This window comes from Salmo salar, chromosome ssa10, assembly GCF_905237065.1.
Source record: "Salmo salar chromosome ssa10, Ssal_v3.1, whole genome shotgun sequence".
Taxonomy (NCBI): Eukaryota; Metazoa; Chordata; class Actinopteri; order Salmoniformes; family Salmonidae; genus Salmo; species Salmo salar.
In genome coordinates, this window is record NC_059451.1 from 96,980,558 (window position 1) to 97,052,646 (window position 72,089).

At 44.2% G+C, this 72,089-nt stretch overlaps 1 protein-coding gene and 2 pseudogenes across 2 annotated transcripts; 2 read left to right on the plus strand and 1 right to left on the minus strand.

Annotated features, from left to right (window-relative positions):
* The first annotated feature begins 10,165 nt into the window (after positions 1 to 10,165).
* LOC106561316 (PHD and RING finger domain-containing protein 1-like) lies at positions 10,166 to 29,362 on the plus strand (annotated as a pseudogene). Its single transcript, XR_006757135.1, has 19 exons — positions 10,166 to 11,274; positions 12,040 to 12,168; positions 12,309 to 12,496; positions 12,778 to 12,861; positions 13,157 to 13,290; positions 13,545 to 13,636; positions 13,768 to 13,944; positions 14,426 to 14,561; positions 14,645 to 14,769; positions 14,869 to 15,062; positions 15,268 to 15,399; positions 15,497 to 15,651; positions 15,877 to 17,200; positions 17,232 to 17,877; positions 17,995 to 19,280; positions 19,499 to 19,575; positions 20,424 to 20,603; positions 25,705 to 25,833; positions 26,682 to 29,362. The product of XR_006757135.1 is annotated as a PHD and RING finger domain-containing protein 1-like (transcript).
* Positions 29,363 to 35,765: 6,403 nt separating this feature from the next.
* Positions 35,766 to 39,087, minus strand: irf7 (interferon regulatory factor 7). The gene is given in 10 exon segments (NM_001171850.1): positions 35,766 to 35,936; positions 36,169 to 36,284; positions 36,505 to 36,706; positions 36,947 to 37,152; positions 37,340 to 37,489; positions 37,640 to 37,691; positions 37,862 to 37,965; positions 38,112 to 38,283; positions 38,534 to 38,690; positions 39,050 to 39,087. Coding segments are annotated over 10 exon segments (1,368 nt in total).
* Positions 39,088 to 50,088: 11,001 nt separating this feature from the next.
* On the plus strand, positions 50,089 to 52,102 carry LOC123724495 (achaete-scute homolog 1b-like; annotated as a pseudogene).
* Positions 52,103 to 72,089: the final 19,987 nt, after the last annotated feature.

Here is a 72,089-nt window from a genome sequence, read left to right on the forward strand (position 1 = left end):
CATCTGGAGGTTGAGCATTTTCTTGTTTGTACAGTGCATTCGGAAAGTATTCAGACCCCTTGACTTTTTCCAAATGTTGTGACATAACAGCCTTATTCGGGCTCTGGCAGGGCCCCTCAAGGACATTCAGAGACTTGTCCCAAAGCCACTCCTGCATTGTCTTGGCTGTGTGCTTAGGGTCATTATCCTGTTGGAAGGTGAACCTTCGCACCAGTCTGAGGTCCTGAGCACTCTGGAGCAGGTTTTCATCTCTCTGTACTTTGCTCCATTCATCTTTCCCTCGATCCTGACTAGTCTCCCAGTCCTGCCGCTAAAAAACCTCCCCACAGAATGATGCTTCCACCACCATGCTTCACCATAGGGATGGTGCCATGTTTCCTCCATACGTGACGCTTGGCATTCAGGCCAAAGAGTTCAATATTGGTTTCATAAGACCAGAGAATCTTGTTTCTCATGGTCTGAGAGTCCTTTAGGTGACAAACTACAAAGGGTTGTAATGTGCCTTTTACTGAGGAGTGGCTTCCGTCTGGTCACTCTACCAAAAAGCCATGATTGGTGGAGTGCTGCTGAGATGTTTGTCTTTCTGGAAGGTTCTCCCATCTCCTAGAGAAACTCTAGTTCTAGAACTAGTTTTGCTAGAGTGACCATTGGGTTCTTGGTCACCTCACTGACCAAGGCCCTTTTCCCTCAATTGCTCAGTTTGGCCGGGCGGCCAGCTCTAGGAAGAGTCTTGATGGTTCCAAACTTCTTCCATTTAAGAATGATGGAGGCCACTGTGTTCTTGGGGACCTTCAATGCTGCAGAAATGTTTTGGTGCCCTTCCCCAGATCTGTGCCTTTACACAATACTGTCTCGGAGCTCTACGGACAATTCCATCGACCTCATGGCTTGGTTTTTGCTCTGACATGCACTGTCAACTGTGGGACCTTAGATAGACAGGTGTGTGCCTTTCCAAATCATGTCAAATCAATTACATTTACCACAGGTGGACTCCAAGTTGTAGGAATATCTCAAGGATGATCAATGGAAACAGGATGCACCTGAGCTCAATTTCAAGACTCATAGCAAAGGGTCTGAATACTTATGTAAATAAGGTATTTCTGTTTTTTTAATAATAAAAAACAGTTTTTGCTTTGTCATTATGGGTTATTGTGTGTAGATTGATGAGGAAAATGTTTTCTTAAATCCATTTTAGAATAAGGCTGTAACGTATCAAAATGTGGAAAAGGCCAAGGGGTCTGAATACTTTCTGAATGCACTGTATATCATTTAATTAACAATACAATTCTTTTTAGTTAAATGCAACTTCAAATGGCGTAAATATCATAAATAAATGAGTGTTATAGAAAAAAATATATGCCTATATACAGTACCGTTCAAAAGTTTGGGGTCACTTAGAAATTTCCCTGTTTTTTAAAGAAAAGCACATTTTTTGTCCATTAAAATAACATCAAATTGATCAGAAATACAGTGTAGACATTGTTAATGTTGTAAATGACTATTGTAGCTGAAAACGGCGGATTTTTTTTATGTAATATCTACATCGGCATACAGAGGCCTATTATCAGCAGCCATCACTCCTGTGATATAAAAAGACAAGATTAAGATGGGAAAAAGAACACAGACACTGAACAGAGGAGCTCTGCCATTCACAAAATTTCAGAATTCTCAAAAATATCACTACTAATAACAGTACTACAAAGAAATGTACACGATATAGTACTACAAGAACCAGAGCCCTGCCTAACCTAAGTACAGGGGGTCCCTAATGCAAACTGGATCTCTTTCCTCCATTGGAAAAGCCTAGACTGTCCCACTTTAGCTTCTACATGCTGTCCTACTTTAGCTAGCTAGGGTTGGTAAAGTGGGACAACAACAAAAATGACTAAATTACAAAATTCAAACATAATATTGGCAACTTTTTTGATGCACCAGTACATAGTATGCACATTTACACCACAATTTGGCACAATGCATTATGAAAGTTTTATAACCTTAACATAAAATAAATAGCTATGTGACTGATCATACCGTGTGCTTCTCAGCTTCCTGTTTGAAGCTTGCTCTGCCACCCTCTATAACACCGATCATTAACTAGATTCAGCCGCGGGACGATTTTTCTTTGAGTGGATGGTCTGGGGGCCGGAAGGTGAGACTGCAAATTGACCTCTATTATGCATGGGAATACTTGGGAACAGATTTCTTAAATTAAAATCACTTGGAGCTAATTTCCTGGTGTTTTTACAGTCTATTATGTCCAGCAATGAAAAAATAAATATATATATTTATATTTATTTTTTGCTCAGAAAACTTGAGGGGCCAAATTCGGCCCACGGGCCGCCAGTTGGTGAACCCTGCTCTATAATGTCACACAAATGAAGTGATAACACATCATGTGGTTTCTCTGCAAGTGCTTAGTAACAATATTTTAGATTTTCTCTTGTCAGACCAAGAAATAGACGTGTCAGGATTAAGTTGTCCCAGTTTATGACTTCCTACTCTTTCTGAATACACCCTATGCCTATTTAAGGATCTGTTTGAAATATCAAAACTGGTGGAGAAAGCAATGGGATAAGTTAAATCTATGAAAATCAAGAGAAGTGGACTTCTGTTGATCAGAAGAAACGTGTGTTGGATCTCAAGTCACCTGATGGATATGATGTGTCATGCTTTGATCTACTGTATGAAGCAGGGCACCTGTTAAAGCAACCAGCCTGGTCTCATAGACTAGCTGTAACATAGTAAATGTAAACAAAAGGAGGATGGTTGGTCGGGGTGGATGGGAGTCATTTCTGGAGTAGCGTAAGAATTCAACAATGCTCTACTGAAGAAGATTCATGGAGTGGTCGATGCACGTAGAATGAATCCCATGGTCAATTAATCAATCATTCAAATGTATTTATCAAGCCCTTTTACATCAGCTGATGTAAGGAAAAACACCCTAGAAAGGCAGGAACCCAGGAAGAGACCTAGAGAGGAACCAGGCTCTGAGGGGTGGCCAGTCATCTTCTGGCTGTGCCGGGTTGAGATTATAACAGTACATGGCCAAGATGTTGAAATGTTCATAGATGACCAGCAGGGTCAAATAATAATAATAATCACAGTGGTTGTAGAGAGTGGAATAGGTCAGCACGTCAGGAGTAAATGTCAGTTGACTTTTCATAGCCGATCATTCAGAGCTGGAGACAGCAGGTACGGTAGAGAAAGAGAGTCGAAAACAGCAGGTCCGGGACAAGGTAGCACGTCCAATGGTAAATGGCAGGAAGGAGAAGTTTGTCTGTTCTTGTGTTTTTTGATGAGCTTCTCCCTTTCCGAGTGCAGCTGGGAGATGTGAACTACTCTGTCAGAGCGTTTATTCCCAGACCATTGCAATGTACCCACTATAAAATGTTTGGACATGTACCAATTGTATGCAGACAGGAGAAGCCGAGATGTGGGATATTTGGGAAAGATCATTATGAAAGAGATTGTTTGCAAAAGAGAATGGACAAAGAGCAAAATGTTGTGTGTCTAGCTGTCGTGTAGATCATGAAGCGAAATCCGTTGAATGCCCCAGGACGGTGATTGGGGAGAACGGACTCGTGGTAATGGCTGGAACGGAATGGTGTCAAATACATCAAACACATTTGTATTTATTAGGGATCCCCATTAGCTGCTGCCAAGGCGGCAGCTACTCTTCCCGAGGTCCAAACACATTAAGGCACTTATATTACATATAAAACAAAATATAAAACAGTACATCATATAACATTATTACACCACTACATATCTACAATACAAACTGTATAACACCACCATACAACAATATTACAATGTATGTATGTGTGTGTAGAGTGTGTGAGCTAACGCTTTTGTGCATATGCGTGTGTCTGTACCTTTGTGTGTGTCTCTTCAGTGTCCCCTCTGTTCCATAAGGTGTATTTTTACCTGTTTTTTTACATCTAATTTTACTACTTGCATCAGTTACCTGATGTGGAACAGAGTTCCATGTAGTCATGGCTCTATGTTGTACTGTGCACCTCACATAGTCTGTTCTGGACTTGGGGATTGTGAAGAGACCTCTGCATGGGTGTCAGAGCTCTGTGCTTGAGGTTTAAACAGATAGCTCGGTACATTCAGCTTGTCAACACTTCTTACAAAAACAAGTAGTGATGAAATCAATCTCTCTTCCACTTTGAGCCATGAGAGATTGACATGCATGTCATTAATGTTAGCTCCCTGTGTACTTTTAGGGGCCAGCTGTTCTGCCCTGTTCTGAGCCAATTGCAATTGTCCTTCTTTGTGGCACCTGATCACATTACTGAACAGTAGTCCCAGTGTGACAAAACTAGGGTCTGTAGAACCTGCCTTGATGATATTGTTGTTAAGAAGGCAGAGCACCGCTTTATTATGGACAGACTTCTCCCCTTCTCCCCATTACAATCCAGGGTTACTCCAAGCAGTTTAGTCACTTCAACTTGCTCAATTTCCACATTATTCATTACACGATTTAGTTGAGGTTTAGGGTTCAGTGAATGATTTGTAGTTTGTAATAGTTTACAAGCCCTGCCACATACAACAAGCGTCAGAGCAGTACAATTCAATCTTACCCCTGTATTGACGCTTTTCCTGTTTGATGGTTTGTCTGAGGGCATAGCGGGATTTCTTATAAGCGTCCAGTTTAGAGTCCCACTCCTTGAAAGCGGCAGCTCTACCCTTTAGCTCAGTGAGTATCCAGTAAAGGGGGCTTTACTATTCTTGGGAAGCAGAATAACTTTCGCTTCCCTACAGGCCTGAGGGCACACACTTTCTAGTAGGCTTAAATTGAAGATATGGCAAATAGGAGTGGCAATAGCTTCCGCTATTAACATCAGTATTTTTCCATCCAGGTTGTCAGACCCCGGTGGCTTGTCATTGTTGATAGACAACAATTCTTTTTTCACCTCTTCCACACTCCCTTTACGTAATTTCCATGTATTTGATGCCATTCCATTTGCTCCGTTCCGGCCATTATTATGAGCCGTTCACTCAGCAGCCTCCTGTGGTTCCCATCACCAGCAGTTTTTTTGTTTGTTTTTTATTTCACCTTTATTTAACCAGGTAGGCAAGTTGAGAACAAGTTCTCATTTACACCTGCGACCTGGCCAAGATAAAGCAAAGCAGTGTGACACAGACAACAACACAGAGTTACACATGGAGTAAACAATAAACAAGCCAATAACACAATAAACAAGTCAATGATACAGTAGAAAAAGAAAGTCTATATACAGTGTGTGCAAAAGGCATGAGGAGGTAGGCAATAAATAGGCCAGAGGAGCAAATAATTACAATTTAGCAGATTAACACTGGAGTGATAAATGAGCATATGATGGTATGCATGTAGAGATACAGGTGTGCAAAAGAGCAGAAAAGTAAATAAAATAAAAACAGTAAGGGGATGAGGTAGGTAGATAGGGTGGGCAATGTACAGATGGACTATGTGCAGCTGCAGAGATCGGTTAGCTGCTCAGATAGCTGATGTTTAAAGTTGGTGAGGGAAATAAAAGTCTCCAACTTCAGCGATTTTTGCAATTCGTTCCAGTCACTGGCAGCAGAGAACTGGAATGAAAGGCGGCCAAATGAGGTGTTGGCTTTGGGGATGATCAGTGAGATATACCTGCTGGAACGTGTGCTACGGGTGAGTGTTGTTATCGTGACCAGTGAACTGAGTTAAGGTGGAGCTTTACCTAGCATAGACTTATAGATGACCTGGAGCCAGTGGGTCTGGCGACGAATATGTAGCGAGGGCCAGCCGACTAGAGCATACAGGTCGCAGTGGTGGGTGGTATAAGGTGATTTGGTAACAAAACGGATGGCACTGTGATAGACTGCATCCAGTTTGCTGAGTAGAGTATTGGAAGCTATTTTGTAGATGACATCGCCGAAGTCGAGGATTGGTAGGATAGTCAGTTTTACTAGCATAAGTTTGGTGGCGTGAGTGAAGGAGGCTTTGTTGCGAAATAGAAAGCCGATTCTAGATTTGATTTTGGATTGGAGATGTTTAATATGAGTCTGGAAGGAGAGTTTACAGTCTAACCAGACACCTAGGTATTTGTAGTGGTCCACATATTCTAGGTCGGAACCGTCCAGGGTGGTGATGCTAGTCGGGCGGGCGGGTGCGGGCAGCGAACGGTTGAAAAGCATGCATTTGGTTTTACTAGCATTTAAAAGCAGTTGGGAGGCCTCGGAAGGAGTGTTGTATGGCATTAAAGCTCGTTTGGAGGTTAGTTAGCACAGTGTCCAAGGAAGGGCCAGAAGTATACAGAATGGTGTCGTCTACGTAGAGGTGGATCAGGGAATAACCCGCAGCAAGAGCGACATCATTGATATATACAGAGAAAAGAGTCGGCCCGAGAATTGAACCCTATGGTACCCCATAGAGACTGCCAGAGGTCCGGACAACATGCCCTCCGATTTGACACACTGAACTCTGTCTGCAAAGTAGTTGGTGAACCAGGTGAGGCAGTCGTTAGAAAAACCAAGGCTGTTGAGTCTGCCGATAAGAATACGGTGATTGACAGAGTCGGAAGCCTTGGCCAGGTCGATGAAGACGGCTGCACAGTACTGTCTTTTATCGATGGCGGTTATGATATCATTTAGTACCTTTAGCGTGGCTGAGGTGCACCCATGACCGGCTCGGAAACCGGATTGCACAGTGGAGAAGGTACGGTGGGATTCGAAATGGTCAGTGATCTGTTTATTAACTTGGCTTTCGAAGACTTTGGATAGGCAGGGCAGGTTGGAAATAGGTCTGTAACAGTTTGGGTCTAGGGTGTCACCCCCTTTGAAGAGGGGGATGACCGCGGCAGCTTTCCAATCTTTAGGGATCTCGGACAATACGAAAGAGAGGTTGAACAGACTGGTAATAGGGGTTGCAACAATGGCAGCGGAGAGTTTTAGAAAGAGAGGGTCCAGATTGTCTAACCCAGCTGATTTGTACGGGTCCAGGTTTTGCAGCTCTTTCAGAACATCTGCTATCTGGATTTGGGTGAAGGAGAAACTGGGGAGGCTTGGGCGAGTAGCTGCGGGGGGAGGGGCGGAGCTGTTGACCGGGGTTGGAGTAGCCAGGAGGAAGGCATGGCCAGCCGTTGAGAAATGCCTATTGAAATTTTCGATTATCATGGATTTATCGGTGGTGACTGTTACCTAGCCTCAGTGCAGTGGGCAGCTGGGAGGAGGTTCTCTTGTTCTCCATGGACTTTACAGTGTCCCAAAACTTTTTGGAGTTAGAGCTACAGGATGCAAATTTCTGCTTGAAAAAGCTTGCCTTTGCTTTCCTGACTGACTGCGTGTATTGGTTCCTGACTTCCCTGAACAGTTGCATATCACGGGGACTATTCGATGCTATTGCAGTCCGCCACAGGATGTTTTTGTGCTGGTCAAGGGCAGTCAGGTCTGGAGTGAACCAAGGGCTATATCTGTTCTTAGTTCTGCATTTTTGAACGGGGCATGCTTATCTAAGATGGTGAGGAAATTACTTTTAAAGAATGACCAGGCATCCTCGACTGACGGGATGAGGTCAATATCCTTCCAGGATACCCGGGCCAGGTCGATTAGAAAGGCCTGCTCACAGAAGTGTTTTAGGGAGTGTTTGACAGTGATGAGGGGTGGTCGTTTGACCGCGGACCCATAGCGGATGCAGGCAATGAGGCAGTGATCGCTGAGATCCTGATTGAAAACAGCAGAGGTGTATTTGGAGGGCAAGTTGGTCAGGATAACTTGTATGAGGGTGCCCATGTTTACGGATTTGGGGTTGTACCTGGTGGGTTTCTTGATGATTTATGTGAGATTGAGGTTATCTAGCTTAAATTGTAGGACTGCCGGGGTGTTAAGCATATCCCAGTTTAGGTCACCTAACTGAACGAACTCTGAGGCTAGATGGGGGGCGATCAATTCACAAATGGTGTCCAGGGCACAGCTGGGAGCTGAGGGGGGTCGATAGATGGCGGCAACAGTGAGAGACTTATTTCTGGAGAGATTAATTTTTAGAATTAGAAGTTCGAACTGTTTGGGTATAGACCTGGAAAGTATGACAGAACTTTGCAGGCTATCTCTGCAGTAGATTGCAACTCCTCCCCCTTTGGCAGTTCTATCTTGACGAAAAATGTTGTAGTTGGGTATGGAAAACTCCAAATTTTTGGTGGCCTTCCTAAGGCAGGATTCAGACACGGCAAGGACATCAGCGTTGGTGGAGTGTGCTAAAGCAGTGAGTAAAACTAACTTAGGGAGGAGGCTTCTGATGTTGACATGCATGAAACCAAGGCTTTTTCGATCACAGAAGTCAACAAATGAGGGTGCCTGGGGACATGCAGGGCCTGGGTTTAACTCCACATCACCAGAGGAACAGAGGAGGAGTAGGATGAGGGTACGGCTAAAGGCTATCAAAACTGGTCGCCTAAAGCGTTGGGGACAAAGAATAAAAGGAGCAGATTTCTGGGCGTGGTAGAAAAGATTCAGGGCATAATGTGCAGACAGGGGTATGGTGGGGTGCAGGTACAGCGGAGGTAAGCCCAGGCACTGAGTGATGATAAGAGAGGTTGTATCTCTGGACATGCTGGTTATAATGGGTGAGGTCATCGCATATGTGGGAGGTGGGACAAAGGAGGTAACAGAGGTATGATGAGTGGAACTCGGGGCTCCATTGTAAACTAAAACAATGATAACTAACCTAAGCAACAGTATACAAGGCATATTGACATTTGAGAGAGACATACAGCGAGGCATAAAGTAATCACAGGTGTTGATTGGGAGAGCTAGCTAGACAACAACGGGTGAGACAACAGCTAATCAGCTAAAACAACAAGAACAGGTAAAATGGCGATGACTGGGCAGAGAGGGTCGGTTGACTACACACACAGCCTGAGTTCGCGGTTGGGGCCGACAGATAAACAAATAATAAACAGAATGGAGTACCGTGATAAATGGCCAGTTCAGCAGGCATCAGCTATGTAGCCAAGTGATCATAGGGTCCAGGGGGCAGCGGTAGATGGAACAGGAAGGCCGCGGAGTAGTCGCTACAACGCGGGTGTGCGGGCGACACGGCGCTTAAAGTTAGTAGCCCGGGGCTAGTAGAAGCGTCTGCTCCGACGTCCGACGGAGGCCGGTTGGAGGCACAGCGGATGGAGTATTTGTCGGCTGACCAGTCGTGGTGGTGCGGTGGGGCACCGTGTCGACAAAGGATCCAAGCCAGATGGCGAAAGATGTATTGTAGATGTAGTAATTTTGTTTGCTAGCCTGGGATGCGCCTGGCTCACGACTAACTGGTGCTAGCTTCAGGGCATGGGGCGTTAGCCACTATAGCCACTCGGTAGCAGCGGTGATCCGGTGCCAAGGTCCAGAGCTTACGGCAAGGATCCGGTGGAGTAGTGGGTTCTAGCCGTGTTTGGGTGGAGTTGGGCTGAACAACTGAGTAGGCCGGGAGGTGGGCCTCAGGGATAGCTTCGGTACTGGGTAACTCGGTGGGTGCTAGCTGGCTGTGAAGATCAGGAGTAATGGTCCAGGGATTACGGCAGGAATCCGGCGTTGTAGGGGAGAGACAGTCCGATACTGGTAGGCTGGCGAGTATTATCCAAGCTAAAAAGGGCTGGTATCTGTGCAGAAGGTAAAGGCCGCTAGCAGTGGCTAACAATGACTAAATAGCTTGTAGCTAAATTAGCTAGTTAGCTTCTGATGGCTAGGTGGCTCTTGCTATAAGGTCTAAAAATAAAAATAATAGCGGTTCTGTGTCACATTGGGTGAGGCAGGTTACTGGAAGGTATAATTGAGTTAAAATGGAAAAGAGATTGAAAATAAAAATCGAAATATATACAAAAAGGACAAAAAATACAAAAGTACACGAGAGGACGAACAAAATACGTCTGCACTGCTACGCCATCTTGGAGTCATGAGTTCTTGGAGTTCTGTCTCATGGCAGGCCCTAGAGCCTGTGTAGGGAGTTATGGAGTTTTTGAATGACTGAAGGAGAGGGATTTTTTTATTACTTTTTTTTGTGTAATACCTGTGGATTCATATTTTTTCCCCTTCTGTGTAATTGAAATTACATTTTTTGCATTTTTTCCCCACCCCCGTCCATTTGGTGGCGACAATACAAAAGTAGTTGTGGTACGTCATAAAAGTCACAGAGAAGAAGAAGAGAAGCGTACGTTTGGCCATTTCCGTCATTCCAGCCTGCGGTGTCACTCAACAAAAATTGTGTACTAAGCAGTTACTCCAAACATGTCATTCACAACCGCGTAGGGTAGGTGTAAACACCCTTGCTTTGCACGTTCGAAGTATACATTAACGTACGCCTGGATAATGATAACTTTTAAACTGACAACATATGAATGTCACATGCACCGAACATAACGAGCGTGCAAGTGAAGTTATATTTAGACTCAAGCTAATGCTAGCAGTAGCAGGCTAGCATCTAGCAGACTATTATCCATAACAATGCAGGTACTGGTAGCTAGCTAAGAATATTCCATAACTTGCACATTTTCTTTGCAATAAGGTAGGTAACGAAAGCTTATTTACAACGGTTTATTTAGCTAGCTCTTTTAGCGAGCATACATTCACAGTGTAACACCAAAGTCGCTCAATGTTTTTGTTGAAGAAACAGAAGGCAGTGAAGCAACAGCAGTTGTTAGCTACCTAGCTACTTAATTACTAGTTAAGCTTAACAGCTACTACTAGCTAGGTAGCTAACACGTCTACGAAGAAGATAACTTGATATAAATGTATTTCATTTGTCCGTCTGGATTGTGCTTGTAATTTATGCCTGGAAAACTATGTAGTCTTAGTTATCTACAGTAGGTAACGTTAGCTAACGTTAAAGCAAATGTTCAAGTCTGCAAACGTTAACTAGTTAACGTAGTTAAGTCACGTCTCACAATGGCTAACTAGCTCTCCACTTGTGACATGCTATATTTCACTTACAAAGTTCCCTCACATACCGCTATCTCATGCTGTAGCTAAATCCGTATTAACAGTGTGAAAATGCGTTCTTGTTGCATGTGTCAATACTGACTACACAGGAAATCGTTGTTTGTGCATGGACCAGGTGAATATTTGTGGCACTCATTTTAATTTCATGTGTTTTCCAGCTACTGAAAATTCATATGTCTCATTTGAAGCATAGCCTTTGATATTTAGCTAGATATTGGTGCAGGAAGCTCTGATGTTCAGCCATGGATGAAGAAGACAACCAGGATGAGCTGATCAACCGGAATGCCTCCCACAGAAAAGAAAAAAGGCCTGCAGTATGGGCAATCTCAGGTATGGAATCATATTTCTACAATTTATGAATACCCTAAGGAGTGAATCTGTTTTTTTTTCTTCAAACTCTTGTGCATTTACCCCCTTAGTTCGGTTTGTTTGGACTGGTGTGAACACTATCTGCACTCGGGAGCGCAGTAAACCACAAACAGTGGTTTGCTCAAAAAGGGTCCGATTCAATTCGTACTGTGGTGAGGTTTGCTGCAGGTGAGAACCCAGTCTGGACCAAACACAGGAAAATAACCAGAGTTGTGCACTATTATTGTTTTTTTGACTGCAAGCATTTGATGACATGCATGCTGCATCATAACTTAATATCTTTTAAACATTCTGAGTATAGCAGCGCATTTATGAGCGCATCGGATGCAGATTAGGGGAGACGGGGGCTGTACCGGGGATACAGGCTACTGTATAGCCCTTTCACGTCACAGTTAGAGCGGCTATTGCGCTGTTTCCTCCCGCATGTTGTTGGAAGACCAAAGTAAAAGTCATATGAAGATTTGGACACAGTGACGCTTCATGATAATCGTAGATGGATTTAACGTGAGCATTTTTGTCCAATAAACAAATTACTTGCGTGGACACGTGGTTTTGTTTGTTTGACATTTGACAATGTGGGACCAACAAAAAACTATGTAACAAATAATCAAATTCAGATTCGAACTACAGCTCAAAACTATGTTTGAAAACGCCCTTAGTGATTGGCCCTCATCACTACTGGTATTGGAAATACTTACTCATCTACTTTTATTTGTCAACTTACAGATGAAGACAGCGATGAAGGTGGGGAGGAATCTGAGGGACCTTCTGACAGTGGTGAGGAGGAGGAGGAAGACCACCTCGATGGAGAGGAAGACGAGGAGGAGGAGGAGGAAGAGGAGGATGACAGTGATGGTGAGAGACTATGGAAATGTAGGATTCTGTACTCATGGAAAATAATCAGTAATGGTCCATGGTACGCTTTTAGTATCCAAGGTATAGATCTACCACTTGAGTTTCATATCTTCTGATCATATGACATACTTGTTCCTCAGATGGAGAAGAGGACGATGTGGTGGAGGGTGCGGTGGGGGGAGCGTCTGCTGACTTGGCAGGTCTGAGCTCAGACGAGGACATTGAGAAATGCCCCATCTGCCTAAACTCCTTCCACAGCCAGCCCGTGGCCACGCCAGAGAGCTGCGAACACTACTTCTGCCTCGACTGCATCCTTGAGTGGTCCAAGGTGGGTGGGTGACATTAGAGGGTGCAAAATGAGAGGTCAAGGAGTTCAAGCTTTTTATTCACTTAAGTGTTAGTACAGACACAAAATTATAATATTGTCGGAAGAACTAGAAGACACTCACCCGTCAGATTCATGAGCGTCACTGGAACCTTTGTCCAAAGGCGCCACACCTCAGCTTTCACTTTCAGTCCTATAAACAGAGGTTTTGTTAAGACGGACAGTAATTATATGTTAGTGTGTCCAAATGTTGTGCCTCCATTTGTGGTTTTTTCTTCCCTCAGAATGCAAACTCCTGTCCTGTGGACAGAATAGTCTTCAATAACATCTACCTGAGAAAATGTTATGGTGGGAAAGTGCAGAAAATGGTGAGTTAAAAAATCGGACTTTCTCTTGGTGAATATATTTTATTTTCCTTATTTGGTCTTGATTTAATGTTGTGCATGGTGTTTCTGAATGTATTGTTGGGGGGGGGGTGTTCTGAGACGTAGAGAAGTAGCTACTACATATGGCATGTGTATTCCTCATGAAGGGTGTTTGATTTATTTATGGTTGAAAGACCATTATGGTTGAAACATTGTATATACAAATATGGGTCATGCATGGGAGCTGCAGACAGTCACTTTCTTCTCATTGCTCTATGTGCATGATGGTTGAGTGCAGATCACAGTGCAGAAACCAGTGAAGGACGGCCAGGAGGAGGTGATAGACCTGGAGCTGGAACAGACCAGCTGCGAGGTGTGTGGAGGGAGTGACCGTGAAGACCGCCTGCTGCTCTGTGACGGCTGTGATGCTGGGTGAGACAAGTAACACACGCCACCTAGCGTTCTGGGATTGTTCCTGATTAATCATACAATCGGGAATAAATGTATCTTTATCTGATCATTCCAATTAACCCTTTGAATTTTCCCTGGTTTTTATTTTCTGATCATATCCATGTTATCTCATTCTTAACCTGGTAGGTACTTTGAAACACTTTATGAATACGGGACTTGATCATATCCATGTTAATACTTAATTCCTACCACTCCATGTCTGTGCTCCATGGAAGGTACCACATGGAGTGCCTGACCCCCCCGCTGGATGCTGTCCCTGTGGAGGAATGGTTCTGCCCAGAGTGTCAAGCCAACAACCGCCGTTCAAGTAATCATACTCAGTACTGACTCATTACATCTTCGTCTGAGGAATACGTTGACAATACTCTTTGTATAAAGCAATATAAAAAAAGTCCTTTTACCAAGATCCCAGAGTTCATCAATGTTATTGCTCCTCAGGGGGTTCAGTGGAAGAGCAGAGCAACACGGAGAGTCTGAGCAGCGCCCGTCCCACAACCAGCCACTCCCACCTCCCCTGCGGCAGGCCCCACCCGGGCCATTGCCCGCACCCAGCAGAGTGAGAGGGTCCGCGCCAGTGTCAACCACCACCGCATCACCCAGGCACGCATTGCACAGGTTTGGCATGAGGCGTGTTGCTTCCTACTGGCTTCTCTGTTCTGCCTCACTACACTCCGCTCCTCGCCACTAGCGTCAACAGCCCTTACCCTGTAGCATTGACTGAGTAGTATTGATATGAATTCTGTAATCAAAGATTATTTAGTGAGCAGCATGATAATGTACTTATGAAAAATGATGTTACCCATGTTTTCTCTCCTGGGTTGAAACATGTATGATGGGTATTTCTGTGTAGAATGGTATTACATAACAGTGTCATCATTAATCAAATGTTATTTTGTCTTGTTTGAATGCGCTACTTGCACCAAGTAACATTTGACCTGCGGGTCTAGAATAGAGAGCCAGAGAGAGGTGGTGATGCTGCAGGCTGAGTGATGCTGCAGCCTGCCTCATTAGATGGCTGTGAAGGTCATGTCAAGTAAAGCATGTCCAAATAGACAGTAGAGAGTAGTAGAGTGATGCAGTGTACCTCTGGTCTCAGATCTCCCCCAGCTTTCTGATGCCACAGACCACCTGGCTGGATGAGACTATCAACGCAGTGGTGGCTGGACTCAACACAGCTGTGTACATACGGAACCTCACACCCCGCGTTCCATCCAGTCGACGACGCAGGACAGGTGAAAAAAAAACACACACACACACACACACACACTTACGCAAACCCTACCTGGGTTTTTAAAAGAGATGCCTTTGCCCACAGTAAAGCGCAGGAAAGGCCAGAGTAAGAGGTCATCGTCTGCCACGGGTGGTAAGGGCAAAGCTGCAGGCACCGGGGTGAAGAGGAGGAAACGGCGAGTGAGGAGGACCAAGTCCAGAAGGAAACTGGTGAGACTTAAAATTAAACAATTATAACATGACAAATATAGTAACTATAACTAAATGACAGAATCAGTGCTTATGTTTAATCTGACTGTGTGTTCCTAGGTGGTGAAAAAGGAAGCTACGTCACGTGGTCGTATAGCCCGTAGCCTAGGGATAGGGAAGCCCAAACGGGGCTCGTCCCTTCCCTCTGTGTACCGGCCTTCAGAAACCACTCTGGGCAGTATGAGGGCTGACATAGGAGCTGCTTCGCTCTCTGTCTATGGAGTCCCCTACGATCTGGACCCCTTCACTAGCAGGTCTGTCTCAGGCACAACTCACAAGTATAAGATATCATAGTACTTTATTCATCTAGAGAATAGGGATCTCCATCTAATGCTGACAACAATAATTTCAAACAAAACCATGAAGTGAAAAAAAAAGAACTCATAGAAAATAACAGACAATTGTGGAATGGACCTCAACATGGTTCTGAATGTTGATTGGCTGTTGATCCCACCCTAGGGATGATGATGGTGAGGAGGTGCAAGCCTCGGCCACGTCATCACTGCTGGAGGCCAAGAGGCGTGGCTTATCTCGCTCCGCACTCCTCTCGCACCAGCCTGTGGCTCGACCAATCACTGCTGGCCTCTCTAGGTACCCCTTCTCATCTCCTCCAAAATGTTATTTTGTTATGTAGCTCACATCCTTCAATATGGTACATGTCTGACCTGTGGTTGCCATGGGGTTGTAGCTGGGGTCCGAGCCTTCCCCAGTTGGAGGAGGTGGCAGAGGTGGCCCCAGTGCCTGACCTGCTGGGCAGCATCCTATCACGACAGAGCATGCTTCTGATGGACAGCTCAGACGTAGTTATTAACAGAGATGGATCCCTCAAGGCTAACAAACCAGGTGAGCAGGCTGCTAGGGTTTCTTACTTTCTTTAGTTCAATCTCTTGTCCTTTTTTTTTTCTTTCTTAGTATTTTGCTGGTACCGTATCTATTACCTGACTATTTAAGAACTAGTGAACGTTTTATTGCTTGTTAACCATTGATTTTGAAGTCTGTTGGATTCTGTGTGTTACACAGCAACATCATGTTGAGTCAGTCAGTTATTGTGTTGTGTTTGTGTTGTAGTGGGTTTGTCGTCATCCATGCCCGGCAGCAGTAGGAGCAGCAGCTCTGGTGAATCAGTAGCCCAGCTCCACTCAGGGATGTCCCCTACCACAGCAGCCAGCTCCCTTTGTCTCCCCATTAACGGAGACCTGGTAGCAGGACCCTGCCTGTCCCCTCTCACCCCTTCATCCCCCTGCCCGGCCACTTATCCACCTCCGATCCTGAGTCACCCACACCCCCACGTCCCTGCCCCCTGTAGACCCAGCCCTAGTCCTGGACACAGCCTCTGGGAGGACACCGGTGTACTACCCCCCCATGGGACCCAGAGGGCTGCCACCTCCACTCCTACCCCAGACTCTCACTCCAGAGGTAGGGAGACGGTGCCACCACAGCCCCAGGCTAAGAAGGCCGCTGCTAAACCAGTATGGGAAGCACCAGTATCGGTGCTTCCCAGGATACCAAGGATAAAACGGGAGAGCGGTGGCCTGACGAATGGCAACGCCAGCAGAGGGGGTAGTAGTGGTAGTAGTAGTAGTAGTAGCAGTGCTAATGGTAGTGGTAGTAATAGCTTCCCTGATGCCTGTGTGAACAGCCTGGGTGGGAACAGGGGCAGGCAGCAAAGTGTGGACCAGCAGCAGGGCAGGACAGAGGGACAGAGACCGGACAGAGCAGGCCCTTCCTCAGCCTTCTCCAGCTCCTTCTCCTCTTCGTTTCTCCTCTTCTGATTCTCCATCTAACCCTGCCCGCCCCTCTTCATCAGCATCATCCACAGTGTGCTTCCGGATCAACCCCAGCTCTGTCTGGCACGCCCGAAAGCTTAGCAATGCTTCTGCAATTGTTGCCGCTGGCAACTGTCTAGAACCAGCGTCTGCGGAGGAAGAGGAGGCAAAGAGGAAAAGAGAGGAGCGCAGGAACAAACAGAATCCCCTGACGTCCTCACACACACCGGTCAAAGAGGAGAAGGAAGAGGGGGATATATACGACCCCTTCCACCCAACTGGCTCAGACAGCGAAGCAGAGAGCCATGCTGGGGGGAAACCAACCATGGTGCACAAGGAAAGTGCCAGCCAGCAGGTGAAGGAAGGTGCCAGCCAGCAGGTGAAGGAAGGTGCCAGCCAGCAGGTGAAGGAAGGTGCCAGCCAGCAGGTGAAGGAAGGTGCCAGCCAGCAGGTGAAGGAAGGTGCCAGCCAGCAGGTGAAGGAAGGTGCCAGCCAGCAGGTGAAGGAAGGTGCCAGCCAGCAGGTGAAGGAAGGTGCCAGCCAGCAGGTGAAGGAAGGTGCCAGCCAGCAGGTGAAGGAAGGTGCCAGCCAGCAGGTGAGTGGAAGGTGCCAGCCACCAGGTGAAAGCCGTGTCACTGGAGAGGGATGAGGGCTCAGGAGAAGGTCTGGAGGTGAAGAGGGAGCCAGAGAACTCTGACACTGCAAAGCCTGGTCACAGCCCTCACAACACACCCAGGTCTGTGATGACTGGCATCAGCACACCTCTGTCCCAGAGCCAGGTCCATCTGAAGAGGGAGAGGAACGAGCCAGGGGGTGAGAAAGGGCAGCACAGCCAGACTGGCAACAGTAGAGAGCCCCAGAACCAGCAGACTACTTCTTCCTCATCCAGCTTAGCCTCCAGCCACCACAGAAACAGGATGGTGAAGACTGAGATAAAGTCAGAGCCCCAGGACTGCCCCCCCAGGTCCCCATCCAGGTCTAAATCACACTCCAGGCCCTCAGGCCAGGGGAGCAAAACATCCAAAGGCAGGGGGTCTTCCACGGAGCGGCGGTCTGCCTCAAACAGCCCGGAGGCAGGCAGGAGGAGGAGAGACAAGGCCCCGGACCAGGCAGGGAGGAAGAGACGTTATGAGGGGGGTAGGAGAGGAGACAAGGGGGGAGAGAGGAGTTCTAGGCGTTCGGGATCGAGGGAGAGGAGAAGGACTCGTTCCCCGTCAGACAGCTCTACCTCTGATATCTCTGAGAGGTCTCGCAGGAAGAAGAGACGGCCACGTTCTCCCTCCAAAGACAGGAGGCGCTCCAGGTACTAATGTCATTGTTTGATGATGTAAATTCTGTATGCAGTGATTTGGTGGTGTTTTAATAATATATGTATTCTCGTATATTTCCAATTATAACTATTTCTAACATTTTGATTAAGGTCATGGTCAGGCTCCAGCAGCAGAGAGCGGTCCAAGAGGAAAAAGCAGAAGAGAGGGAGCAGGGAGAGAAACGAGGGCAGAGGGAGTGAAGGAGAGAAGGGTCGCCCGTCAAAGGACAAGAAGCGTGATTGCTCGCATTCTCGCTCGCGTTCCAGGTCCAGGGAGAGGAGGAAAGACCACTTACGATCACAACCATCATCCTCCAAATCAAAGGACAGGGTTGAGGTGCGGTCGAAAGATAGGAAGAGGCCGAAGTCCAGGTCGCGGTCCAGAGAAAGGAGGAAAGAAGAGGGGTCACAGAGACCACCAAGGTCTTCCTCAACCACCACCTTCAGTAAGCTAGAAGAACAGAAAGAGAAGAAAAAGGTAAAAGTTCTCCCCCGTGTCCCTCTGAAAGAGGAGAGTGAGAGAAAAGAGCGAGAGATCAAACAGCAGATGCTTTCCTCAGGACTCAAATCTCTCTCTGTCCTCTCTGTCTCAGAGGTGAAAAAGGAGAGTGACAGCAATGACATTAAAACAGAGAGACTCGCGTCTCTCTCAACAAAACTACTCAAGGAGTCTAAGCTGCTCAAAGAGATAAAAAAAGAGAAACCTGCCTTTGATATGTTGGAAGAATCACTGGATAGTAAACCAATCAAAAAAGAAAAACCTCTGTCAATGTTCAGCACAGTCAAGGACTTACAACAGCACAAGGAGATCGAAAAAGAACACTCTTCCGCCCTCATAAAGGAGGCGTGCACCGTCTCCACATCAGACATAGCAGATCAGAAAGATCAGGCGTTACAGGAAACCGTCAAGACTGAGCCCATCTGGCCTGAGCCGCCTCAACATCTAACCTCCAACATCCAAACTGGCCAATCTAGCCCAAGCTTCTCAACACTCAGCACACACCTTGTCCCTGCTCCTCCTCAGGCTGCTGAGAGTATAGCCAGCCAGCAGGGGACCCCATCCCTGATTCCTCCAGTACCAGAGGCCCTCACAGAGACTCCTCCACTAGTCCAACCCATCTCAGTGAACCCAGAGAAGCACGAGGTAGAGGAGCCTTCAGATGATGACATGGATGTGGACATGATGCTGGACAGCCTGGACTATGTGAAGACTGAGCCAGGAGGAGAGAGTGGGGAGGCTGGGGTCAAACAGGAGAAGGAAGGAGAGGGGGAGGAGGGGAAGACTGAGGGAGAACCGGTGCCAGTCATGGCAGGTGCCAAGGCCAAACCCTCGGTGAAGAGGGTCACCTGGAACCTGCAGGAGCCAGAGGGGCCACAGCCAGAGAAGACTGGCACTAGTGAGTATTATTGTACCCTTTTAAAAAATTGAAGCATACCATAACCTAGATTGGCACAATTAGAGCCCTTACGTGTTGAATTACATCAATCAACAATTTGTAGTCGACTCTTTGACTCTGGTTCAGAAACAACCTCTAATTCACTTAACACAGAGAGGGTCATAGCTCTTGAATTAGGAACAGCTAGTTAAGATGTGTTGTTTTTTCCTTCGTCTCAGAGTTGGCCCTCTACAAACTGAAGCTGAAACAGGAGGGAGCTCGCAGACCTGCCTCTTCCGCCCAGGCATCCAGTCAGGTACGGCTCATTAGGTTGACCTTGCCAACTTACCGAGATAGCTGATTTGTTCTGTGTGGTGTGAGGTCAGTGCTTAGCTTCAGGCCTCTACCGCTCTATGCTGCCTTTCTTTCCTGTTAATGTGTAGTTATGATCAATCAGTAAACTGGCAGTTCACTATGAAATGGCACCTAATCACGGCATCATACTGGCGGCCGGTCATGTCAATATCAAGTAGATGTTCTGTTGATCTTTACAGATATCTGTGATTTAGTGCTCCAAAACCTTCAGTACAAACTATTCCTGTAATCAACATGCACCTCTCCTAAAAGGCCACAAGGTGACACTGTCCGTTTTGACCCGGAGTGTAGTTGTGGTGTGTCAGCGGAAAGCTAGTGCAGATCAAATAGGGCCCAAGAGAGATCATGTGACTGAAACTTGAACTGATAGAGGAGGGTTTTATGGTGAAATGAAAGTAGAAACCTTACAAGGGAAATCAAAACTGGAGCAAAGTTACACGTCATAAAGGCTATGTGCTGATAATACCTTAACACAATAACATATTTTCTGCTAGGGCATGATGAGGCAAGAGATGTTTGAGATTTATGCCCTAGTTTATTGTTCTGGTTAGGTCATATTTCTGTTGTGAATATGAACATGACATTAAATTTAAATTAAAATGTTATTGTGCTGTAATTTAGCAACACATCAACTTATGTTGCTTAATTTATTTTTTATAATTCTCCCTCAACATAAATACACAGTTTAAGTTAATGTTAAACTTGCCCACACATCTCAAATTGGGATTTGTCCAATAATCAAAAGGCTTACATGTGAAGATTGCCTCATCTAAATCTTCCCACCTATAGGAGGCTCCCTTGGGGGCTACGTCACTCACTGACCCCAAGGTCCAGAGCACCAAGAGGGGCAGTGTGTCCATAACGCTACCTAGTCCCACCTCCAGCAGCCTAACCACCACGCTGTCTAAACCTGGGCAGGGGGAACCCAACGAAGACCTGGGAGAGGATGATGTTTCTAGGAACAATAAGGTGAGTCTGAGAGGAGGAAGGAAAATTATGGTCTTCAAATGGATCGATGCACATTTGGGTGATATCAGTAGTAGTTGTCTAGGTCCCTTACTTTTTCAATCTTTACTAACAACATGCCACTAGCTTTGAGTAAAGCCAGTGTGTCTATGTATGCGGATGACTCAACACTATACACGTCAGCTACTACAGCGACTGAAATGACTGCAACACTGCACTGAGCTGCAGTTAATTTCAGAATGGGTGGCAAGGAATAAGTTAAATATTTCAAAAACGAAAAGCATTGTATTTGGAACAAATCATTCACTAAACCTCAACTAAATCATGTAATGAATAATGTGGAAATTGAGCAAGTTGAGGTGACTAAACTGCTTGGAATAACCCTCTATTGTAAACTGTCATGGTCAAAAAATATTGATACAACAGTAGCTAAGATGGGGAGAGGTCTGTCCATAAGACAACGCTGTTCTGCCTTAACAGCACTATCAACAAGGCAGGTTCCACAGACTAGAGGTTGACCGATTAATTGGAATGGCCGATTAATTACGTCCGATTTCTAGTTTTCATAACAATCGGCATTTTTGGACACCGATCATAGCCGATTACATTGCACTCCACGAGGAGACTGCGTGGCAGGCTGACTACCTGTTATGCGAGTGCAGCAAGGAGCCACGGTAAGTTGCTAGCTAGCATTAAACGTATCTTATAAAAAACAATCAATCTTAACATAATCACTAGTTAACTACACATGGTTGATATTACTAGTTTATCTAGCTTGTCCTGCGTTGCATATAATCGATGCGGTGCCTGTTAATTTATCATTGAATCACAGCCTACTTCGCCAAACGGGTGATTTAACAAGCACATTCATGAAAAAAGCACTGTCGTTGCACCAATGTATACCTAACCATAAACATCAACACCTTTCTTAAAATAAATACACAAGTATATATTTTTAAACCTGCATATTTAGTTAATATTGCCTGCTAACATGAATTTCTTTTAACTAGGGAAATTGTGTCACTTCTCTTGCGTTCTGTGCAAGCAGAGTCAGGGTATATGCAGCAGTTTGGGCCGCCTGGCTCTTTGCGAACTGTGTGAAGACCATTTCTCCCTAACAAAGACAGCCAACTTCGCCAAACGGGATGATTTAACAAAAGCGCATTTGCGAAAAAAGCACAATCGTTGCACGACTGTACCTAACCATAAACATCAATGCCTTTCTTAAAATCAATACACAGAAGTATATTTTTTTTAAACCTGCATATTTAGTTCAAAGAAATTCATGTTAGCAGGCAATATTAAACTAGGGAAATTGTGTCACTTCTCTTGCGTTCATTGCACGCAGAGTCAGGGTATATGCAACAGTTTGGGTCGCCTGGCTCGTTGCGAACTAATTTGCCTGAATTTGACGTAATTATGACATAACATTGAAGGTTGCAATGTAACAGCAATATTTAGACTTATCTAACGGGTGACATCCATAAAATACGGAACGGTTCCGTATTTCACTGAAAGAATAAACGTTTTGTTTTCGAAATGATAGTTTCAGGATTTGACCATATTAATCACCTAAGGCTTGTATTTCTGTGTGTTATTATAATTAAGTCTATGATTTGATAGAGCAGTCTTACTGAGCGGTGGTAGGCAGCAGCAGGCTCGTAAGCATTCATTCAAACAGCACTTTACTGCGTTTGCCAGCAGCTCTTCGCAATGCTTCGAGCATTGCGCTGTTTATGACTTCAAGCCTATCAACTCCCGAGATTAGGCTGGCAATACAAAAGTACCTATTAGAACATCCAATAGTCAAAGGTATAGAGAGAAATAGTCCCATAATAACTACAACCTAAAACTTCTTACCTGGGAATATTGAAGACTCATGTTAAAAGGAACCACCAGCTTTCATATGGTCTCATGTTCTGAGCAAGGAACTTAAACATTAGCTTTTTACATGGCACATATTGCACTTTTACTTTCTTCTCCAACACTTTGTTTTTGCATTATTTAAAACAAATTGAACATGTTTCATTATTTATTTGAGACTAAATTGATTTTATTGATGTATTATTAAGTTAAAATAAGTGTTCATTGTTCATTCAGTATTGTTGTAATTGTCATTATTACAAATATATAAAAATTGTCCGATTAATTGGTATCGTTTTTTTGGTCCTCCAATAATCGCTATCGGTGTTGAAAAATCATAATCGGTCGACCTCTACTACAGACCCTAGTTTTGTAGCACCTAGACTACTGTGCAGTTGTGTGGTCAAGTGCCACAAAGAGGGACTTGCAATTGGATCACAACTGGGCAGCATGGCTGGCCTTAGATGTACACAGAGAGCTAACATTAATAATATGCATGTCAATCTCTCCTGGCTCAAAGTGTAGGAGAGATTAACTTCATCACTACTTGTATTTGTGAGAGGTATTGACATGTTGAATGCACCGATCTGTCTGTTTTGAACTACTGGCACACAGTTCAGACACCCATGCATACCCCACAAGACATATGCCACCAGAGGTCTCATCATAGTCCACAACAGATTATGGCAATCTCACATTACTACATACAGTGTCTTGTGAAAGTATTTACAACCTGAAATTAAAATTGATTTTTGGGGGGTTTGTATCGTTTGATTTACACAACATGCCTACCACTTTGAAGATGCAAAATATGTTTTACTTTGAAACAAACAAGAAATAAGACAAAAAACTAAACTTGAGCGTGCATAACTATTCACCCCCCAAAGTCAATACTTTGTAGAGCCACTTTTTGGGTGGGTTCCGCTGGTGTACAGCAATCTTTAAGTCATACCACAGATTCTCAATTGGATTGAAGTCTGGGCTTTGACTAAGCCATTCCAATATGTTTCCCCTTAAACCACTCGAGTGTTGCTTTAGCAGTATGCTTAGGGTCATTGTCCTGCTGGAAGGTGAACCTTGTGGTGGATGAATCAGAATTAGTTGGGTAACATAGATAATTAAGATGTTTTATTTGTATAGTATGCTTATGTGAGATACTTGTCATTAGAATGTATCCCTTTGGACTTTGGTGCTATGCAGAATATTAGAAAGGGAAGAGGACAGAATGGAACATTGTCTACATATGTGTGTGTGTTTTACTGAGGATGGGCCTCTATGACATAGCACTGACAGAGGAGATTTACGATGTCTTTTGATAATAACGCCTAAAGAGCATTCCAGAGAACATGAGTTAATATTTCTGTTCTATACCGTACCAGGGAGAGACGGTTCCAGTTTGGAGTAGGAGGACCAGACACTGGTCTATACAATGAACACTGTTGATACAGCAGTTGCAGTCTGCTATGTTCTATAGTTATCTTTCATACAAAACTTAACCTTGTGACCCATTCTATGCATCTGTGGTTCGTCATGTACGTTGAGAGGGGTGTATCTTGGCTATAAAAGATCTTTGTACTTTTGTGTTGTCACTTTTCAATGGTTCATTAGAGATAGAGCATCATTGAAAGTCAAGTGCTTTTGCAAAAGCATCTTAATTATTAAAGATGTAGTTTTAAGTATAACTCTGACTGGTGTGTGAAGTTTAACTCTCTTCATTTGGTAATGCAGAAATTAGCCACCACAACCTCCGTGAAAAAGGTTTCTCTCAAGAATTACCCTGTATTTAGCGCCATCCATCATTCCTTCAATTCTGACCAGTTTCCCAGTCCCTGCCGATGAAAAACATCCCCACAGCATGATGCTGCCACCACCATGCTTCACTGTGGGGATTGTGTTCTCTGGGTGATGAGAGGTGTTGGGTTTGCGCTAGACATATAGTTTTCCTTGATGGCCAATAAGCTAAGTTTTAGTCTAATTTGATCAGAATACCTTCTTCCATATGTTTGGGGTGTCTCCCACATGCCTTTTGGCAAACATCCAGCGTGTTTGCTTATTTCTTTCTTTAAGCAATGGCTTTTTTTTCTGGCCACTCTTCCGTAAAGCCCAGCTCTGTGGAGTGTACGGCTTAAGTGGTCCTATGGACAGATGCTCCACAGCGGAGATTGGAGTTTTGCAGCTCCTTCAGGGTTATCTTTGGTCTCTTTGTTGCCTCTCTGATTAATGCCCTCCTTGCCTTGTCCATGAGTTTTGGTGGGCTGCCCTCTCTTGGCAGGTTTGTTGTGGTGCCATAGTCTTTCCATGTTTTAATCATGGATTTAATGGTGCTCTATGGGATGTTCAAAGTTTCAGATATTTTTTTTATAACCCAACCTTGATCTGTACTTCTCCACAACTTTGTCCCTGACCTGTTTGGAGATCTCCTTGGTCTTCATTGCTTGGTGGTGCCCCTTGCTTTGTGGTGTTGCAGACTCTGGGGCCTTTCAGAACAGGCGTATATATACTGAGATCATGTGACACTTAGATTGCACACAGGTGGACTTCAACTAATTTATTTAACTAATTATGTGACTTCTGAAGGTAATTGGTTGCACCAGATCTTATTTAGGGGCTTCATAGCAAAGGGGGTGAATACATACTGTATGCACAAACCACTTTTACTTTTTTTGTAATTTGGACTATTTTGTGCATATCCATTACATGAAATCCAAATAAAAATCTATTTAAATTACAGGCTGTAATGCAACAAAATAGGAAAAACTCCAAGGGGGGTTAATACTTTTGCAAGGCACTGTAGAGCCATGACTAAACTCTATTCCACATCAAGTAACTCATGCAAGCAGTACAATTTTATTTAAAAACAGATAAAAATACACTATGGGGCTGTGAATCAACACAAACATAGGCACAGACACATGCATGCAAACACACAATAACATACGCAAAATACACACACACGTTCACATGGATTTTGTAGTTATGTGGTAGTAGAATAGGGGCCTGAGGGAACACATTTGATGTGTTGTGAGAATGTATTGTAAGAATATAAATGCCTTAATTTTGCTGGACCCCAGGAAGAGTAGCTGCTGCATTGGCAACAGCTAATGAGGATCCATAATAAATACAAATACTTGTTGCAAGTGAATTACCAGTCCCCTTCAGAGCCAAATTTGTAAATACATGGCTCTGGGCCCCTTGTATAGTTGTGTGTGTGTGTTGACCAATCCCTGGTTTCTGTCCACAGTACATAAAGAAGCTCCACATGCAGGAGAGAGCCATAGAGGAGGTGAAGCTGGCTATCAAGCCGTTCTACCAGAAGAGAGACATCACTAAGGATGAATACAAGGATATCGTACGCAAGGCTGTCCAGAAGGTACACCTGATCATTGGCTAAAAATAAGTCATGTGGTTTGCAATGATACATTTAAATTTGTTTTTATGGAAATTGGAGAACATGCACATAATAATGTAACCAAAGATGTTAATCATGGGAGAGAATCTTTGGATCAAGTGTCTTTCATTGGTTGATGTGAGGCAGGGGTGGGCAACTGGCGGCCATGCAGCCCCCCTTTTGAAGGCCTCTCGGACCAATTGGTTGTGCATCAGCAGTTTTTCTCTTATGTCAGTCACTGATGGTTAGTCAATTAGCTCATGTTAGCTAACATTTTTTAGATTACAAAGTTAGTTTAGTGGCCAGCTATCTAAACTTGTTATCATGATCAAATTACCAGCCGAGGGGGCCTCCAGCCTTGTGATTTTGTTAGTCAGTCTCACATAGTTATCATATTCAAAACTGCAAACATTTCTCTCCACCCTGTGGCAAAATGTGTTGAATTGCAGGAAATTAACTCTAAAACGTATCAAATGTTTCTCTGCTGTTAAGATGGGGGGCCAATAAAATGTCAAATATTTTGCTCACAATGGGGGGGCTATGGATGTGGGTACTGATGTGGGTAAGCAGACACGCGAGCAACTGCAGCCCTTCATGAGTTCAGATTGTGGCCCCCAACCCCATAAACGTTGCCCATCCCTGATATAAGGGCTTGCCCTAACATGTGCAATATGAGAGTTTAGATTTGCAAGAGTCGACTGAGTCTTGCACTAATTCTTGCAGAATGACAGCCATTGTGTTTCATTGTGGATTTAAATAAAGTAATTTGACTGTGCTTGTACATTGCTTCACTAACATGCATGTGATTTTGTTTTCCATTGCATTTCCAGGTCTGCCATAGTAAGAGCGGGCGATCAACCCAGTAAAAGTGGCCAACCTGGTCAAAGCCTACGTGGACAAATACAAACATGCCAGGAAACATAGGAAAGTAGAGGATGGAGGGAAGACACAGGAGGCAGAAACAGATAGAACAAATGACCCAGAGACTCCATGAGGACCCCGCATTCATCCACACGCCCTGGAGACTCAGCCATTTTCACACTAATTTGATCATTTCTGTTATCAAATTGTCACAGGTTGTTAGAGGACTCAAGGACTTTGAGAAATACTGCCTCCAGATTGGCTATTTTCTTCATTGTTTTTGGGGATTATAAAGTTGTTACGTTCTGTTCATAGTAATTCACCATCTCACAAAATAATGGAAGAGCCTTTTCGTTGAAAGATGTGGAAATAACTTAGTGGACCCAATGTGATCTTGCACTTCGATTACCACCGACTGACAAGCATCTGTTTTTGAATTGGATTTGTTTCACGCTTCACACAAGGCCAGACCATGTCCATACACTTTGTTTTCATGGTCTAGCATGGTCCTACTCTTGGAGAGGTTACCACAGAGATTCTGTCTTAAACAGACAGCTCTGTCAGATAGCTTTTCCATCAAGAGAGGTTGAGGAATAATGTGAATGAGCTATTTCTACAGGCAAAATGTCTGAGAAGAAGCAGTGCTGACTTTTTTTTTTAAATGGTGTCTTTTGTATGGGAGAGGGGTGTTTATCTGTGGCATGAGTCCTAATTTTGTGGTGTCAAAGTCTAATGCTGTCATTGAAATATTAGAAGAAGAAAATAATGCCCCAGCGCAGAAAAATACATGTATGCAATTTTGTAGAGTAGGAAAGTTATTTCTGATTTTAGATTTGGTGTAAATATAGATTTTGGATTCGCTATGTACGCCCTTCCAGTTCAATTAGCTGCCTACTGGGTATTCACAAATGTATACTGTGAATGCTTCTGGAGGAAGTTTGTTGTTTTTGTGAATGTCTCTGTGCTATGGGATGTGGGTCCGATGGAGTGCTGGTTGGCCAAACGGTACAGTTAGGCTCTTAAGTTGACCAGTTTCTCACAGCAGGAAAATAGACTTGTAGCAACAGGAAATTTGAATTATTGTGTGGATTATAACTAAATACCATTTTTATAGGGGTTGATACATTTTTAGTTGGGGCAAATCAAGCCTGAAATTTTAAAGTGGAAATATCAAACTTTAGAAGCCTTTTTAAACCACGAATACTCTGCATGTTTGCATTTCCTGCTGTGCCTTGAAATGTCCTGCAACAACAGGGTGATCAAGTTAAGATCCTACATCTGTATGTGGCTACACATAGTGGCTGTCCTCCTGAGTGGTGTTTTCAGATTGAGTCAACGCTCCTCTGGTGTCTCTTGGCAGAATATTCGAGATAAGGGCACACAACTCAGACTTCCCAAAAAACATGGTTGTTGATAAAGTTTCTGTTATGTGTGCATTTTCTCAAGTTCAGACTAGGCCCAAAGTGTCTACTGGTTTTAATTCTACTTTTACTTCAGCTATTGACTAAGACATAGGAAACTAGGTGAGACTTTAATTAATCAATTGAAAAGTAATTTGCCAAGGAGGAATGAAAACCTGCAGCCCTGGGGGACAGGAGTTGAATAAGTTTTGAAGCTGAGTGAATTCTGCACCTTCACCATTCTTTTCTGTTATTTTACAGTTATTTCTGAGTCAATTGGCTAGTCCTGGTGTATATTGGTATCATAAGCTATATCATAAGACAAAGCAGACAATGCCTGTCTTGCAGCTTAATGTTGTTTGTAGTTATTCACACTTCATTATGAACTCAACTAGTTGTTCACATTTCCTTTGAAAGATTGTCTGATTCAAAAGAAAATGTTCCAATTTGAATAACATTTGCAAAAACAAACTGATTTTGTTTCGTTACTTACAAATATCACTATTCTTGTCGTGGGGAGTGTGTGCATGGTTAAATAGCTAACAGTCCGTAGTCAGGGCCAGGATGTTTTTGATGACTACATGATCTGACTATAAAAAAAATGAACAAAGGCCCAAAGTTTTTCTTAGTCAGGTGGCGTGGGTGGGAGAAACTGGCCTTAGTCATACTGTATGCAATTCATGTCATCCTTAACACTGTTTCTCATTGGAGGAGGTGGTTGGCTTCCTTCCTGCTAATGAATACTGCTGTCCACTGTGCCTGAACAGTTGGCCTTCTCAATTTATTTTCAGATTCCTCTTAATCTCTTCTAAAATGTTCTATGTAGAAAAGTGCTTGACACGGTCACCCTATCTTTGCCTTTTTTGTAATTGACGTGTCCATACTGTGTGTGTTCAGTAGAACGGGTGTGTGTGGACCTGCCTTTGGCTAAGCTTGTCTTGTCCTGCACCTTGGTACTTTACGATAAAAAATTCAAATCAATCCCTGAATATTATCCTCTTGGCACTTATGTAAACCTGAAAGGATTGGATAGGTATATCAGAGGGCAAGATGGAGCTATTACCGAATTGTGTATACTGTACCTATCTGATCCTTTCAGATGTACTTGAAGTGTCCAGGAGTTGATTGGATTTGAGCATGTACTGTACCTTTTTTCTTCCCTCATTTACTTGACACTTAGGACAAGTGCTTCAAAAAGGGAACAGAAAATTATAACTAAGTGAAATAAAAGTAAGATTTGTCCCAATTTACATTTTGCTCTGATTTTCATGTTTTACTAACATGCTAAATTTAAGGGCTAACTTTTGTGACCGTATGGGCAACATTTTGGAAAGGAACCCACAATCAAAATACCATAATATTTTACATGAGGATATTACACATTTTTACAATTTCCTCTCAAACTGTGATGAGATAAGGGTATTTTACCAGGATTGGGGTTATAGTCATTCCAGTTCAATTCCTGTCAACTTTTAAAGCAGCCATGACATTTCTCCATAGGTATGCATTTCAATGCCTGAATTGGCTGGAATGAAGGTGGAAACCCCAACCCTGCCTGATTTCCACTATTCTGCTGTAGGTTTGTCTGAGCAATGGTTTGTTGCTCTAAACTAACTGAGCCAGTGGAGAGGGTTTTCTTTCCGTCCCTGGCAGGTCTGTATTATCCTTACTGCTGCCTTGACTATAGCTCACTGGGCCTGGGACAGACTACTGGAGGTTTCACTGGGCTTGGGCCAGACTACTGGAGGTCCCACTGTGCCTGGGCCAGGCTACTCGAGGCCTCACTGGGCCAGACTACTGGACGGGTCACTGGGCCTGGGCCAGACTACTGGAGGTCACACTGGGCCTGGGCCAGACTACTGGAGGTCCCACTGGGCCTGGGCCAGACTATTGGATGTGTCACTGGGCCTGGGCCAGACTACTGGACGTCTCACTGGGCCTGGGCCAGACTACTGGACGTCTCACTGGGCCTGGGGCAGACTACTGGACGTCCCACTGGGCCTGGGCCAGACTACTGGAGGTCCCACTCAAATGTTTGTACATATTGTTCTGGGACAATGTAATTAATAATAAAAAATACAATTATCTCTAAAGTTATTTCTTATTTTATTTCTCAAAAGAAGTCCTATTATAAAATATATATATATTTTAAGATAAGTGGCCCTCTGTAGCTCAATTGGTAAAACATGGTGCTTGCAATGCCAGGATAGTGAGTTAGATTCCCAGGACCCCCCCAAACGTAAAAACATGTACAGTCGTGGCCAAAAGTTTTGAGAATGACACAAATATGAATTTGCACAAAGTCTGCTGCCTCAGCTTGTATGATTACAATTTGCATATACTCCAGAATGTTATGAAGAGTGATCAGATGAATTGCAATTAATTGCAAAGACCCTCTTTGCCATGCAAATTAACTGAATCCCCAAAAAACATTTCCACTGCATTTCAGCCCTGCCACAAAAGGACCAGCTGACATGTCAGTGGTTCTCTCGTTAACACAGGTGTGATTGTTGACGAGGACAAGGCTGGAGATCACTCTGTCATGCTGACTGAGTTTTAATAACAGACTGGAAGCTTCAAAAGGAGGGTGGTGCTTGGAATCATTGTTCTTCCTCTGTCAAACATGGTTACCTACAAGGAAATGTGCCGTCATCATTGCTTTGCACAAAAAGGGCTTCACAGGCAAGGATATTGCTGCCAGTAAGATTGCACCTAAATAAACCATTTATCTGATCATCAAGAACTTCAAAGACAGCAGTTCAATTGTTGTGAAGAAGGCTTCAGGGCGCCCAAGAAAGTCCAGCAAGTGCCAGGACCGTCTCCTAAAGTTGATTGAGCTGCAAGATCGGGGCACCACCAGTAGAGCTTGCTCAGGAACGGCAGCAGGCAGGTTCACATCTGCACGCACAGTGAGGCGAAGACTTTTGGAGGATGGCCTGGTGTCAAGAAGGGAAGCAAAGAAGCCACTTCTCTCCAGGAAAAACATCAGGGACAGACTAATATTCTGCAAAAGGTACAGGGATTGGACTACTGAGGACTGTGGTAAAGTCATTCTCTCTGATGAATCCCCTTTCCGATTGTTTGGGGCATCTGGAAAAAAGCTTGTCCAGAGAAGACAAGGTGAGTGCTACCATCAGTCCTGTGTCATGCCAACAGTAAAGCATCCTGAGACCATTCATGTGTGGGGTTGCTTCTCAGCCAAGGGAGTGGGCTCACTCACAATTTTGCCTAAGAACACAGCCATGAATAAAGAATGGTACCAACACATCCTCTGAGAGCAACTTCTCCCAACCATCCAGGAACAGTTTGGTGATGAACAATGCCTTTTCCAGCATGATGGAGCACCTTGCCATAAGGCAAAAGTGATAACTAAGTGGCTCGGGGAACAAAACATTGATATTTTGGGTCCATGGCCAGGAAACTCCCCAGACCTTAATCCCATTGAGAACTTGTGGTCAATCCTCAAGGGGCGGGTGGACAAACACAAACCCACAAATTCTGACAAACTCCAAGCATTGATTATGCAAGAATGGGCTGCCATCAGTCAGGATGTGGCCCAGAAGTTAACTGACAGCATGCCAGGGCGGATTGCAGAGGTCTTCAAAAAGAAGGGTCAAATATTGCAAATATTGATTCTTTGCATCAACTTCATGTAATTGTCAATAGAAGCCTTTGACACTTATGAAATGCTTGTAATTATACTTCAGTATTTCATAGTAACATCTGACAAAAATATCTAAAGACACTGAAGCAGCAAACTTTGTGGAAATTCATATTTGTGTCATTCTCAAAACTTTTGGCCACGACTGTATACACGCATGACTAAGTTGATTAGGTTAAAGTGTCTGCTAAATGGCATATACTTTATTATAATTTCCCGGGTATTATTTTGGTGCCTCAAAGTTTTTATCTAAAGTAATTACAGAATATCTTTAAATGCTCGCTTCACAGTGTTACATCAAACTCAACCCTACCAATCAAGCATCTTTGTCCAAACAGCCTTCACTTACCCTAGAATGTGTTATCTATGTTAAACATTATCACTTTTACCTAGCTGCGGTGCTATGACAAGACAGCATTACTTTAAAAAAAGTGCAGTAGACTAAAACAGGCCAGTGACTGACTAGTGACTAGTACTAGCAGTGGAAATCTCTGCCTGCAAAGTGATGGCATTCCTAGATGAAACCAGTGTTCAATACAGTTGGTCCATTTTCAGTATATTCTCTAGCTAAGGAAATCAGTCAATTGAAATAAATTCATTAGGCCCTGTATGGATTTCACATGACTGGGCAGGGGTGTAGCTACTGGGGAGCAAGGCCCAGCCAATCAGAATGAGTTTTTCCCCACAAAAGCACTTTATTACAGACAGAAATACTCCTCAGCACCCCGCCTCTCCCTTCAGACGATCCCGCAGGTGAAGAAGCCAGATGTGGAGGTCCTGGGCTGGTGTGGTTACACATGGTCTGCGGTTGTGAGGCAGGTTGGACGCACTGCCAAATTGTCTTAAACAACATTGGAGGCAGCTTATGGTATAGAAATTAACATTACATTCTCTGGCAACAGCTCTGGTGGACATTCCTGCAGTCAGCATGCCAATTGCACGCTCCCTCAAAACCTGAGACATCTGTGGCTTTGTGTTGTGTGACAAAACTGCACATTTTAAAGTGGCCTTTTATTGTCCCCATCACAAGGTTCACCTGTGTAATGATCATACTGTTTAATCAGATTCTTGATATGCCACACCTGTCAGGTGGATCGATTATATTGGCAAAGGAGAAATGCTCACTAACAGGGATGTAACGAAATTTGTGCACAAAAGTTAAGAGAAATACATTTTTGGTGCGTATGGAACATTTCTGCGATTTTTTATTTCAGCTCATGAAACATGGGACCAACACTATACATTCATATTTTTGTTCAGTGTATAATATACAATGGGGGTTGGCAACTAGGTTTGGCCTCCAGCCAATTTGTTTCTGAGCTTGTAGCTAGTTGGCGAGCCAGAACATAATTAGCCTATTAGCAAGTAGCCTACTAGCTGCCCAATTCATAGCCCTACACTACACATTTAACACATGCGGTTAGTGGGCTAATCAATTCATTGACAATAACATAATAATGTTGATCTAATTACAGTGGTAAAATCACCAATGTCTGTATTAATAGGCCTACCTACTCTATTAAAATAGATTCATCTTACCAGATTTCTCCAATGCCAAACCAGTGTGTCTTGTTTGTAACAAAACTGTCGCTTTTTGCAAATAAATCAATCTGAGATGTCATTGAATCTATTATGAAGCAGCTTGGTCTCAGAGCATTTCGTATTATTCTGTATGTAAATCCGAGATGCTCCATTTAGTATGATATGTTACGTTTCGTAGGGTATGTATTCATTTGTGGATGTCCATCACCCATTTCGTATGACATGTTACGAATTACAATTCATATTATATGTTACGAATTAGCAAAAGGTACAATATGTTACGAATTTTCAAAACGCATACAATGTTACGAATTTGAAAAACGTATGATAAGTTACGGATTCTAGCTTGGTGTCTAACGTTAGCCAGCTAGCTAACGTTAGCTAGGCTAGAGGTTAGGGTTAGGGGTTAGGGTTAAGGTTAATCCACCACAACCAGTCACCCTACTTTATTTTTTGCCTTAATGTATTACATGAATGGTGACCACAGCCCTTTCGAAAATACATTTAAATCATGTTTTAATGCGATTCTTTCCACTCTTCCACACTTCATGTATTCAATATATTCAATTTCAAATGTAGCTCCTAGTGCGGCTTTACTTCCGGCTATTATGACACATCTGGCAGTTCCTTATCTGTATGTACCTAAACACTAGTTAGGGGGCATGATGACGTACAGTACTAAAGTAAGCAATAAACAGTAAACATCCCATAAATAACTGTTGTAGAGATTGCATTGAGACAGAAGCATTTGTCATGTCATGTAAAACAACGTTGGGGTTCCCGAGTGGCGCAGCGGTTTAAGGCACTTTATCTCAGTGCTAGAGGCATTACTACAGATCCTGGTTTGATTCCATGCTGTATCACAACCGGCCATGATTTGGAAGCATAGGGTGGCCTACAATTGACCCAGCGCCATCCGGGTTAGGGTTTGGCAGGGGTAGGCCATCATTGTAAATAAGAATTTGTTCTTAACTGACTTGCCGAGTTAAATAAAGGTAAAATGAAACAAGGGATGAACCAGGTTTACCTAATAAAGAGTTTATTGGTCCTATTTTGCATACTATACAATGTGCTGTTCAATGACAATAAAATAGTTGTTTGCTGAGTTTCAATACAATAAAATACATTTTTCAAGAAAAAATAATAAGAGAAAACAGACTGAAGGATTGAGCGACCAAGACAGGTTTAAAGTGTGGCCCACAGGGACAGAAGCTGGGAATTCTTCAGTAGAAGAGAACAGACCACTAAATGAGACACTCAATACTGACAGGCTGATTTGATGTTCACTTATTAAATACCTATCCCACAAACAGTTGTAAAACAATGTCATATTCTCTGTTAACCTAACAAGAGAAGAATGGCCTCGCCTAGTGCATTACACACTGATAGCAATATGATACATAGATTCATCATCAGAATAATGTAACACTATCAACATTTGTCTGACTTTTAAAGAGGGTTAAGCCAAGGCCTTATACCTTTTAAAGGGTTAATAAATTATGTTATGATAAACTGTAAGGTCTCCTCTTCAGGAGACCTCTGTGTGTGTGTTAAAACCTGTTTTGAGTGTTGTGACCTTCAGACATTATCAGAAGGCATCTACATTCAGACTCCTCCTGTCTGGATCCCACCGTGGTTATCTGGTTTTCTGAAAACACAAAGCTGCCACAGACCTGATGAAACCAGCCACCTGTCAGAAGATGCTTACTCGTTCACCTTGTCATGACCCTATACTTGTGATGAAAGGTCAAGTTTCGGTCAAATCCACTTCTGAGTTTTTACTTGCTGATAAGATGGTTCCTGCTGTCAGGGGGAGGTTAGATTTATTAAAATGTTGTTGCTAGGGAAAGTTACGTAAGGGGGATTGGGGAGGCTATATGAGTTACAGCATGTCTTAGACATTTTGCAGAACTTGGGGAGAAACTATCATATACTGTTATACTGTACTCTGTACCAACTTCTGCCTACAAATTGTATTACTAAAGGAGTATTTTTTAATACTTAAACAAAGAGTCTGTTTCCGTTCCATTACTAATGTATGTTTGATAATTATATAGACCTGATCATTTGTTGAAGAAATTGACCAACACTTTCAAATATCTACACATTTGAATTGTACATATAATTACAGATCAGATAATTTACAAATAATTGCGTCATATATACTTTTTGTAAAAATGTTTTTCCTGAGGGAATATTAAATTAGTGATATAGCTAATCAGTAGAGTAATGGACCAGTTAAATAAACAAGACCTAGCTGAGGTCTATTAGATACCAGTCTTGGTCTAGAAGTAGAGTAAAGTAACACAACCAGGGTTAGGGACACAACCATAGGACCAATTTGGGATAGGCCCAAAGTGCGTGATTGGGACAGACCCAGAGGTCTATTTAGTACTAGTCCTAGATAGGCTGGGTGGGTTGGTGGGTGGAGATGTGGTACGATTGGTGGTCTAGAAGTATTGCCCCATGGTGTGCTCTGGGCCGTCGGGCCAGGTGGCACTGATAAGCTCCATCAGGCTGTTGTGGTGGGAGATCTGCAGGCTGATGTTGTCGTTCTGGAGGGAAGACGCCCCCTCCCCCTGGGCCACCTCGTGGAAGTGACGACAGATCAAGGGAACCACCTGGGAAGCGAAGGGGAAACGGAGAGAAGGTGGGACGAGAGGAAAGTAGAGGAGAGTGGAGGGGTAGGGAGAGGAAAATATTTAGAGAGAAGAGATTTATAAAAAAAAAGACATATGCAGTAATTGCATTAGATTACACACAATAAATATTAGTTCATAACCAATTTGTTCTATGTTACTCTAAGCTGGCTGTTGCCTTGATGGTTAAAGCTCAAGAGAGAGAGATTTTTACCTTGACAATGATGAGTTTCTTCTCCAGGGGTTTTCCGTCTGGGAACTTCTCTCCAAAGCACATGTGGATGGTATAGTCAGGAGAGCCTCCTCTGTTCTCCTTAAATGCTATCAGATCTAAATGGGTTCATAGATGTCAAAACACTGACATTAGACAAATGGACAGAGGATAGCATTATACTGCTTTGTGTCTGTCTCTGAGAGATATGTGTGTGTGTGTGTGTGTGTGTGTGTGTGTGTGTGTGTGTGTGTGTGTGTGTGTGTGTGTGTGTGTGTGTGAGCTGATTCTTCATAGCGGTCTTCATTGTCTTTGTGTAATCCGGTGAGCCAAACTTACCAGTCATGTACTTGTCGAAGCTCAACAGTTGTACCATTTCATTTTGGGGCATCTTCCTGGGTTCAGGGTGTGCCTCTCTGGGGTCACTAGTACTGGAGAACACATGGCATTTGTCCTGCCGGTAACCATAGATACCCGTGTTTCGTACCTCCAGGAGAAGACCCCTTTGGACGCTCCCTAGGATGCGGTTGGTGTATTCAATCTGGTGGAAATGAAGGCAGAGGAAGAAAGAGGTACAGAGAAGTTAGTCTGGGATTTAAAAAATAGTTTTTGCTTGTCATGTTGCTAAGACTTGTTGTTAGTGTTTCTTAATGCTATGTGCATTGCTAGTGAATGACCAGTCAGTTTCACTTGTATACAACAAAGACACACATTGGAATACCACAGGTATGTACACAGAACGCCAGATAGTAGTGCAGGTGAATAGTAGCAGCACCCCTACCTGTTTGTGGTCTAGCAGGCCGTCAGTGCTAGGGAAGCAGAGGGTCTGGGCGTTGGGCTCAGGGATATCACACTGGTAGTGGAGCTGAACCAGGGGGCCTGACACCTGGGTCTTCAGCATCTCTCTCCTCCTGTAGGAGATGGTGATCTCCAGGTCACAGAGAGACGGCTGGGCAGCAGGCAGGTTGAGCAGGGCATCCTGGTTAACTGTAGGGAGATGGGAGAGTTCATCAAATAGGTCACATTTTACTACATGACTGAAATTCACTTTATTTTACGCTACAGAAATGACTAGAACTACATGGTAAAACGGTATTTACACAATAACAACAACAACTTCTACGTATGTATTTTTCCTTTTTTATTGACTTGTGGATGTATGGACCTTGCATACCGTGGTCGTATGGCTGCTGTATTGGTACTGGGACTGGTGGTGGTGAGTGGTTCTGGGAGACTGGCTGGGGCTCTGTTAGAGGCTGGAAGGGGTAGCAGTCTTCTGGTACCACTGGGTGGTGTGTGTGTATATAGTTCTCTGCCCACTCCTCTGTGGAGAAGAAAAAAAGGGAGATTTGAGAAAACTGGTCTCTTATCTCATAAGAAAGCTTTCTCAAGAAAAAAATATACTTTTTGTGTGTGAGTAATAAACAACCCATTGTAAGGGGTTGACTTTCTACAGGTGGGAGGTGTGCTGTACCAGTATGTTGGTTCAGGTCTAAGGTGTTCACAAGCTTGAGTAGATTATCATGCTGTTTGGAGAAAAAATACATTCACAGATTTGAAATGGTTTGATAATGAATTTGTCCTCAAAAAATACTAAACAAGTGAGAATAGAACAGAATAAATAGAATAGTGCTTTCTAGGAGGGCAGAATTGGACAACCAGCTCCTAGTTCAATATAGATGTAATATTGCTGTACCTCCATGCCTGGGGGGGTGTAGCCTGTAGAGGTGAGAGAGCTGTGGATGTCAATGTCATAGTCCTCCACAGCAATTTCCTCTATGTGTGGGCTCCCATAGTTAGCTGTAACAAGAAGACATAATCAAATTAAAGTTGGGGCAAGAGGAGACTTGCGTTGGCTAACTGAGCTTGGCTTAGGCTTTAGCACAGTGGGCTAACACAGTCTTGTGACACTTTAGATACATTACAAAAAGCCGTATCGATCATACACTCATTGTTGATAATCAGGTAGACTTTATGGGGGTCGTCTGAGTCCTTGGAGTGGTCTTCCACCATCATGAAACGCTTGGTCAGGTTGTTCAGTACACAGCGGAAGTTAGTCTTCCACTTTGCCTTGTCATTGGGATGCGTGTTGATTTTACCACTGACCACTGCCCATGCCTGTAACCACCAAAGAATTTGGAAGTTTAATTTCTGAAATATCCTGTAGCTAGGAGGCAAAATAATGCCAACTGACCAAACCTGTCAATATAACAATGATGAAAGGCGAATTGAAGTGTCATAACAAGTTAATAATATATTTGTATAACATTACAATACCTTGACTCAAGACCTGCAGTTTGCAATCAAACCACAGCCTCTATTTCCTTGAAACTCTTCAAAGCACTACCTTCCACAATGTAAGCCTTACCCTGAATATTTTACTGTCGTCCTCGCAGCAGTCCTTCCTAGAGATGTGTTTCCACGGGACTCTGAACTTGTTGTTGCCCACAAAATACAACCCGGCGTATTGCCCGGTCCACACCTGTTCTATCAGCCAGTCCGCAAACTGAGGTTTGGGGTTGCGGCTGGAACGTACAGAGAGGAAGCAGATACATACTTCAGAAAAGAGACAGTGGCTGAAACATTGGTGAGCGAATTGTCAATGGAAGAGCACTTGTTAATTTTACAGAGAGAGTGAAAGGAGAGAGGGAGAGAGACTGTATCATTGCACTATACATTCAACAATCAATTCAATCGGTAGGGTACCATGGTTTTTACAGTAGAAGCACACTACAATCACTAGTAAGCATAGCCGAGCTCATTGGAATATCCATTCCTAACTCTATTTTACGGTAACTGTTATCAGTAACTATAACTAGCCTTCTAGTCTGCATATTGCGAGAACATATCTGTTTACCTCACGTGCAAATATGAAAAATATTACCTTTGCATCGTTAATGCTGAGCCACGTACTTCTGTCATACAATGGAAGTGTACTACTAAGTGTTTTTGTAATTGTTTCCAGGTACATTGCTGGGCACAAGAATTTTTATAGGCGTCATGATGTCAGATAGAGGGAGTTTCCCTGGACAGAGAGGAGGAGGAGATTAATTTAACATGGTATTTCCGACGGTACTTTAATATTAAAATGCATGTATGTGTATCCAACTCATTGGTTTGGTATAATAATGGGTGTTACGCGATGACAAACGCCAGTCTGAAAGTGAAAGTTAGTCTGCGAAACAATCTTGTCACCAACTGATGATGAAACAAACAAAGCAGGCAATTTCGCTCTCACACTGAAGTTAGCAATCAAACTGTGTCAGGGTCAAGACATAATAGGATGTATGACAAACATGTATTAAATCAATCTGACTCTTATACAGAGAGATCAGCATCGATTTCTATTTTGACAACAGGCGTGTAGATAGAACGCCTCACTGAAGTTGAAATGCCATCCACCTTGTTCTGGAGTTTTGTTTTGGATATTTATACCTAGATATGAATTGATTTGGGACTGGGTTTGGGAAAGCATGTCGGCTAATTATAATGTATCAAAATCACCAGTAAGATTACATTGCGGGGGAATGAATGACCCATCATTTACTCACGTCAATACACCTGTAACATTCCATTTAGCTGGTTTCTTTAGAATTTCATTCAGATGTGTGTCTTATGTAAATGAATATCCATGAGTGGAAATTCCTCTATGGAAAACTAGCCAGACTACTTTGTTGCTTTGTTAGCATTGTAACCAGTGTCAACTGTAGTCACTATTCTGTTGGTCCTTTCATTGCATTGATATTGCACAATACATCCATAAACCAGGGAACTTCAGGGGATTACAGGCATGGCCTACAAGACAAATGCCCTTTAAAATGCAACTGTATGTATCAGTGATCTACAGTGCATTTAAATATTAAGACCCCTTCGCTTTGTCCACATTTTGTTACATTACAGCCTTATTCTAAAATTGATTAAATAACTTTTTTCCCTCATAACTCTACACACAATACCCCATAACAACAAAGCAAAAACTTTAAAAAAAACAACATTTTTGCAAATGTATTAAAAATAAAAAACAAATACATGATTTACATAAGTATTCAGACCCTTTGCCATGAGACTCGAAATTGAGCTCAGGTGCATCCTGTTTCCATTGATCATCCTTGAGATGTTTCTACAACTTGATTGGAGTCCACTTGTGGTAAATTCAATTGGTTTAACATCATTTGGAAACAAACTATAGTTTTGGCAAGTCGGTGAGGACATCTACTTTGTGCATGACACAAGTAATTTTTCCAACAATTGTTTACAGACAGATTATTTCACTTATAATTCACTGTATCACAATTCCAGAGGGTCAGAAGTTTACATACACTAAGTTGACTGTGCCTTTAAACAGCTTGGAAAATTCCAGAAAATGATGTCATGGCTTTAGAAGCTTCTGATAGGCTAATTGACATAATTTGAGTCAATTGGAGGTGTACCTGTTCATGTATTTCAAGGCCTACCTTCAAACTCAGTGCCTCTTTGTTTGACATCATGGGAAAATCAAAAGAAATCAGCCAAGACCTCAGAAAAAAATTGTAGACCTCCACAAGTCTGGTTCATCATTGAGCAATTTCCAAATGCCTGAAGGTACCATGTTCATCTGTACAAACAAAAGTAGGCAAGTATAATCACCATGGGTGTCATATTCGTGTATGTAGGTGGCAGGGAAGTCAGGCGCAGGAGAAACCAAGTTGGTTAATATGGAGTATTTAATAAAACAACTAACTCCAAAACCAAAGTACAAAATAAATGGTATACCCGCCGCACACTGATACACGTAACATAACATCACAAACAATCACCGACAAGGACATGAGGGGAAACAGAGGGTTAAATACACAACATGATTAATTGGATTGGAAACAGGTGTGTAGGAAGACAAGACAAAACCAATGGAAAATGAAAAACTGATCAATGATGGCTAGAAGACCGGTGACGTCGACCGCCGAGCACCACCCGAGCAAGGAGGGGCATCGACTTTGGCAGAAGTCATGACAATGGGACTATGCAGCCGTCATACCGCTCAGGAAGAAGACGCGTTCTGTCTCCTAGAGATGAACGTACTTTGGTGCGAAAAGTGCAAATCAATCCCAGAACAACAGCAAAGGACCTTGTGAAGATGATGGAGGAAACAGGTACAAAAGTATCTATATCCACAGTACAACGAGTCCTATATCGACATACCCTGAAAAGCCGCTCAGCAAGGAAGAAGCCACTGCTCCAAAACCCCCATGAAAAAGCCAGACTATGGTTTGCAACTGCACATGGGGACAAAGATCGTACTTTTTGGAGAAATGTCCTCTGGTCTGATGAAACAAAAATAGAACTGTTTGGCCTTAATGACCATCGTTATGTTTGAAGGAAAAAGGGGGGGCTTGCAAGCCGAAGAACACCATCCCAACTGTGAAGCAGGGGGGTGGCAGCATCATGTTCTGGGGGTGCTTTGCTGCAGGAGGGACTGGTGCACTTCACAAAATAGATGGCATCATGAGGAAAGAAAATTATGTGGATATATTGAAGCAACATCTCAAGACATCAGTCAGGAAGTTAAAGCTTGGTTGTAAATGTGTCTTCCAAATGGACAATGACCCCAAGCATACTTCCAAAGTTGTAGCAAAATGGCTTAAGACAACAAAGTCAAGGTATTAGAGTGGCCATCACAAAGCCCTGACCTTAATCCCATAGACAATTTGTGGGCAGAACTGAAAAAGCGTGTGCGAGCAAGTAGGCCTACAAACCTGACTCAGTTACACCAGCTCTGTCAGGAGGAATGGGCCAAAATTCACCCAACTGATTTTGGAAGCTTGTGGAAGGCTACTCGAAACGGTTGACTCAAGTTAAACACTTTAAAGGCAATGCTACCAAGTACTAATTGAGTGTATGTCTGTGTATTCTGACCCACTGGGAATGTGATGAATGAAATAAAAGCTGAAATAAATCATTCTCTCTACTATTATTCTGACATTTCACATTCTTAAAATAAAGTGGTTATCCTAAATTACCTAAAACAGGGAATTTTTACTAGGATTAAATGTCAGGAATTGTGAAAAATGTAGTTTAAATGTATTTGGCTAATGTCTATGTAAACTTCCAACTTCAACTGTACGTTAAGGTGATATTTCCGTTTTTTATTTGTCATACATTTGTGTGTAGATTGATGAAGGGGAAAAAATATTTTTATATACATAGATATATATATATAATATATATCTATATATTTTTTTTTACTTTTACCCCCCAATTTTGTGGTATCCAATTGGTAGTTACAGTCTTGTCTCATCGCTGCAACTCCCATACAGACTCAGGAGAGGCGAAGGTCGAGATCCGTGTGTCCTCCGAAACACGACCCAACCAAGCCACAATGCTTCTTGACACAATACCCACTTAACCCGAAAGCCAGCCGTACCAATGTGTCAGAGGAAACACTGTGCACCTGGCGACCATGTCAGCGTGCAATGCGCCCAGCCTGCCACAGGAGTCGCTAGTGCGCGATGGGACAAGGACATCCCTGCCGGCCAAACCCTCCCCTAACCCGGACAACGCTGGGCCAATTGTGCGGCGCCCCATGGATCTCCCGGTCACGGCCTGCTGCGACAGATCCTGGACTCGAACCCAGAATCTCTAGTGGCGACAAAATACAATTGAATCAATTTTAGAATAAGACTGTAACATAACAACGTGGAAAAGTCAAGGGGTCTGAATACTTTCCGAATGCACTCTATGTTGTATGACTTTATATCATATCATTTTTTTTATATATCAAAGGTGATACAATGCAGTTATATTTGGTTATAAGTAGTATGTGCACGAAAAGAACCGTAAATTCCACTGCAGCCCTTTGAGTTTATTTCAAGCATTGTCTAATATATTAATTCCTTTTACAAGCCACCCTCCTGCTACAGGAATGTGGCCACTTGACTGGATAGTAGTCATGGATTGGGTTTCAGTCTGAGAGCAAGTCTCCATTCAGGGTTTGTTTGCTAACTATTTTTAAATTTAAATTTAACCTTTACTTAACTAGGCAAGTCAGTTAAGAACAATTCTTATTTACAGTGACAGCCTAGGAACAGTGGGTTAACTGCCTTGTTCAGGGGCAAACCAACATATTTTTACCTTGTCAGCTCAGGGATTCGATCTTGCAACATTTCGGTTACTAGTCCAACGCTCTAGCCACTAGGCTACCTGCCGCCCATAACAGCTGCTGAGAGTGACGTGTTATTGGTTGAGAGAATCCAGGGTGGCTCACCACAGATAGTCACTTATGAAACTTCACTGTAAATACAAGATTAGGTTTTGTTCCTACTAAAATAACAACACATCTCTATATATGCCCATTCATACATTCTCACCAGGCATCTGCAGATCTCCTGTTGCATGTGTCCAATGCTGTAACTAAACAGTGCCTTTGATTCAAGTTACCATGCAGCCAGTCAGACAGACATAATACTCTGTATTTTTGATGGTCATTAATCTATCCAAGAGTTGCTGAATGTTTTCACCTTTAGTTTGCTCCACTGTTCACCTTGGTTTGAAAATAAGCTATAGACAACAGTTATTTTCCGGTGCATTTCCTGTACATTGTAATAGGTGCAGGTCAAGCTGAACATCACTGTCCTGACGTAAGGTATAAGAAATAGGACTGAGAGTTTCAAAGTGAAAAATCTGCAGGTGTGTTGTTATATAATGTGCTTATGGTGAGACATGGTAAAAATAAGTCAGACAGCGAGGAGAGTGAGAGGGAGTGGGGATGCCCTCTTCTTGATGAGAGAACCTTTAATGTTGTCTCTCAGCTGGGCCTAGAATAACACTTCCTCTTTCCAGCCCTCCTCTTTCAATACAACCACACTGACATGCAACAGGGGGAAACACCAGGATATACACTGCATTCGGAAAGTATTCAGACCACTTGACTTTTTCCACATTTTGTTACTTTACTTCACATTTTGTTACTGTATTATAAAATGTATTATATCGTTTTTTTCCTCAATCTACACATAATACCCCTTAATGACAAAGCAAAAACAGGTTTTTAGGAATTTTCGAAAATGTGTATATAAAAAATAATATTATCACATTTACATAAGTATTCAGACCCTTTACACAGTACTTTGTTGAAGATCCTTTGGCAGTGATTACAGCCTAGATTCCTCCTGGGTATGACGCTACAAGCTTGGCACACCTGTATTTGGGGAGTTTCTCCCATTCTTCTCTGCGGATCCTCTCAGCTCTGTCAAGCTGGATGGGGACCGTTGCTGCACAGCGATTTTCAGGTCTCTCCAGATGTTCGATTGGGTTCAAGTCCAGGCTCTGGCTGGGCCACTCAAGGACATTCAGAGACTTGTCCCGAAGCCACACCTGCGTTGTCTTGGCTGTGTGCTTAAGATTGTTGTCCTGTTGGAAGGTGAACCTTTGCCCCAGTCTGAGGTCCTGAGCGCTCTGGAGCAGGTTTTCATCAAGGATCTCTCTGTACTTTGCTCCGTTCATCTTTCCCTCGATCCTGACCAGTCTCATAGTCCCTGCCGCTGAAAAACATCCCCACAGCATGATGCTGCCATGACCACAATTCACCATAGGGATGGTTCCAGGTTTCCTTCAGACGTGACGCTTGGCATTCAGGCCAAAGAGTTCAATTTTGGTTTCATCAGACCAGAGAATCTTGTTTTTCATGGTCTGAGTCCTTTAGGTGCCTTTTGGCAAACTCCAAGCAGACAGTCATGTGCCTTTTACTGAGGAATGGCTTCCATCTGGCCACTCTACCATAAAGGCCTGATTGGTGGAGTGCTACAGAAATGGTTGTCCTTCTGGAAGGTTCTCCCATCTCCACAGAGGAACTCTAGAGCTCTGTCAGAGTGACCATTGGGTTCTTGGTCACCTCCCTGACCAAGGCCCTTCTCCCCCGATTGCTCAGTTTGGCTGGGCGGCCAGCTCTAGGAAGAGTCTTGGTGATTTCAAACTTCTTCCATTTAAGAATGATGGAGGCCACTGTGTTCTTGGAGACCTTCAATGCTGCAGACATTTTTTGGTACCCTTCCCCAGATCTGTGCCTCGACACAATCCTGTCTCGGAGCTCTACGGACAATTCCTTCGACTTCATGGCTTGGTTTTTGCTCTGACATGCACTGCCAACTGTGGGACCTTATATGGACAGGTGTGTGCCTTTCCAAATCATGTCCAATCAATTGAATTTACAACAGGTGGACTCCAATCAAATATTTGAAACATCTCAAGGATTGAAACAGGATGCACCTGAGCTCAACTTTGAGTCTCATAGCAAAGGGTCTGAATACTTATGTAAATAAGGTATTTTTGTTTTAATTTGTAATAAATTAGCAAAACATTCAAAAACCTGTTTTTGCTTCATCATTGTGGGGTATTGTGTGTAGCTTGATATGGAATTTTTTTTAGTTAATCAGTTTTAGAATAAGGCTGTAACGTACCAAAATGTAGAATCAGGGTGAAAAACCGAAAGTCCTATCACTGTCTATTACTATTTTAGTCTCTATCAATACAAGCACTGCGGCAGTCTAGTACTCTCTCATCACAAGGGAGCCTCTGTTTTGCATAGTCTGACCTATTCTAATTCCACCATCACCTTAAAGCTATTTTCACTGCCTCGGTGAGCCTAACCAAGTCATCACACTCTGGTTTACCTGTGTTTTTTTATAACTAAATTCAGTCCTAAACCTACATTATTGTCGGAAATTTACATACACTTAGGTTGGAGTCATTAAAACTCGTTTTTCTTTTTCAACCACTCCACAAATTTCTTGTTAACAAACTATAGTTTTGGCAAGTCGGTTAGGACATCTACTTTGTGCATGACACAAGTAATTTTTCCAACAATTGTTTACAGACAGATTATTTCACTTATAATTCACTGTATCACAATTCCAGTGGGTCAGAAGTTTACATACACTAAATTGACAGTGCCTTTAAACAGCTTGGAAAATTCCAGAAAAGGATGTCATGGCTTTAGAAGCTTCTGATAGGCTAATTGACATCATTTGAGTCAATTGGAGGTGTACCTGTGGATGTATTTCAAGGCCTACCTTCAAACTCAGTGCCTCTTTGCTTGAAATCATGGGAAAATCAGAAGAAATCAGCCAAGACCTCAGAAAAATAATTATAGACCTCCACAAGTCTGGTTCATCCTTGGGAGCAATTTCCAAACGCCTGATGGTACCACGTTCATCTGTATAAACAATAGTATGCAAGTATAAACACCATGGGACCACACAGCCGTCATACCGCTCAGGAAGGAGATGTGTTCTGTCTGCTAGAGATGAACGTACTTTGGTGCGAAAAGAGCAAATCAATCCCAGAACAACAGCAAAGGACCTTGTGAAGATGCTGGAGGAAACAGGTACAAAAGTATCTATATCCACAGTAAACAAGTCCTATATCGACATAACCTGAAAGGCCGCTCAGCAAGGAAGATGGCACTGGTCCAAAACCCCTATGAAAAAGCCAGACTACGGTTTGCAACTGCAAATGGGACAAAGATTGTACTTTTTGGAGAATGTCCTCTGGTCTGAAGAAACAATGACCATCGTTATGTTTGGAGGAAAAAGGGGGCGGCTTGCAAGCCGAAGAACACCATCCTAACCGTGAAGCAGGAGGGTGGCAGCATCATGTTGTGGGGGTGTTTTGCTGCAGGAGGTACTGGTGCACTTCACAAAATAGATGGCATCATGAGGATAGAAAATTATGTGGATGTATTGAAGCAACATCTCAAGACATCAGTCAGGAAGTTAAAGCTTGGTCGCAAATGGGTCTTCCAAATGGACAATGACCCCAAGCATACTTCCAAAGTTGTGGCAAAATGGCTTAAGGACAACAAAGTCAAGGTATTGGAGTGGCCATCACAAAGCCCTGACTTTAATCCTATAGAACATTTGTGGGTAGAACTGAAAAAGCATGTGTGAGCAAGGAGGCCTACAAACCTGACTCGGTTACACCAGCTCTGTCAGGAGGAATGGGCAAAAATTCACCCAACTTATGGTGGGAAGCTTGTGGAAGGCTACCCGAAATGTTTGACCCAAGTTAAACAATTTAAAGGCAATGCTACCAAGTACTAATATATATCCTTTATGTAAACTTCTGACCCACTGGGAATGTGATGAAAGAAATAAAAGCTGAAATAAATCATTCTCTCTACTATTATTCTGACATTTCACATTCTTAAAATAAAGTGGTGATCCTAAGACAGGGCATTTTTACTAGGATTAAATGTCAGGAATTGTGAAAAACTGAGTTTAAATGTATTTGGCTAAGGTGTATGTAAACGTCTGACTTCAACTGTGTACAGTATGCTCCACCATGCCAGTCTCAGGAATGGGGAAGCAATACTCACTCTAGCTGAACACTTCCCCTCTTCCTGCTCGTTGGAAATGCTGTTTTGCCCTGGTCCATGATGTGTCTCTTTATAGGAGCAGGCCCCTGTGGCTCTGTGGTCGTGTGAAGGCCCCTGGATTGACACAGGGGAAGGATATAGCTCACTCATCCTGACTGTATAGTGCAGTTTTCACATCCCTATTCACACACACACACGCACGCTCACACGCACCCACATGCATGCACGCACACACACACACACGCACAAACCCACACACACACGGATGTCAAGGGGCTATAATGAAGGGGACCTGTTTCTGTGATGCACAGGCCTTTGGTGGAGAATGGACTAGTGTGGATAGAGATTTACTCAAGTGTGTGTTAGGGTTAAAGGATTATTTCAGAAATGTTTAGGACAATCTCTTAGTTGAAATTGTCTTCTTGCTTTAGCTTGTGATTAGCATTTGTCATACCAGGAAGTCAGTCTATTGCCACAAAGAAATGTATGAAAAATGCATGAATACCAGTAAGACAGTTTGGGCACTGGATTGGGGCCACTCTTTCAGTTTACCAGTTCCAGTATATCTAAATTATTCAGCATTTTGCAGCACTGAGAGGAGTATTGTTGAGCAGACAATTAAGAGAGAAAGTTCTGTACCCCCAAGGCTCCTGCATTTTAGGGAGCTTTGTGGGGGAAATCCACACTGCATCTCCTGGGAGACTGAGAACTTCAGAAACAACCACCTCTCTCTATTTTTCTCTCTCTGTCTCCCTCTTTACCCTTCTGCCATTCTATATATCTGTATACCTTTCTCTCTGTTTATATCAGTCTATCTGTGTCTCTGATTCTCTGTCCCTCTCACTCTCCCTGTTCTCTGAATTGTGTTCCATTATCAACACTATCTAAATCGACTGGTAAGAATCAGTATCTACTGTAACTCTGTAAAGTACCCCAGCGTATAGTCTGAGTAAAGACCTCTGATACTATATACGTATAGGCTGTTTTCATTACTATGAGCACTGAGGATCATGAGGATCATAAACAGATGTACTGTACAGACCCACACATATCCCCGAGACCTTGTATTGGCATGATACTGCTGTAAGGGTATTGGACTTCCTCTGGGTGCTTATTGTCTTATCTGTTTGGAGGTGGGTTTTGCATCACTAGTTGAAACTAGTTTCACCACCAGGTCCAAGTTTGACCAGTTCTGACCTGCCAATCATAATAGACCAACACAACTAACTGTAGGTTATAGTTTCTGATATTGTTTTGATATAGGCCTACTGCACATTGGGAAACAAATATGAAGCACAGCTGATGTAAACACCCCATCCCTATTCCCTATCATCACTTAATACATCGATCCCATACAAGCCTATTGTGTTCTTGTGGGTGCATTATTTTAACTCAGAGACAATATAATAATCAAAAGCGTAACAGACAAGTGGCCTATACAAATACGTTTTTTTGAGAAACTATAGCCCCAATCTTGAACGTTATCTGCTGCTGCTCTCTACTGGCCGAGAGTCTTGGGAAAGAAAGTAGGATTGTACGGCATGATTATTTATTTTCACCGCCAGAGGTCACTACGTGTTCACTTTTATTCATTCCCGAAAGCAACTTGACGAGATATTCGACGAGATGTCTCGTTGAAAGTACTTTGAGTTTACAGCACATGACACAGAGAGACGGAGAGGACTATAGATTTAAATTTTAGTCTATTTGTTGAAAAAAGCTCAGTGAATAAACTTGTTTTGTAAGAGCGGGAAATGTTGCGAGTTATCCGAGCGCTAAAGTACAAAATGTTGAACATATGAAAGAATGAGAAATAATTCTGCATATTGTCCTATTTAAACATTCTATGGAGGATTAGTGTTGTGCAGCCGTTTGACCATAAATAACAGAAGGACTGTTACTGGAACGTGCTGTCCAGTCGAATGTGGTTCTGAAAAAGACAATCCATCAACCACGTTGAAACTCGCCTAAAACGAAAACACAAAGTTCAGTGTGGTACCTGAAGTTGTATATTTATTAATACTTTCACTGTGCGTAATAACTGAATAATTAAATACGCTTAGTTAGGCTATAACATATTATCCTAAACACCCAAATCCATTTTGCGAATACACTTTTTACGCATGACATTTGGGGCTTGCATTTAAGTGTTGGAATGGCACAGAATCCAACAGAACATCAGCTGCCAATATAGCCAGGCAGTAGATGCTTGGATCTCTATGCAGACAATGTGCACCTGTAGAGCACTCGTTTTGGGGGGTCATTACGCACGGCAGCGATATGCCATTTGCAGACATACCCACACGTCATAAACATTATGTTTACCTTAAATTAATCGTGCTTCTATGCTAGTTCTATAATGGCCAATTATTCTATACAGAGACACGCTTGCCATTTATTTTCCTCTCTAAGGCTGTAGCCTGGATACCGGAGAGAGCGTCCTTGGTATTTTGGATTTTAAAGAGTGAGAGGAGAAGGGTGGAGTGGGGGAAGACTGATAATTTGAAGACTTGCCAGGGGTATATTGTCAAATTCAAAAGGCATTTCAAAGAACCAAACCATTCCCCTTTCTTCATTCTCTCCTTTTTTTCAAATTATTTCTCTCTATTTCTTTATTTTCTCCGGGTTGCAGACCGTTTGAATCCACCAATGGGCTTTCAAGTTGGAGACATTGGAATGTAAATGAGCCCAGCGCGTGCTCCTGGCGCAGTGAAAGCTCTGGATTGTTTACTGAGCTCCCGGAGCCACGCGCCTGGCTCGCGGAGTCGGCTAGCAGATGAATCACACAGTAGCGGGCGGGGCCTCGCGGAGAAGCGTGCGTCTCCAACGGGTGGGGTGTGTGGGGCGCGTGTTGAAAAAGAGGAGTGCTGCCAAAGTTTGGGTCAGATCGGCTCTTGAAGTAAGCAAGCGTAGTCAAGAAAGACTTGGACACCAAATATCCACAGCGCGCTCCAGCTATAGCCACACGGCTCCCACGCGAAAGACACGAGAGCAGTGCACTGCCAACCTCGGTCTATTTTTTTATCTCTTCTTCCACGGAGTGTCTTTCTGTTAGCCTGCGCTGTTGCAACCCACATCTGTCAGTAGCCCTGTCTCACCATCAACCAACATGGAGACTACCACCATCACCACCACCCAAATGGCGCAGAACGCATACACATTTGGACTGATGGAGAGGCGCACCACCATTACCTTGCACGCCCCAGCCCAGGATTGCGCTCTCCCTAACGACACCACTGCAGCCGGGTACCAAAGCAAGACCACGGTGCTGAAAAGACAGCGCTCCAGCTCCCCGGAGCTCCTGCGCTGCAAGCGGCGTCTCAGCTTTAACGGACTCGGCTACTCCATCCCCCAGCAGCTGCCCGTAGCCGTGGCCCGGCGGAACGAGCGCGAGAGGAACCGGGTCAAACAAGTCAACATGGGCTTCCAGACGCTGCGTCAGCACGTGCCCAACGGGGCAGCCAACAAGAAGATGAGCAAAGTGGAGACGCTGCGGTCCGCCGTGGAATATATTCGAGCCCTGCAGCAGCTACTAGACGAGCATGATGCAGTGTCTGCCGCCTTCCAGTGCGGGGGTGCCTTCCCCCTACCATCTCCAACAGCTACTCCGCCGAGCCGGAGTCACCCCACTCCACCTGTTCCTCCGATGAGGGGAGCTATGAGCCCCTGAGCTCCGAGGAGCAGGAACTGCTGGACTTTACCACCTGGTTCGACAGATATTGAGACACACGCAGGTCACCTAATTGTCGTTACCATCCAACAGCACCCATGTATAAACAGGGGCTTATTCGATCAAAAGGGACTCAAAGTTGAAAAGAATGACAAGTTATTTGATTCACTCTGCAGGCGAGACACCCGTGAACACACTCTTGGCACCGACTTTCTCTCTCTCTCTCCCATCGCCAGGCAGCGTTTGCAGGTACAAGGCAATGAGAGGGGAAAGTAACTCAGTTACCGTTGCTATGCTACAAGAGAGTCGAACGGCGCTTGGGTTCCCTTCGGAATAACAGGGTAGAGAGACTGTTCGCGCACGCGTCGAAGGACGAAAGACTGCACTTCGGTGACGCGTGGAATTACGTCTTTATCGATGACTTTGAATACGAGCAATTAGGAATGAAACAGCAGCTGTGAGACTGCACAGTATTTCAGCGGAAGTGCATGGTTGTGGCTCCCAAGGACTAGCAGTTTCACATGAGAGCAAGACGGCCTATTTTAACTGCCTGCATCTGCTGGGAAGATTGTATCGAAGATGTACTTTGGTGCCCATTGTCTGAAATTGAAATTCTTATTTGTTCAATAGCCTATAAATACTTATTTTTGTTAATTGAGATAAACAAAACAAAGTTCTGCAATAATGAACACTGCCACTTTGCTGACCGTGAGTGCGCATGAGATAGCCATGACTGGACCACTGGACAGTTAAATTGGCAAGTATGTCTGTGTCAAGCGATTGGTCAGCAATAGACCTCTACAGCTTCCCGTGAAAGATTGAAGGGTTTTACGTGGGATGGAGACGTTGATCAATGTATGCACTTGCTCTCCGTTTTTCGTAGACTCATATGACTCCGATTTTAACAGATATATTTTGTGTAAACATTTTTTATGAATAAAGATAACTATATTTATATAAAATGGTGTGGTGTTGTTGCATTATTGTGTGGACACATAGTTATTTTTAATCAGCTTTCTCAAATAGTAGGTAGCTTAGGCCTGACAGGCATGCTCACAAATAATAGGCTACCTGATTTGATAATTATGTAGGCACACCTGACACATAGGCGATTTCAAATCAAATTGTATTTGTCACATGCTTCGTAAACAACAGGTGTAGACTAACAGTGAAATTCTTACTTACGGGCCATTTTCCAACAATGCAGAGTTAAAGTTAAAGATAAAAAAATATTAAAATGAAAATAGAAAGTGACATGAGGAATAAATACACAGTGAATAAGGAATAAGAATAATGAGTAAAACACAGCATGGCTAGGCCTATTTACAGGGAGTACCAGTACCAAGTCGATGTGCAAGGAGTGTGGCACAAGGTAATTGAGGTAGCTATGTACATATAGGTAGGGGTAAATTGACTAGTATATATAATAGACTCAAATATATCAAATACAAATATATCTGAGATTTTGCACTGAGCAAACAGACACTTCTTCTGTGGTTCTATTCAAAGGCCTAGTCTGACCTTTTACCGAGTTGTTTCGGCACACAAGGGAAAACTGCGCAGCTGTGTGAGTGCTCAATAACCATTTAAAGACGTGCATATATACCTTGCGCTTTGTCTGCATAGAGAACAGGGAGATTAATATTACATTTCATGCACTGCATTGTTTCTTTTTCATGCTCTCTCTCTTTGCCCAACCCAGAGGGCCTGGAGCAGATCGGGTGAGAGAGAGAGAGAGAGGGGGGGAGGTATATAGCCTACGATTCACTTTCCTCAAAGGGATCACTTTGAAATATGGCTCAGGGAAAGTCAGGAAGACAATGCAGCGGGTCAAACATTCTTATTGGTCGATTGAGATCAATCTAAAAAAAAACTTGGGTTGTAGACTACCTGTATATTTGTCTGTGTTTTTCAGGGCACATAGAACCCAATCAAAACTACAATCTCCCGAGAAATGGGGAGCACAACACCCCATTGTGCGCACCATTGAGTGCGCCTTTGTGTAACAGTGTAGGTTCCGTCCCTCTCTACGCCCGAACCTGGGCTCGAACCAGGGACCCTTGCACACATCAACAACTGACACCCCACAAAGCATCGTTACCCATCGCGCCACAAAAGCCGCGGCCCTTGCAACGCAAGGGGAAACCCTACTTCAAGTCTCAGAGCGAGTGACGTCACCGATTGAAACGCTATTAGCGCGCACCACCGCTAACTAACTAGCCATTTCACATCGGTTACATTTGCGCCTCATTATCCTTACACTCTTAGAAAAAATGGTTCTTTGGGGCACTATATAGAACCTTTTGGTTCTTTGGACGAGATTAAAGAACCCTTTACTAAAAAAAGTTATATATACATTAAGCTATATAGCCTACCCAGTGAAGCCAAAGAACCTTGAGGGTTCTATCCCTAGGCTACCCCAGAGTGTAGCCTAATGGGGATTTTTTTTAAATCAACAGCTGTCACGCCCTGACCATAGAGGGCCCTTGTTTCTCTATGGTGTAGTAGGTCAGGGCGTGACTAGGGGGTATTCTAGTTTAAACTTCTATGTTGTGTTCTAGTTTTATTTTCTATGTCAATGTTTTGTATCGTTCCCAATTAGAGGCAGCTGGTAATTGTTGTCTCTAATTGGGGATCATATTTAAGTAGCTATTTTTCCCACCTGTGTTTGTGGGATATTGTTTTGTGTTTGTGCATGTGCACCACGTAGTCACGTTTTGTTGTTCGTTTATTGATTTATTGTTTTTGCTTAAAGTTTCACTTTGTAATAAATATGTGGAACTCAACATCCGCTGCGCCTTGGTTCCGTTCTCACGACAACCGTGACAGAATATCCCACCAACAAAGGACCAAGCAGCGTGAAAATGAGGTAAGGGAGTTTTTGACTTGGGAGGACATGAGAGGACATGAGACCCTTCCTTGGCGGGAGTCGCCAAGGAGCATAGGGGGACAGCGACGACGCCAGGGAACGCGGCCACAGAAACCCCAAGATTTTTTTTTGGGGGGGCACATGGAGCTGGCGGCTGAGCAGAGGGACGAGCCAGAGACTGTCAGGGAGGCGATAGAGAAGTGCTCGGTCAACCCAAGGAGAGTGCCAGAGCCCGCCTGGAAATCGATGGAACAGTGTGAGGAAGGTTACCGGAGAATGGAGTTAGCTAGGAGTATGCGGCAACGCAGGCGTTTGGAGGAGCGTGTCATCAGTCCGGTGAAACCTGTGCCGGCTCCACACATCAGATCTCCAGTGCGCCTCTCCAGCCCGGTACGTCCTGTGCCTGCTCCCTGCACTCGCCCTGAAGAGCCAGAGACCGTCAGGGAGGCAATGGGGAAGTTGGGAGAGAGAGAGATGAGAGAGATATTGTGCAAGTGTGTTCTGCTCAACATCCGACCAGAGGATCCGGTTAGCAGTCTGGTGCAACCTGGGCCGGCTCCACGCTTCTGGCCTCCAGTGCGCCTCCCCAGTCCGGTACGTCCTGTGTCTCCTCCTTGCACTCGCCCTGAAGTGCATGTCCCCAGTCCGGTATGTCATGTGCCTGCTCCCCGCACTCGCCCTGAAGAGCGTGTCACCAGTCCGGTGCAACCTGTACCGGCCCCACACATCAGGCCTCCAGTGCGCCTCCCCAGTCCGGTACGTCCTGTTCCTCCTCCTCGCACTCGCCCTGAAGTGCATGTCCCCAGTCCGGTACGTCCTGTGCCTGCTCCTCGCACTCGCCCTGAAGAGCGTGTCACCAGTCCGGTGCAACCTGTGCCGGCCCCACGCATCAGGCCTCCAGTGTGCCTCCCCAGTCCGGTACCTCCTGTGCCTGCTCCTCGCCCTGAAGCGTGTGTAACCAGTCCGGTGCCACCTGTACCGGCTCCACACAGTAGGCCTCCAGTGCGCATTCACAGTCCAGAGCTTCCGGCGATGGTTCACTGTCCGGAGCTTCCGGCGATGGTTCACTGTCCGGAGCTTCCGGCGACGGTTCACGGTCCGGAGTTTCCGGCGACGGTTCACGATCCGGAGCTTCCGGCGACGGTTCACGGTCCGGAGCTTCCGGCAGGCGGTTCACGGTACGGAGCTTCAGGCGACGGTCCACGGTCCGGAGCCTCTGGCGACGGTCCACGGTCCGGAGCCTCCGGCGATGGTCAACGGTCCGGAGAGTCCAGGCACGGCGTCCAGTCCAGCTCCAGGGCCGGAGCCTTCTGCGCCGGTGCCCAGTCCAGGCACGGCGTCCAGTCCAGCTCCAGGGCAGGAGCCTTCCTCTGCGCCGGTGCTCAGTCCAGGCATGATGTCCAACCCAGCTCCATGGCCGGAGCCCTCCTTTGTGCCGATGCCCAGTCCAGGCATGGCGTTCAGCCCGGCGCGATGGCCAGATCCGGGGTCTGGGCGGGGGCTACGACCTACACCGGAGCCGCCACCGACACTAATCATCCCCCCTACCATCCCCATTTGGTTTCAGGTTTTGCAGCCGGAGTCCGCACCTTTGGGGGGGGGGGTACTGTCATGCCCTGACCATAGAGAGCCCTTGTTTCTCTATGGTGTAGTAGGTCAGGGCGTGACTAGGGGATATTCTAGTTTAAATTTCTATGTTGTGTTTTATTTTTATTTTCTATGTTTCTATGTTTCTAAATATGTGGAACTCAACATCCGCTGCGCCTTGGTCCCGTTCTTACGACAACCGTGACAACAGCTAACAAAAGCTAACTCGGTCACATCAAACTGTGAAATGACAGCTAACATTCCCTTTTAATTTGTTATAGCTGCTTTCTGTTGACATTGATATCCATTGTAAAAATGGCCAGCTCATCTCCTTTCCAAGACCCTAACATTCTTTTGGTTTTCTTATTGAAATAAGGTCACGCCAATTATCCTAATAGTATTAGCCAATCAGCAGCCTTTTTCCCTGAGACTTATGTCTATACCGATCAGGCAGTCTGTAGTTTCCATTCTGATGACCACCAGATTTTTCTCTCCTGTTTATTCTACTTTCTCAGAAAAATTGCTTTCCTTTCTGATGTTTTATTGTGCGTGCAGCTAAATGTAAGTGACAAAATCCTGATGTCTTGTTGTTTGACGCAAAATAGTGTCTGTTGTAAATATGTACCATTTGTATTAAACCTGCTAGCTAGCTCGTGTACTCCCGCTAGCATTAGCATTATCATTGTAATCTGTAATGCATTACTATTTAGCATGCTTATTTACGATTAGCATTTGTTAGCATTTGTCTGTGGTGCTAGGCTATTTTCAGTTATAGATCGCTCATGCTTATTATGTTTATAATGTGTAGATATTTCTTTATTTAACTTTTTTTTTACCCCTTTTTCTCCCCAATTGGTAGTTACAGTCTTGTCTCATCGCTGCAACTCCCGTATGGACTCAAAGGTCAAGAGTCATGTGTCCTCTGAAAGACAACCCAACCAAGCCGCACTGCTTCTGGACACAATGCCCGCTAAACCCGGAAGTCAGCCACACCAATGTGTCGGAGGAAACACCGTACATCTGGCGACGTGTCAGCGTGCATGCGCCCGGCCCGCAACAGGAGTCGCTAGAGCGCAATTGGACAAGGACATCCCTGCCAGCCAAACCCTCCCCTAACCCGGATGACGCTGGGCCAATTGTGCGCCGCTCCATGGGTCTCGGCCAGCTGCAACAGAGTCTGGATTCAAACCAGGATCTCTACTGTTACACCTAGCACTGCGATACAGTGCCTTAGACCACCACGCCATTCGGGAGGCCCTGTAGATATTTCTACGTTGTTCTATTGTTTCTTTGGGGTGGGTATCATTTGTGGAACGTTCCAACAGGAATCTGTTCCAAAAACTTTGTAAAGTACAAGGTTGCAAACAAGCAACACATACAAAGTAGCACGATCAATTCCCCTAGCAAACTAGCTGCCGAATAGGCATCAACTCACCATGTAGCTTATTCTTCATGTTTGTCCATAGGCTACCAGAGTGAGGAGAGACATTTTTCAGAATAAACGTGGTGAAAAACGTAATGAAATAGCCCACTCCCTACACGGTATCTAATTATGCTGCTATACAACTTTGTATGCGTTGTTTGTTGGCAACCTTGTTATTTACAATGTTTTTGGAACAGATTCCTGTCGGAATATTCCACAAATTATACCCACCTGTTTCTTTTTGCATCTAGCATGTGTTTGGGTCCACATAGCCTGTTTAGTTGGTTGACATGCAAATAGGCATATTTCTCCCATACTGTGCTATAGCCTAAGTTCTCATCTTCTTTACAGAACCACAATTAGTATTAGAGAGAGTGGTGTTGTGTGTGTGTGGATGTTCATTAAACTCTTGAACTGGAACTACTGCTTCCCGTGTTCTGAACGGACACCCTGTGGTGGTTCTACCCGGCCTAAAATACAGCACCTACGTTTTTTATCCCTTTTTATTGGTCCATCGAATTCATTAACAACCCATATTCTTCATCCATATTAGGGTAATGATGCTGCTGTATGATTTCACCTGGTCCGAAAAATGCCTATCTGACATCAGACAGGTTAGCTTTCATTAAGGGGAAGATCGAATTCATATTTTGCAACATTGTTTCTGAGGTCTGAGTGGCAAACAGCAAGGTGTATACAAGCCTGTGTTGTTGGAAACTAAACCCTACCTACAGTTGAAGTTGGAAGTTTACATACACCTTAGCGAAATACATTTAAACTCAGTTTTTCACAATTCCTGACATTTAATCCTAATAAAAATGCCCTGTCTTAGGTCAGTTAGGATCACCACTTTATTTTAAGAATGTGAAATGTCAGAATAATAGCAGAGAAAATGATTTATTTCAGCTTTTATTTCATTCATCACATTCCCAGTGGGTCAGAAGTTTACATACACTCAATTAATATTTGGTAGCATTGCCTTTAAATTGTTTAACTTGGGTCAAACGTTTCGGGTAGCCTTCCACAAGCTTCCCACAATCAGTTGGGTGAATTTTGGCCCATTCCTCCCGACAGAGCTGGTGTAACTGAGTCAGGTTTGTAGGCTTCCTTGCTCGCACACACTTTTTCAGTTCTGTCCACACATTTTCTATGGGATTGAGGTCAGGGCTTTGTGATGGCCACTCCAACACCTTGACTTTGTTGTACTTAAGCCATTTTGCCACAACTTTGGAAGTATGCTTGGGGTCATTGTCCATTTGGAAGACCCATTTGCGACCAAGCTTTAACTTGCTGACTGATGTCTTGAGATGTTGCTTCAATATAGCCACATAATTTTCTTTCCTCATGATGCCATCTATTTTGTGAAGTGCACCAGTCCCTCCTGCAGCAAAGCACTCCCACAACATGATGCTGCCACCCCCCTGCTTCACGGTTAAGATGGTGTTCTTCGGCTTGCAAGCTTCCCCCTTTTTCCTCCAAACATAACGATGGTTATTATGGCCAAACAGTTCTATTTTTGTTTCATCAGACCAGAGGACATTTCTCCAAAAGGTACGATCTTTGTCCCCATGTGCAGTTGCAAACCGTAGTCAGGCTTTTTTATAGCGGTTTTGGAGCACTGGCTTCTTCCTTGCTGAGCGTCCTTTCAGGTTATGTCGATATAGAACTTGTTTTACTCTGGATATAGATACTTTTGTACCTGTTTCCTCCAGCATCTTCACAAGGTCCTTTGCTGTTGTTCTGGGATTGATTTGCACTTTTTGCGCCAAAGTACGTTCATCTCTAGCAGACAGAATGCGTCTCCTTCCTGAGCGGTATGACGGCTGCGTGGTCCCATGGTGTTTATACTTGCATACTATTGTTTGTACAGATGAACGTGGTACCTTCAGGCGTTTGGAAATTGCTCCCAAGGGTGAACCAGACTTGTGGAGGTCCACAATTATTTTTCTGAGGTCTTGGCTGATTTCTTTTGATTTTCCTAAGTGGAATAATCTGTCTGTAAACAATTGTTGGAAAAATGACTTGTGTCATGCACAAAGGTAGATGTCCTAACTGACTTGCCAAAACTATATTTTGTTAACAAGAAATTTGTGGAGTGGTTGAAAAACGAGTTTTAATGACTCCAACCTAAGTGGATGTAAACATCCGACTTCAACGGTATCTTCCAGCACACTTAAAAAATTAAATGGCACCTGTTGAATGTAGCCTATGATAAGTGAAGTGAGTATCTGAATAGCATCAAGTCTATCTGTAAGAGGTCAATGCAGGGATCAGATATGTGTCAGAGAGCGAGGCCCTCCATTCAATCACGTTCCGGCTTTCCACCTGTGTGCAGGTGAGAGGTGTGGTTATGTCTATAGGTAAGCCCTTGGTCAGCCACTGTGCTTGTAAAATGGTGAATTTGACTTTATTGTGGCACGCATTGCCTTTCCTCAGACAGCAGATTCACCTGCCTGTGTATGGTTTGGTCTTTTAAGCAATGTTTGACCGCTGATACGCTTAAAACATGCACACTACTGAGACAAGTGACAATGGAAGTACAGTGGCTCGTGAAAGTATTCACCCCCTTGGCATTTTTCTATTTTGTTGCCTTACAACCTGGAATTAAAATTAATTTTTTGGAGGTTTGTATCATTTAATTCACACAACATGCCTACCACTTTGAGGAACTAGAAATAACACAAAAAACTGAAAACTTGAGTGTGTATAACTTTTCACCCCCCCCCCCCCCCCAAAGTCAATACTTTGTAGAGCCACCTTTTGCAGCAATTACAGCTGCAAATCTCTGGGGTATGTCTCTATAAGCTTGGCACATCTAGCCACTGGGATTTTTGCCCATTCTTCAAGGCAAAATTGCTCCATCTCCTTCAAGTTGGATGGGTTCCGCTGGTGTAAAGCAATCTTTAAGTTATACCACAGATTCTCAATTGGATTGAGGTCTAGGCCATTCCAAGACATTTAAATGTTTCCCCTTAAACCACTCAAGTGTTGCTTTAGCAGTATAATTAAGGTCATTGTCCTGCTGGAAGGTGAATCTCTGTCTCAGTCTCAAATCTCTGAAAGACTGAAACAGGTTTCCCTCAAAAATGTCGCTGTATTTTGCGCTATCCATCATTCCTTCAATTCTGACCAGTTACCCAGTCCCTGCCGATGAAAAACATCCCCACAGCATGATGCTGCCACCACCATGCTTTTCTGTGGGGATGTTGTTCTCGGGGTGATGAGAGGTGTTGGGTTTGTGCCAGACATAGCATTTTCCTTGATGGCCAAAAAGATCCATTTTAATCTAATCTGACCAGAACGCCTTCTTCCATATGTTTGGGGAGTCTTCCACATGCCTTTTGGCGAACACCAAACGTGTTTGCTTATTTTTTCTTAAAGCAATGGTTTTTTTCTGGCCACTCTTCCATAAAGCCCAGCTCTGTGGAGTGTGCGGCTTAAAGTGGTCCTATGGACAGATACTCCAATCTCCGCTGTGGAGCTTTGCAGCTCCTTCAGGGTTATCTTTGCTCTCTTTGTTGCCTCTCTGATTAATGCCCTCCTTGCCTGGTCCGTGAGTTTTGGTGGGTGACCCTCTCTTGGCAGGTTTGTTGTGGTGCCATATTCTTTCCATTTTTTAATAATGGATTTAGTGGTGCTCTGTGGGATTTTCAAAGTTTCAGATATTATTTTATAACCCAACCCTGATCTGTACTTCTCCTCAACTTGGTCTCCCAGCTCGTATAACCAAACCTGCTAACCATTGCTCCAGTGGGTAGTAATAGGCCTACCTAGACATTGTTCATTATAGTATTCTTCATTACAGATGAATTTGAAGAGAGAAATAGAGATAAATAGTGTGAGACACATACAGAACTAAATAAAGAGACAGAGTGGGAGATAGGTGGAAAGATGGTGCACAACCTTGGGCAGTGCCTACAGAGCTGTTAATTTTTAAGCAGGGATACAGACATACACCACATAAAAGGAAAACAAGCGTAGGATTCATTTGCAGCCGGGTCATTTGTAACGTGTGGATGGCATTACAACACATACTCCGTGTCTAGCCTGCTCTGTACAAACACGGCTGGAAGAGAAGGCAGAGAGAGAGGGACATGGCTGGGCAAGTGTGCGGGGGCCAATGGAAGAGTAATGAGTGTAGGGAGGCTGTTGTGAAGGTCAAAACCATAAAGTTTTTAGGACCAGGAGATTTTCTTCACTTGACTGCGACAAACTTGATGACCTGACTAGGACAAACTGGGCACTAGTCATATTTCATTCTGGGTTGTAATCAAATCAGTTTTCAATTAAATCAATATGGAACTGAATTGAAATTAATTAATTGTATACAAATTGCCTAAAAAGTGGAATGCGGCCAAAATAAATGAAGAATTAAAGCTGGAATCCGTAGCGGTGAAACCACATCTGCAAAATTACAATAACAAAGACATTACTTCAAACAACAAACACTGTATTTTCTCCTCAGAAATCATTGCACATCATTGCATACAAAAGCAGAGTATATACTACGATTTTTTTACCACGATGCTGGATTCTCCTCTCCTCCGTTTCATAAACATAGCAAAAACAATAACAAGTGTCAGGGGCGACCAGTGGCGCTGTTTCACCTTATGCGATTCTCAGCTGTAGCCCTTTCCTGCAGTCAAATGACTAGTGGCCTCGTGGGTGGAATGTTATTCATATTTTTCATAATTAATACACATGAAAAAAAAGCTGAAAATCCAGTGTTTCTACGTCAAACGGATTTGTTATATTTCAGTCTTCTGTGATGTATATAAAGTGTAATATTAGGATGCAAACTCAAAATTTAATACATTTCAACTCTATCTGACATGGTAGAGATGTCTTCTTGTTTTAAACCCATAATCATGTGTGTGAGGTGAACACTTTTGTTTCAAAGTAAATTTGTTTAAGACTACCAAGAAACACTCTGTGACCCTGAGTTAGCCCACTGCAGTAAAAGATTAATGGATGGACAATTAATAAATCATTGGTTGGTCTGTTAATAAATTGTTAATTTAAAGGTCAAACTTAAGGAACATTTTGGCACTTCCTACCCTGCTAGCTTGGAATTGGACCGATTATGGCCACAGTGTCATGATGGTCCATTGGATTCAGTGGTCCACTCATGCACTGAGACAGATTGTTCCTGTGTTTCTTTGGGATGGCTACCTGGCTCTTCTACACAAAATACACACAATGTCTTTCTCCATGCCAAATGGAGCCAATCAGATTTCATTTTCTCTTTTGTCCCTCACGCAAGTTCATGTCAGAAGGCCTCTCCGTTGTGTTAGAAACCCTCGTTCCGCCCGCAGAAATAGTCTTCAATAGGCTCCTTCCCTTGCACCACCTCGCCTAGTTGTCTCACTCTCTGACAAAAAAGTCAGTCATTGGACTCATGTTTTTCTTCTATCTTTTCATAAAAAAGAAATCTTTCTCTTTTCGAATAAGAAGGGGGAAAGAAAAGGAAATAGAAAAAACAAGTTTGAATGCTTGCAGACCAACACTCCTAACTGACACTTCAGTGTGTGGCTGAATAGGACCTAAACTTCAGACGACCCAGAGGAGGAGGCACCCTGAGGGGGTGGAGGGGGGTGCTGGTGGGGGGATGTTGGAGGTGGGGGGCAGTCAGGGGGGGCAGTCATTTGCATGATCCATTGTGCTGCCCGAGTTTGGGTGCTTTTTTTCAGCGAGGGCCCTTTTGGCCATTTACTTCCACTCTGGATGGCTGTGGCGGGCTGTGAATGGTCTCTACTCCCGGCCGTCACAAAGGCGCTTTTGTGCCGCAGCCGCACCATATTCATCATGTAATGCCTGTAAGACAAATCTGATTGGACGTCTCTGTCACTTTGATGTGGGTCCAGAGTGCGAGTGGCCCAAAGATTGCTAACTTCACTCTCTATTGACTATTCTCCAGCATTGATACAGGGGTGGGGGTGAGGAGGGATGGGGGTTTGGAGTTGGGAGGGAGAGAGAGGGAGAAAGGGGGGTGATGGTCCTCATTATTTGTAGGAGAAAATTCATAATAAATTCCCTCATCCTACAAAACCGGATCGAGATGATTGACACCACTTTTTGCCAGGCCGAACAAAAGCCCTGATTTAAGCAGAATACCAAATGAATAGGGCGAGCGTGGACTCAATTCAAACTATTTTAATCTCTCCCTGTCCTACCTCCCCACAACCATTTACCCTCCCTCCCTCCCTCCCTCCCTCCCTTACCCTCTTTTTCCCAATGCTGTGCTCTCCTGTGCCTTTGTCCGTGACATTCTCAGTTTACAGGGTAAATCTACTCCATCCGAACTGCTAACTGTGAGACTGGGTTCAACTGGCTACTGCTGAACTCCTGGGATACAGAGCTGATGTTTGCCTGCTACCTAATGACTGGAAGGATGCTCAGAGGCCCTGCCCACTTTCAGGGTTGGGTAGGTTTCTAAATGTAATCTTTTACAGTTACTAGTTATCTGTTCAAAATTGTAATTGGTAACATCATTTTTGGATTAACCAAACTCAGTAATGTAATCTGATTACTTTTGGATTACTTTCCCCTTAAGAGGCATTAGAAGAAGAAAAAAAGGATCCATCAAACGCATTTCAATCAAAACCATCAAATTTATTTATAAAGCCCTTTTTACATCAGCCGATGTCACAAAGTGCTGTACAGAAACCCAGCCTAAACCCCAAACAGCAAGCAATGCAGATGTAGAAGCATGGTGGCTAGGAAAACTCCCTAGAAAGGCCGGAACCTAGGAAGAAATCTAGAGAGGAACCAGTCCTCAGCCAGTCCTCTTCTGGCTGTGCCGGGTGGAGATTATAACAGTACGTTACCAAGATGTTCAAACGTTCATAGATGACCAGCAGGGTCAGATAATAATAATCACAGTGGTTGTAGAGGGTACAACAGGTCAGCACCTCAGGAGTAAATGTCAGTTGACTTTTCATAGCCAATCATTCAGAGTTAGAGGCAGCAGGTGCGGTAGAGAGAGAGTGTATAGAGAGAGTCCAAAACAGCAGGTCCGGGACAAGGTAGGACGTCCGGTGAACAGGTCATGGTTCCATAGCCGCAGGCAGAACAGTTGAAACTGGAGCAGCAGCACGACCAGGTGGACTGGGGACAGCAAGAAGTCATCAGGCCAGGTAGTCCTGAGGCATGGTCCTAGGGCTCAGGTCCTCCGAGAGAAAGAGAGAGAGAAAGAGAGAGAGAAGGAGAAAGAGAGAGAGAGAATTAGAGGGAGCATACTTAAATTCACACAGGACAACCGGATAAGACAGGAAAAATACTCCTAGCTCCCTACACATAAACTATTGCAGCATTTGGTGTATCATCATAGTAGTCTCTGACTTGTGGTCAGACTCGCTCAGGTGGAACAAACTTAACTTCTATGGGCTAGGTGGGACGCTTGCGTACCAACCTACTCAACAGCCAGTGTAATCCCGTGGCGCGTTATTCAAATACCTCAAAAATGCAAAAACTTCAATTTTTCAAACATATGACTATTTTACACCATTTTAAAGACAAGACTCTCGTTAATCTAACCACACTGTCCGATTTCAAAAAGGCTTTACAACGAAAGCAAAACATTACATTATGTCAGCAGAGTACCCAGCCAGAAATAATCAGACACCCATTTTTCAAGCTAGCATATAATGTCACATAAACCCAAACCACAGCTAAATGCAGCACTAACCTTTGATGATCTTCATCAGATGACAACCCTAGGACATTATGTTATACAATACATGCATGTTTTGTTCAATCAAGTTCATATTTATATCAAAAACCAGCTTTTTACATTAGCATGTGACTAGCATGTGACTAGCATTCCCACCGAACACTGCCGGTTAATTTACTAAATTACTCACGATAAACGTTCACAAAAAGCATAACAATTATTTTAAGAATTATAGATACAGAACTCCTCTATGCACTCGATATGTCCGATTTTAAAATAGCTTTTCGGTGAAAGCACATTTTGCAATATTCTCAGTAGATAGCCCGGCATCACAGGGCTAGCTATTTAGACACCCAGCAAGTTTAGCACTCACCAAAGTCAGATTTACTATAAGAAAAATGTTATTACCTTTGCTGTTCTTCGTCAGAATGCACTCCCAGGACTTCTACTTCAATAACAAATGTTGGTTTCGTCCTAAATAATCCATTGTTATATCCAAATAGCGGCGTTTTGTTCGTGCGTTCAAGACACTATCCGAAAGGGTAAATAAGGGTGACGAGCATGGCGCATTTCGTGACAAAAAAATTCAAAATATTCCATTACCGTACTTCGAAGCATGTCAACCGCTGTTTAAAATCAATTTTTATGCAATTTTTCTCGTAAAAAAGCGATAATATCCCGACCGGGAAAGCCTGTATACGTACAAAGAGAGAGAAAATAAATACATCTCGTGCCCTCGTGCACGAGCGTGAGTCTCAGAGTACTCTGACCAGCCACTATCCAAACGCGATAATGTGTTTCAGCCAGAGGCTGCCTCGATATCATTCAGCTTTTTCCCGGGTTCTGAGAGCCTATGGGAGCCGTAGGAAGTGTCACGTTACGGCAAAGATCCTCAGTCTTCAATAAAAAGAGCCAAGATGAACAACAACTTGTCAGAGAGGGCGCTTCCTGTTTGGAATCTTCTCAGGTTTTTGCCTGCCATATGAGTTCTGTTATACTCACAGACACCATTCAAACAGTTTTAGAAACTTTAGGGTGTTTTCTATCCAAAGCCAATAATTATATGCATATTCTAGTTACTGGGCAGGAGTAGTAACCAGATTAAATCGGGTACGTTTTTTATCCGGCCGTGTCAATACTGCCCCCTCCCCCCAACAGGTTAAGTTTAGGTCCAAGAGGCTTTTAAACCGCTTCTACCCCCAAGCCATAAGACTCCTGAACAAATCAAATGGCTACCCAGACGATTTGCATTGCCCCCTTCCCCCTCTTTACACCGCTGCTGCTCTCTGTTGTTGTCATCTATGCAAAGTTTTAAAAATGTTAGTCACTTCAATAACTCTACCTACATGTACATACTACCTCAAATAACCGGTGCCCCTGCACATTGACTCTGTACCGGTACCCCCTGTATATAGTCTCGCTATTGTTGTTTTACTGCTGCTCTTTAATTACTTGTTACTTTTATCTCTTATTCTTGTCTGTATTTTTTTAAACTGCATTGTTGGTTGGGGGCTTGTAAGTAAGCCTTTCACTGTATTCGGCGCATGCGACTAATACAATTTGATTTGATTTGATATTTACAATAAGTGTTTGTTCTTCACTGGTTGTCCTTTTGTGGCAACAGGTCACACATATTGCTGCTGTGATGACACACTGTGGTATTTCGCCTAATAGATATGGTAGTTTATCAAAATTTCATTTGTTTTCGAGTTCTTTGTCGGTCTTTGTAATCTGAGGGAAATATGTGTTTCTAATATGGTCAAACAATTGTCAGGAAGTGCAGCTCAGTTTCCACCTCATTTCGTGGGCAGTGTGCATTTAGCCTGTCTTCTCTTGAAAGCCACAGTCTGTCTTCTCTTTGGTCAGTCTCTTGAAATCCAGGTCCGCCTTAGGCGGCCTCTCTCAATAGCAAGGCTATGCTCAGTGAGTCTGTACATAGTCACATTTTGGGTCCGTCACAGTGGTCAGGTATTCTGCCACTGTGTACTCTCTGTTTAGGGCCAAGTACCATTCCAGTTTGCTCTGTTTTTTTGGTTAATTATTTCCAATGTGTCAAGTAATTATATTTTTGTTTTCTCATGATTTGGTTGGGTGTAATTGTGTTGCTGTCCTGGGATCTGTTTGTGAACAGAGTCCCAGGACCAGCTTGCGTAGGGGACTCTTCTCTAGGTTAATCTCTCTGTAGGTGATGGCTTTGTCTCTCCTCTCCTCTCCTCTCCTCTCCTCTCCTCTCCTCTCCTCTCCTCTCCTCTCCTCTCCTCTCCTCTCCTCTCCTCTCCTCTCCTCTCCTCTCCTCTTACTGACAGGTTGGGACCTGCTCCAGTAGAACCTGTTCACAGTGACACAGCATTGTTCATTACTCACAGTAGTACCCTTATTCCTATCCTTTGTTTATCCTTCCCTTGTCCCTCCTGACATTTAATGTTGTGTTTCCTAAATTGTGGGTTGGGAGTCTGGGACAGCCAGGTCACCCGTGATACAAGTCAGTATTAGACGTCCATCCATGTCTGAGTTCGTCGGGAGATGACAAGGAAACCGGCCACTAGGGGCAACAGGCAGTGCTGTAACCTTCAAGTAGGTTTCGGTTTTGCTAGGGCATTGTGGTCGGGGATGGTGGATCAGCATAAGCATCTGCCTCTGGTGCAAAAGGTTACATGTTCACTCACCATTAGGACCCTCTGCCTCGTGCAAAAGGTTGCATGTTTGAATCCAGCAATAGAAAGTTGTTTGAGATTTTTGTTTTAAGCCTATCCCAAATCTGTCACACCCTGATCTGTTTCACCTCACTTGTGCTTATCTCCACCCCCCACCAGGTGTCTCCCATTTTGTCCCATTATCCCCTGGGTACTTATACAGTACCTGCATTTTCTGTCGGTGTGTTGCCAGTTCATCTTGTCTTGTCAAGTCTTACCAGAGTGTTTTCCCGTTTTCCAGTATCTCTAGTTTCTGTTTTCTAGTCCTCCCGGTTCTGACCATTCTGCCTGCTCTGACTCTGAGCCTGCCTGCTGTCCTTTCCCTGGTTGATGCTTTTTTGGATTACCAACCTCTGCCTGCCCTGACCCTGAGCCTGCCTGCCGTTCTGTCCCTGATTGACACTGTCTTTGATTTCCGACCTCTGCCTGCCCTGGACCAGCCGTTTGCCTGCCCCCTATTTTGTAATAAACATCTGAGATTCAAACCTGCCTCCTGTGTCTGCATCTGGGTCTTATCCTGAGTTGTGTTAGTACGAACTGGCCATGACTGACACAGCAGACTTGGGCCAGCTTCGCAACACCCTCTCCTCCCAAGGAGCCACCATTGGAAGACACGAGGTGTTGCTTGAAAATGTTATGGAAGGATTCCAGACCTTGGCGGAACGCCATGACTGCACTTTCAATACATTGCTGGAGCTATTCTGCGGATTGTCTATTAGGCAGCCAGCCACAACAGTAACCTCCGAGCCTCTCAGTAACCCGGTTAGCAGCGCGTCTCCCCAGCCCACCCTGACTTCCCGAGAACTCTGCTTACCCCCTCCGGAGCGCTACGCTGGAGATTCAGGAACCTGTTGGGCGTTTCTCTCTGAGTTCTCCTCATCTTCGAGCTGCAGCCCTCTTCTTTTCCCTCAGACCGCTCGAAGATAGCATACCTTATAACACTGATGTGGGGAGGGCTCTCGTCTGGGCTACAGCGGTGTGGAGCAACAATCCACCGTGTGCTTCAGTCTGGAGGAGTTCATGGCGGAGGTAAAAAGGTGTTTGATTCTCTGTTGTCTGGGAGAGAGGCTGCTCGGAAGCTACTCTTACTACGTCAAGACTCCAGTAGTGTGGCAGACTATGCGGTCGATTTCCGCACGTTGACCGCTGAGAGTGCCTGGAACCCGCAATCCCTGTTCGACATGTTCCTTCATGAATTATCGGAGGAGGGTAAAGACGAACTCACAGCCCAGGAGCTGCCCATGGATTTCAACTCTCTCATCACCTTGACCATATGGATTGATGGGCGCTTACGGGAACATAGGAGGGAGAGGAGGTCTGTTCCCAGTCATACTTGTTCATCCAAGGATCCCACCTTGCCTCCGAGGGATCCCGGAAGTCCCCTGCAACTACTTTACAGAGAGAATCCGAGGTTACCTGAGGTCTGCCGACTCGCCTCTTCCAGAGCCTATGCAACTTGGCAGGGCTAGGTTGTCTCCTGCTGAATGTTTACGCATACTGAACACCAAGAGCTGTCTGTACCGGTCATTTCATTTCTACCTGTCCATTGAAAGACCAAGCTCATCAGTAGGTACGAGTTCACTGGTGGGCCATACGGAGAATTTAGAAACTCTCAGTACTCGTACCCCTCTCCATGCCATCCTGCTGTGGGTTGTCCATGTACTCATTGACACTGGGGATGATGAGAATTTAATGGACACTACCCTGGTGTCAGAGCCTGGAATCCCTACTCAATCCCTCTCCATTGCCATCGACATCAGAGAGCTGAATGAGTGCTCTATTGGCAGAGTCACCCATAATACGGTTCCTATCAACCTGCGAGTGTCAGGTAACCACAGTGAGTCCATGCAATTTCTGATCATCGAATCTCCTCAGGTACCCGTGGTTTTGGGGTTTTTATGGCTCCAGAGGCACAATCCCCTTATTGACTGGACGGTTGGTTCTATCAAGGGTTGGAGCCCATTCTGCCACGCTCATTGCCTGAAGTCGCTGCAGACTGCCCCAGGACATCTTCCTGCAGGCTTGGGAAAAGCCTTGGACATCTCCGCCGTTCCCGCGGAGTACCAGGACCTCTGGGAGGCTTTCAACAAGGCCCGTGCCACATCGCTTTCTCCGCATTGGCCCTACGGCTGCGTTATTGACCTTCTCCAGGGCACTACACCACCTCGGGGGCGGCTTTATTCCCTGTTGGGTCCCGAGACCAAGGTGATTGAAAGGTACATTGAGGACTCCCTGGTTGCAGGGTGTATTCATTCTTCTGCCTCCCTGCTGGCGCAGGGTTCTTCTTTGTAGAGAAGAAGGACAAAACCCTGCGACCGTGTATCGACTACCGGGGCCTTAATGATATCACGGTTAAAAAAACGTTACCCGCTACCACTCATTGCCTCGGCTTTCGAGCGTCTCCAGGGGCTACTATCTTCTCAAAGTTGTACCTTCGGAACACCTACCATCTGGTGCGGTTACAGGAAGGAGACGAGTGGCAGACAGCCGCCTTTAACACGGCTAGCGGGCACTATGAATACCTGGTGATGCAATTTGGACTGACTAATGCTTCTGCAGTGTTCCAGGCCCTTGTTAACGATGCTCTCCGTGGTGAACATGGAGAAACAGTTCGTGTCCGTCTACCTCGATGACATCCTCGTCTTTTCGAGCTCAGCTCAAGAACATGTTCTTCACACCCAACAGGTCCTCCAGCATCTCCTGGAGATTCAGCTTTTTGTTAAAGCTGAGAAATGGGAATTCCATATCTCCACAATCTTCTTCCATCATCGCTGCAGGAAATATGCCGATGGATTCTGGAAAGCTGAGAGCGGTGCTGGATTGGCCTCAACCCACATCCAGAGTGCAGGTGCAAAGCTTCCTGGGGTTTGCTATTCTCTACCGCTGTTTCATCTGGGGTTACAGAACACTGGCTTCCCCTTTCAGTACTCACCTCTCCCAATGTCCCGTTCACGTGGTCTCCAGCTGCTGACCGGGTGTTCTCGTGCCTCAAGCATCAGTTCACTGCAGTTCCCATCTTAATCCATCCGGATCCATCCCGTCAATTCGTGGAGGTCAATTTCTCGGACGTAGGAATGGGATATGTCCTGTCCCAGTATTCTGCCCAGGACCAGATGCTGACTCCCAGCGCTTTCCTTTCCCATCGTTTTAACACCGCTGAGAGGAATTATGATGTGGGAAACCGAGAACTACTCACGGTGAAGATGGCTTTTGAGGAGTGGAGGCACTGCTTAGAGGGGGTGGAACAGCCATTCATAATGTGGACTGATCACAAGAACCTGGAATATCTCCGCACCGTCAAGCGCCTCAACTCTAGGCAAGCTCGATGGGCCCTGCTATTCACTCGGTTGAACTTCACCATCTCTTACTGCCCGGGTGTATGTCCTGGACTCTGCCCGATCACCGGCCCTGGAATGGGCTCATTCCTCCAGACTTGCCTGCCATCCTGGCTCCCGTCGGACCCTGGCCTTTGTACGACAAAAGTTTTTGGTGGCCCACCATGGTTCCTGATGTCTCCGTGTTCATCGCTGCCTGCACTGTGTGTGCTCAGAAGAACACCCCGCGGCAAGCTCTGGCTGGCCTCCTTCAACCACTCCCTGTTCCTCATTTCCCCTGGTCCCATATATCCCTGGACTTCGTCACTGGTCTTCCTCCATCAGATTGGCAACACCACTATCCTTATGGTGGTGGATAGGTTTTCCAAAGCCGCCTATTTCATTCCCCTTCTCAAGTTACCCTCAGCCAAGGAGACGGCCCAGCTCATTATGCAGCATGTCTTCCGGATTCATGGAAGAGGTCAGCATACCCACGGCCCAAATGTTCGTCCGTCGCTGTCGCCGTACCTGGAAAAGAGCCTAGTCCGCTCTTCTCGAGACCACCTCCAGGTATCGACGACAGGCAGACCGCCACCGGAGCCCTGCTCCCCGCTATCATCTAGGGCAGAGGGTATGGCTGTCCACTCGGGATCTGCCCCTCCGGGGGAGTCCCATAAACTTTCCCCATCTGTAAGATTCTTAGCCCCTCTGCTGTTCGTCTTCTGTTACCCCGCACCCTCCGTATACATCCCACTTTTTCTGAGCCTGCCTGCCGTTCTGTCCCTGATTGACGCTGTTTTGTATTGCCGACCACTGCCTGACTTGACCCTGAGCCTGCCTGCGGTTCTGTCCCTGATTGACGCTGTCTTGGATTACCAACCCCTGCCTGCCCTGGACCTGCCGTTCGCCTGCCGACTGTTTTGTAATAAACATCTTAGATTCTAACTGTCTGCCTCCAATGTCTGCATCTGGGTCTTATCTGAGTCGTGTTAAAACCTTAACCTTTAAAAAACATGAGCTGGTGCACACCCAGAAAAAAATGTTTCTGTGGAGGTGCTGACTAACGGCGAATAAACTATAAACTATGAAAATAAAGAAAGTTGCACACTCCGTGTATAAACACCCAGCAATTTAATGGGTATTTACCATTAAAACCTTAACCTTTAACCTGTTAGGGCTAGGGGGCAGTATTGACACGGCCGGATAAAAAACGTACCCGATTTAATCTGGTTACTACTCCTGCCCAGTAACTAGAATATGCATATAATTATTGGCTTTGGATAGAAAACACCCTAAAGTTTCTAAAACTGTTTGAATGGTGTCTGTGAGTATAACAGAACTCATATAGC